This window comes from Triticum aestivum, chromosome 5B (assembly GCF_018294505.1).
Source record: "Triticum aestivum cultivar Chinese Spring chromosome 5B, IWGSC CS RefSeq v2.1, whole genome shotgun sequence".
Taxonomy (NCBI): Eukaryota; Viridiplantae; Streptophyta; class Magnoliopsida; order Poales; family Poaceae; genus Triticum; species Triticum aestivum.
The window spans coordinates 637,345,242-637,417,112 of record NC_057807.1 but is presented as its reverse complement, the minus strand read 5'-3'; the positions used below and the strand labels follow the sequence as shown (position 1 = coordinate 637,417,112).

General features: G+C 43.5%; 4 protein-coding genes across 4 annotated transcripts; 1 reads left to right on the top strand and 3 right to left on the bottom strand.

Annotated features, from left to right (window-relative positions):
• Positions 1-35,386: 35,386 nt before the first annotated feature.
• Positions 35,387-37,500, bottom strand: LOC123113812 (non-specific lipid transfer protein GPI-anchored 14). The gene is made up of 3 exons (XM_044535124.1): positions 37,013-37,500; positions 36,818-36,922; positions 35,387-35,898 (listed from the first exon to the last, which is right to left on the bottom strand). The coding sequence occupies exons 1-3, from the start codon at positions 37,347-37,349 to the stop codon at positions 35,789-35,791; spliced, it is 552 nt and encodes a 183-aa protein (XP_044391059.1). The 5' UTR covers positions 37,350-37,500; the 3' UTR covers positions 35,387-35,788.
• A 12,477-nt stretch (positions 37,501-49,977) lies between these two features.
• On the bottom strand, positions 49,978-51,883 carry LOC123113811 (non-specific lipid transfer protein GPI-anchored 13-like). The gene is made up of 3 exons (XM_044535123.1): positions 51,456-51,883; positions 51,219-51,335; positions 49,978-50,424 (listed from the first exon to the last, which is right to left on the bottom strand). The coding sequence occupies exons 1-3, from the start codon at positions 51,805-51,807 to the stop codon at positions 50,315-50,317; spliced, it is 579 nt and encodes a 192-aa protein (XP_044391058.1). The 5' UTR covers positions 51,808-51,883; the 3' UTR covers positions 49,978-50,314.
• Positions 51,884-66,251: 14,368 nt separating this feature from the next.
• On the bottom strand, positions 66,252-69,234 carry LOC123115154 (uncharacterized). The gene is made up of 6 exons (XM_044536397.1): positions 69,196-69,234; positions 68,930-69,102; positions 68,702-68,855; positions 68,493-68,615; positions 68,298-68,382; positions 66,252-66,681 (listed from the first exon to the last, which is right to left on the bottom strand). The coding sequence occupies exons 1-6, from the start codon at positions 69,232-69,234 to the stop codon at positions 66,512-66,514; spliced, it is 744 nt and encodes a 247-aa protein (XP_044392332.1). The 3' UTR covers positions 66,252-66,511.
• A 2-nt stretch (positions 69,235-69,236) lies between these two features.
• On the top strand, positions 69,237-71,656 carry LOC123113810 (60S ribosomal protein L7-2). The gene is made up of 7 exons (XM_044535122.1): positions 69,237-69,364; positions 69,453-69,632; positions 70,206-70,303; positions 70,401-70,458; positions 70,590-70,669; positions 71,054-71,156; positions 71,254-71,656. Exons 2-7 carry the CDS (start codon positions 69,453-69,455, stop codon positions 71,467-71,469), a joined length of 735 nt encoding a protein of 244 aa, XP_044391057.1. The 5' UTR covers positions 69,237-69,364; the 3' UTR covers positions 71,470-71,656.
• Positions 71,657-71,871: the final 215 nt, after the last annotated feature.

Here is a 71,871-nt window from a genome sequence, read left to right as displayed (position 1 = left end):
AATATTGGGTTGTCTCCCAACAAGCGCTTGTCTTTAAAGCCTTATAGCTAGGCATTGAAAATTTTGATGATGCTCACATGAAAGACAAGAATTGAAGCACAAAGAGAGCATATATAGCACGTGAAAAACACATCTAAGTCTAACATACTTCCTATGCATAGGTATTTTATAAGCAAACAAATTATCAAGACAAGAAAAAGCTAGCATATGCACGGAAGAAGAAAGAGACGATAGCAATCTCAACATGAAGAGAGGTAATTTAGTAACATGAAAATTTCTAACCATATTTTCCTCTCTCTCATAATAATTAAATGTAGGATCATAAGCAAATTAAACAATATAGCTATCACATAACATATTCTCAACATGATCCACATGCATGCGAAGTTGACACTCTTCCAAAATAGTGGGATTAACATTAACTGAAGTCATGACCTCTCCAAACCCACTTTTATCAAAAAATTCATAAGATTGAGCACTCTCCAAATAAGTGGGATCTAAAGTTGACACTCTTGCAAACCCACTTTCCATATTTTTGCAAACATTATTATCAATCTTATATTCATCATGGGGCTTAAATAAATTTTCAAGATCATAAGAAGAATCACCCCAATCATGATCATTAATTGCAACAAATAGTGGACATAGCAAAACTAGCATCCCCAAGATTAGGGCTTTGCATATCATTAACACAATAAACATTAATGGAGTTTATAATAACACCATTGCAATCATGCTTTTGATTCAAGGAACTATCAAGTATGGGTGCAATAGCAACAATCTCATGCTTAACATAAGGATCTATAGCAAATTCATCTCCATAAATAGTGGCTTCCCCGCCATAAGAATAGCAAGCATCATGTTCATCAAGTGATATTTCAATCAAATCATCAGATCATAATTATCTATAGGTTCATGCATATCATTATTTTCATCCAAAGCAACGGTCATTCTCCCAATAAACTCCTTAACATAGGCATTACGAGCAAAGTTCTCATAGAAATATTTAAGTATGTCGAAATTTTTAGATTTGTAGATATTAATATCATACTTTTCAAACAAAGAAGCAACTTCATGAGCACCCTTAAAAGCAACAAATTCTTCAATTTTTTAATATCATAGTAACTATAAACACCCTCTTCATAAGAAGATAACATTTCATTATCATTAAACTCACATAGGTAGGGAAGGTGTTTTTTAGGGTTCTTAGAGCAACAAGTATAATCATAAATTTCACAAAGATTCCAAGCATAACACAACAAACTATTTATTTGATTCCATAAGAGTCTCCCTTTTTCAGACAAACGGTGATGCACAAAATGAGCATGCTCATCTAAAGATTTTCCCTCAACTAAAGTAGTTGGGGTTTCAGCACGAGCACATATAGATCAAAGATGATCCAAGTACAACACTTTAAGTGGATCCATATCAATAGATTTTTAGCCAGCAAAGATGTAAGCAAATCTTTTCAAAAATCATAGAAGTGAGGGAGAGAAAAATAACAGGCAAATGGTGAATAATGTAATGCAAGAGATGAGAGTTTTATGATGGGTACTTGGTATGTCTTGGCTTGGCGTAGATCTCACCGGCAACGGCGCCAGAAATTCTTCCTGGTACTTCTTGAGCTTGCATTGGATGTTCCCTTGAAGAGGAAAGGGTGATTTAACAAAGTAGAGATAAGTATTTCCATTTGTTAGAGAACCAAGGTAACGCACAAATCACCAATACATGCACAAACAATCAAACAACTTGCACCCGACACTATAAAGGGGTTGTTAATCCCTTCACGGTCACTTGCAAAAGTGAGATCTAATAGAGATAGATGAAACTGAACAAAAGGTAAAGTAAATGTTTTGGTATTTTTGGTTTATAGATCGGAAAGTAAAAGGTTGCAAAATAGTAGATCGGAATCTAATATGATGGAAAATTGACCCGGTGGCCATAGGTTTCACTAGTGGCTTCTCTCAAGATGGAAAATAATATGGTGGGTGAACAAATTACTGTCGAGAAATTGATAGAAAAGCGCAAAGTTATGACTATATCTAAAGCAATGGTTATGTAATATAGGCATCACGTCCATGTCAGGTAGACCGACTCCTGCCTGCATCTACTTCTATTACTCCACACATCGACCGACTCCTGTCGGCATCTAGAGTATTAAGTTCATGAAGAACAAAGTGACACATTAAGTAAGATGACATGATGTAGAGGAATAAACCCAAGCAATATGATGTAAACCCCATCTTTTTATCCTTGATGGCAACAATGCAATATGTGCCTTGCTGCCCCTACTGTCACCAGGAAAGGACACCGCAAGATTGAACCCAAAGCTAAGCACTTCTCCCATTGCAAGAAAAACCAATCTAGTTGGCTAAACTAAACCAATAGTTCGAAGTGAATTACAAAGATATCAAATCATGCATATAAAAATTCAGAGAAGATTCAAATAATATTCATAGATAAGCTGATCATAAATCCACAATTCATCGGATCTCGACAAACACACCGCAAAAGAAGATTACATTGGATAGATCTCCAAGAACATCGAGGAGAACATTGTATTGAGAATCAAAGAGAGAGAAGAAGTCATCTAGCTACTAGCTATGGACCCGAAGGTCTGAGGTAAACTACTCACGCTTCATTGGAAGGGCAATAGAGTTGATGTAGAAGCCCTCCATGGTCGAATCCCCCTCCGGCAGGATGCCAAAAAAGGCCCCTAAATGAGATCTCACGGGAGAAGAAGGTTGAGGCGGTGAAAAAGTGTTTTCATGGATGCTTCTGGTGGTTTGGTGATATATGTGCATATATAGGACGAAGAAGTAGGTCGGTGGAGTCACTAGGGGCCCACAAGGCAGGGGCGCGCCATACCTCCTTCGGTGCGCCCTCCCCCTTGTGGCCGCCTCATGGCTCTTTCGACTTGCTCTCCATGTCTCCTGGGTGTCTTCTGGTCCAAGAAAAATCATCGTGAAGGTTTTATTCCATTTGGACTCCGTTTGGTATTCCTTCTCTGCGAAGCTCAAAAACAAGGAAAAACCAGAACTGGCACTAAGCTCTAGGTTAATAGGTTAGTCCTAAAAATAATATAAAATAGCATATTAATGCATATAAAACAACCAAAACAGATAATATAATAGCATGGAACAATTAAAAATTATAGATACGTTGGATACGTATCCGTCACCGAAAAATTATTCTCCTATAAAGTGCAAAAACAAGAGAATACAAAAAATGGTTTTCCTCGCTGTCAGCTCGAACTTCCCGAATCACGGCTTAGTAGTCTGTCATCTTCACATGTGTCGTAGTCAGGCATGCACTGGTTTTCACGCAAAAAACATGTTCCCATGGCAAAAATAGAGGTTGTTGGCTCATTTGAATTCTAGCAGCTGGTGCTAAGGACTGTAATCGTCTCCACTAGGTCATGGTGGTGCGGTTGCACGTGCTGGAATTGGGGCTTGGCTCTAGTGATGATCTGCTAGCTGTCTTTGGGCCTCATCATAGTCAACAATAGTGAACCATCGTGTACACAAGAGGGTGCCGAAGATGGATGGTCTTCTAGGGGGTCATGCGTATTTGAAAAAGTTTAGTGTGGGGCTAGATTTTTTTTAAGTCTCTTCCCTCTCACACCCGGAAACTTAATCTAGCATCAAGAATTATCGCCTATGCTGTGGACTTAGGTAGCAAGTATTATTTGTTAAAACTGGTTAACCATGTAACTGAAATTTTCTCAAACCGATTAGAGGACGTCTAACTTGGTTTTTGCAGAGTATGCATATGATGTAGTATAGCATTCGTCATGATAACGAGTTTATGTATGAGATGCTTATATGTTGTAATGTTAAGTGGCCTGCACATCATGACACGATGGCTGGAGCCACGCGATTTCTATGTTAATGTAAATATCATAGAGACAACCTATAGGTTATGGGTGACGATGGCAAACATACACGGAGGACCCCGGTGTGGAGAAGGTGTAGTAGGAACGGGAGGAGGAGCTATAATTTCGTGAGACAACGGAGTTTCTAAATTTGGTGCCACAATAACGTTTTTTGAAATGATCGCCATGGCAAAGTTTTCTGAAATTTCTGCCACGACAACGTTTTTGAAACGGTTGCCATAGCAACAAAATATTGGCCATCATGATGCTTCAACTAAAGATTGAAGATTGTCATACCGTATCATGCTTTTGTGAATTGCCTCAGATTTTTATCCCTTTATTGTTTGCACCCTTTGATTGCAAAGTAGTCAATTATTAGGGTGATCTTTCACGGCAAATATCAAGATAAAAAGGTGCTCTTCCTAGTGGTTCAACCAACTATAACATTTGGCCTTTCAAAGTACTACAGCCTACCATGAGTACGAACGAGAAGTGAAGTGTAAGATGGGTGAGGTATGAGTTCACAACATAAACACTCGGTTCCCTTGAAGTTCTAGTAGAAAAGTTCTGAGCTCGGAGCACAAAGCATCAAAAGATGAACAAGAGTGATATGGTGATATGATCGGCAAAAGAATGTCTATCGATTGAAACTCACATCATATGAGATGCTACCATCCATGGGTGTGAATGAGATGAGGATCTTGAATCACTCACTTTCAATTATGAGAGATATTGATTTGAGTGGGAGTGCACTTTATATTAAAATTTATTTAAACACTAGTGTAACATTAATTATGGACAAATGTCTAAAATAATTTTATGTCTATCATTGTAGATCAATGGCTCAATATATGTTCTACTTAGACCCTATGTTAGAGAAAGAAAAGTTGGCGGCTAATGGTGGAAACTATGCGATTGGATCTAGAACATGAGATTTGTTCTCATGAGTGATAAAAAGGATTACATGCTAGATCATCCTCTAGGTGATGCTCCTTCAAAGTATGCACCCCCAGAAGAGGTTGCTGCTTATGCTGCTCATAGTGATGACTATGGTTCGATCTAGTGCCAAATGTTAACTTGCATGGATCCTGAACTACAAAAGTGTTTTGAATGATTTACTACTCAATTTATAATTGGGCCACTGGAACTTCTGTACAAGAAGCAGGCATGGACTGAATGTCCTGAATTAACCAAGGCGTTGATTGAATGCAAGATGGAAGAGGGTTCCTCAGTGTGTGAGCATATAGTAAAGCTTGTTGGCTATCTTGACAGACTGGCTTCTCTGGAATTTGGAATTCCTCCAACACTCGTACAAATATTGTGCTTGCTTCACTCCCCCCATCTTACGATGGCTTTATCATGAATTACAACATGAATGGGCTGGAGAAATATGCAAAAGAGTTGTTTGCTATGCTCAAAATTGCAGAAACGGGAATGTAGAAGAAGAAAACAATGTTGATGGTCCATAAGACCGCTAGTTTGAAGAAGAAAGGCGGGTCCAAGAAGAAAAAAATCTACCGAAGCCTTTAAGACCGAATCTCGGAAGAGGAACAAGGGCGGAGCCAATAAAGAGATTGAATGTTTCTACTGCATGCCGAAGGGACAGTGGGAGCATAACTTCAAGAAGTATTTGGAGGATAAGAAGAATGGTTCTTCCGGTAAAGGTATAATCGTTATACGAAGTTAATGTTATTCTTCTTCTAATTTTCTGTATGTCATGAGTATTTGATACTGATCGGTTGCTCTCCTTTTTGCTTACCTGTACATGGACTACAAAAAGGTCACAAGGAGAGAAGAAATGAAGTCGTGATACAAGTTGGGAATGGTGTTGGGATTGCTGCTCAGAGACCTTCAAAGTCATGTCTTTAGTTTATCTTCAAGGTTTATCTTATAAAAAATATAATAGTTATTTTGATTTGGAGTCATGTAATGCATAATCCTAAGGATTATACGAGAGATATTCTTGTAAGTATTAAACAATAGTTATTCATTTTGTTATAAGAATTTATGATGGCTTATTTATGATGAATTTTGAAGTTTGTGATCTATAATATTAAAGCTAACAACTTGAGAAAACTGATAAAACCACTAGTGTGTGGCACTACTTGGTTATATCGGATGAATTGAATGAATACATTGTGATGTGTGAAGTTCAATGGATATTACAGGGTGGTGTGAATTTTTTTTCATCAATGTAATGAGTAGATATGATTTTCTTGCTAAAACATAAGGACTGAAATATTTAAAATAGTTCAAAGAAATTCAGGATGAAGATATAATATCATTATGGCAAAAGATAAACAAGATTCTTCTTTCATGAAGAACTATATCTAATTATTAAGTTTACCAAGCAATTGAATAATTATGGAATTATTACAATTATTGATCTACTCTTATTAATTTATTAGGGGATTTATAATCGAAACAACAAATTATTCACTTAAAAGAGCCACCATCTAAAAGTCTGATAAAAACCATAAAGAGTTATAGAATTTTTTGGACCGATGCTTGATCGTAGTTTTTATGTTCCTTCCATAAAATTCAAGGACAAAATGTCTGTCAGATAATGAATGTTTTTCGAGAAAAGGTTTAATCACTCAAGGAGAAACTGGTAGCATGATAAAGCTTATTGAGATTATTGAATCTCTGGCTTAACTTGAAACAAAATTAAACCAGAAATGTTTCAAAGCAATTTTGTCCATGAAACTGAGCAAAGAATATACTACATTAGATGTAGGAGCTTCGGTTAAGACTGTAACAAAATGCAAAGGTCAGGAAAGATTATCAAATATACTAAATACTACATCTCAAAAGGAGATGAAACCTACGCATAACAAGGACGCGGTACGGTGATGGCGCCCAGCTAGAGAGGTATGGCTTAAACCATTGAAATCCAAAGTGAAGTCCATATACAAGGAATAAGTTTTCAACTTGGTAAAACCTTTAGAGTTGATCTTATCAAATCTTCTTAATAGTAGCAATACTAAAAGTGTAAATGAATTACAATTGTGAGTGTTGTATATTGTTGATATATAACAAATGAGTAACAAAACTATTTTGAAAAGATTTCAAAGTGGATGTATATAAGATACAACCACAAGTTTTGTTAGGAATATAGGAATAATATAAATATTTCAAGCCATGTATATGATTTTAAATAAAATATCAAGTAGTTGGAATTTGATAAAGTAACTAGAGAATTTAAACTTTATCAAGAAACTTGTGGATACAATAAGTTTAGTGGGAGCTTTATAAGCATTTGCAATCTTACGTGTATATGACATATCACTTGACCAGAGATAATATAAAGTATATTAGCACAATTATAGTCAAAAAAAAAGTATATTAGCACAAAATATTGAAAATCATGTTTCTAAAAAGATTTAAAATTATTGGACAAAAATCTATAAAGATAGATTGAAACATCTGATTATGCTAAGACATGTACTGTGACAAAGTTTTAAAGAAGTTTACATGGAGAAAATGTTTTCTAAAAATGTCACATAGCATAACACCATTTAGATATCCACATTGAATAGTTGATAAGCACGTGTGGATGGATAGAGTTCAATTTGCTTCAGAGATTGAATTCATCATTTATAGTATCAGATGTACATTGCCATATGTTTCGTATAAACTAATTGTTAGTAGTAAGTACCATAGTGATCCTAGAGAGGTTCATGGGGGTGATTGCCTAAAATATTAGGTACCTTGGTTAGACGAAACTTTTTTTCTTTTTGTCCATGGAGGAGATGAAGAGATTCTTGTAAATAGTTACAAAAATTGTTTGTTGTAAAATTAACACAAAAAAACTTCATGACTGATATAAATAAACCATCGGGCTAAAAAATTTTGAAATAGTTTCATTAAAACAAACATAATTACGAATTTTATATATGATAATTGAGGCTTGAAAAGTCTTCAATAGAATATAATCTGGATCAGTAAAATTTTATTGATATACTATGGTGTAGTTCCAAATATGGACCATATGAAGATATAGTAGATGGACTATATGAAGATATAGTGTTACTATAAAATGGACTATATGGAGATATAGTGTTACCATTAATATACGATAAGAATTACATAGGAAATACTAGATATTGAAAGTTTAAGGAGTGCTTAACATTATGGTAACATGGAGGCAATAAAGTGGTTCATACGTCTCCAATGTATCTATACTTTTTGATTGTTCCATGCTATTATAGTATCAATCTTGGATGTTTTATATGCAACTACAAGCAATTATATATCATTTTTGGGACTAACCTATTAACTTAGTGCCCAGTGCCAGTTGCAGTTTTTGCATGTTTTTCATTTTCCAGAATATCAGTAACAAACGAACTCCAATTGCCACGAAACTTTTGGAGATCTTTTTCTGGACATAAGAGACACTAGAAGCTTCGGGGGGAGGCCAGATGATGAAGGAGTGGCCCACAAGAAACTAGGGCGGGGGTTGAGGGGGAGATCGAGTGAGTGTGAGTGTGAGTGGATCGAATAGAGGAGAGCGTGGGTGGTGGGAGATAGCTACTTTTAGCAGTAGCGCGCTATTGATAAAGGCGCTACTGCTAAACTACCTAGCAGTGGCGCACTTCGAATTAATGCGTTGCTGCTATAACTAGCTTCACAACGGGGTCGTGGGAATTATAGCAGTAGTGCAGCTTAGAGGAGGCGTGCTACTGCTACTTTATTTCAGTAGCGAGTTCTGCTGGAGCGCGCTACTGCTACATTGCAGCAGCGCCTTATTTTAGAACGCGCTGGTGGTAAGATCCTGTGTATAGGCTTTTCCCTAGTAGTGTATGGATTATTGGTGGAAGATTATATGTTCAGATCCATTATGCTCTTTAATTCCCCTCTGATCTTGAGCATGATTATCATTTGTGAGTAGTTACTTTCGTTCTTGAGGTCACGGGAGAAATCATGTCGCAAGTAATCATGTGAACTTGATATGTGTTCGATATTTTGATGATATGTATGTTGTGATTCCCTTAGTGGTGTCATGTGAACGTCGACTACATGACACTTCAGCATATTTGGGCCTAAGGGAATGCATTGTGGAGTAGTTATTAGACGATGGGTTGCGAGAGTGACAGAAGCTTAAACCCCAGTTTATGAGCTATTCCGTAAGGGACCGATTGGATCCAAAAGTTTAATGCTATGGTTAGAATTTATTGTTAATACTTTTCTCGTAGTTGCGGATGCTTGCGAGAGGGTTAATCATAAGTAGGAGGTTTGTTCAAGTAAGAACAACACCTAAGCACCGGTCCACCCACATATCAAATTATCAAAGTAGCGAACACGAATTAAGCCAACATGATGAAAGTGACTAGATGAAATTCCCATGTACCCTCAAGAACACTTTGATTATCATAAAAGACTGTTTTGGCCTGTCCTTTGCCTCAAAAGGATTGGGCTACCTTGCTGCATTTTTTGTTACTACTATCGTTACTTTCTTGTTACAAATTATCTTGCTATGAAACTACTCCGCTACTTACAATTTTAGCATTTGCAGACACTACCTTGCTGAAAACCACTTGTCATTTCCTTCTGCTCCTCATTGGGTTTGACACTCTTACATATCTAAAAGGATACAATTGGCCCCATATACTTGTGGGTCATCAAGGCTATTTTCTGGCGCCATTGCCGGGGAGTGAAGCGCTCTTGGTAAGTGGAAATTGGTAAGGAAACAGTATTACTGTGTGCTGAAATTTATGGTCACTTGCTACTATGGAAAACAATCCTTTGAGGGGTTTGTTTGGGTTATCTTCACGTCGATCGGAACCGCAATTAGTTTCCCCTCAACCTATTGCACCTACTAAAAATATTTAATATTAAATTCCTTCGAGTATGTTAGAACAACTGCTAGCTAATCCTTATGCAGGAGATGGAACCGAACATCCTGATATGCACTTGATATATGTGGATGAAATTTGTGGATTGTTTAAGCTTGTAGGTTTGCCATGAGATGAAGCTAAGAAGAAGGTTTTCCCTTTATCTTTGAAGGTAAAAGCATTTAAATGGTATAGGCTATGCGATGATATTGGATCTTGGAACTGGAATCGGTTGAAATTGGAATTTCATCAAAAAAAATATCCTATGCATCTAGTTCATTGTGATCGGAATTATATATATAATTTTTGGCCTTATGAAGGAGAAAGTATCGCTCCAGCTTGGGGGAGGCCTAAGTCAATGTTATATTCATGCCCCAATCATGAGCTCTCAAGAGAAAATATTATTCAGAATTTTTATGCTCGGCTTTCTCGTAATGATCAATCCATGCTCAATACTTCTTGTACTTGTACTTTTATGAAGAAGACTATTGAATTCCGGTGGGATCTTTTAGATAGAATTAAATGCAACTATGAAGGTTGGGAACTCGACGAAGGTAAAGAGTCAGGTATTGAACCTAAGTTTGATTGTGTTAAATCTTTTATAAATACCAATGCTTTTCAAAAGTTTAGCACCAAATATGGACTTGAATCGGAGATAGTAGCTTCCTTTTGTGAATCTTTTGCTACTCATGTTGATCTCCCTAAGGAGAAGTGGTTTAAATATCACCCACCAATTAAAGAAGAAATTAAAGAACCGGTAAAAGCGAAACAAGAAACTATCATTTATAATGTTGATCCAGTTGTTCCCACTGCTTATATTGAAAAACCACCTTTCCCTGTTAGGATGAAGGAACATGCTAAAGCTTCAACTGTGGTTAACAAAAGTTATGTTAGAACACCCAAACCAGCTGAACAAATCGGAGTTGAACCTAGTGCTGCTATGATTAAATATCTCTTTAGTCGATAATATTGATGGGCATGTTATTTACTTCTCTGATGAAGCTTCTAGAATTGCCAAACCTGATAAAAAGGATAAACATAGACCAGTTGTTGGCATGCATGTTGTCTCAATTAGGATAGGAGATCACTGTTATCATGGGTTATGTGACCTAGGTGCTGGTGTGAGAGCTATTCCTTTTTCCTTATATGAAGAAATTAAGAATGAAATAGTGCATGCTGAAATAGAAGACATAGATGTCACAATTAAACTTGCCAATAGAGATACTATATCACCAATTGGGATTCTTAGAGATGTTGAAGTCTTGTGTGGGAAAATAAAATACCCTACTGATTTTCTTGTTCTTGGATCCCCACAAGATGACTTTTGTCCCATTATCTTTGGTAGACCTTTCTTGAACACCATCAATGCCAGAATATACTATAAGAAACAAACTTTCGGTGTTAGATTTGGTGATGAATATCATGAATTTAATTTTTCCAAGTTTAGTAGACAACCTCATAAGAAAGATTTTCCTAGTAAGGATGAAATTATTGGTCTTGCTTCTATTGTTGTACCTCCTATTGATCCTTTGGAACAATATTTGCTAGACCATGAAAATGATTTGCATATGCGTGAAAGAAATGAAATAGATAGAATCTTTTTCGAACAACAACCTCTGCTTAAACACAATTTGCCTATTCAAACTCTAGGAGGTCCTCCTCCACCAAAAGGTGATCCTGTGTTTGAATTAAAACAATTGCCAAACACTTTGAAATATGCTTATCTTGATGAGAAAAAGATATATCCTGTTATTATTAGTGCTAACCTTTCAGAACATGAAGAAGAAAGATTATTGAAAGTTCTAAGGAAGCACAGAGCTCCTATCGGATATAATCTTGATGGTCTTAAGGGCATTAGTCCGACTCTATGTCAGCACAATATTAATATGGAACCTGATGCTAAACCCATTGTTGATCACCAATGATGGTTAAACCCGAAGATGAAAGAACTGGTAAGAACAGAAATATTGAAACTTCTGGAAGTAGGTATCATCTATCCTATAGCGGATAGTAGATGGGTAAGTCTTGTTCATTGTGTCCCTAAGAAGGGAGGTATTACTGTTTTTCCTCATGATAAGAATGAGCTCATTCCATAAAGAATCATCACAGGCTATAGGATGGTAATTGATTATACAAAATTAAACAAAGCAACCAGAAAAGATCATTACCCTCTGCCTTTTATTGATCGAATGTTAGAAAGATTATCTAAGCACACACATTTTTGCTTTCTTGATGGATATTCTGGCTTCTCACAAATACCTGTTTCGCAACCTGATCAAGAAAAGACCACTTTTACTTGTCCTTTTGGAACTTATGCTTATAGATGTATGCCTTTTGTAATGCACCTGCTACCTTTCAAAGATGTATGACTGCTATATTCTCTGATTTTTGTGAAAAGATTCTTGAGGTTTTTATGGATGACTTTTCCGTTTATGGGAAGTCTTTTGATGATCGTTTAAGCAATCTTGATCGAATTTTGCAGAGATGTGAACAAAAAAATCTTGTCTTGAATTGGGAGAAGTGCCACTTTATGGTTAACGAAGGTATTGTTTTGGGCCATAAAATTTCTGAAAGAGGCATTGAAGTGGACCAGGCCAATGTTCATGCAATTGAGAAAATGCCATGTCCTAAAGATATCAAAGGTATTCGTAGTTTCCATGGTCATGCTGGTTTCTATAGGAGGTTTATCGAAGACTTTTCTAAAATTTCTAGGCCTCTCACAAATCTTTTGCAAAAGGATGTTCCCTTTGTGTTTGATGATGATTACTTGGAAGCCTTTGAAATGTTGGGGAACGTAGTAATTTCAAAAAAAATCCTACGCACACGCAAGATCGTGGTGATGCATAGCAATGAGAGGGGAGATTGTCGTCCACATACCCTCGTAGACCGTAAGCGGAAGCGTTATGACAAGGGGCGGAAATGTTGGGGAATGTAGTCATACGTCTTCACGATCGACCGATCCTAGTACCGAACGTACGGCACCTCCGCGATCTGCACACGTTCAGCTCGGTGACGTCCCTCGAACTCATGATCCAGTAGAGCTTCGAGGGAGAGCTCCATCAGCACGACGGCGTGATGACGGTGTTGATGAAGCTACCGATGCAGGGCTTCGCCTAAGCATCGCTACAATATGATCGAGGTGGATTATGGTGGAGGGGGCACCGCACATGGCCAAAGATCGATGATCGACTTGTGTGTCTATGGGGTGCCCCCCTCCCCCGTATATAAAGGAGTGGAGGAGGGGGAGTCCTACTCCCACCGGGAGTACTATTCCCCCCCCTTCCAAGTAGTAGGAGTAGGGGAAAAGGAAAGGGGAGAGAGAAGAGAAGGAAGGAGGGGGCGCCGCCCCTCCCCCTAGTCCAATTCGGACTAGGACTTGGGGGCGCGCGGCCTGCCTCTCTCTCTCTCTCTCCCTTAAAGCCCAATAAGGACCATATACTCCCCGGCGAATTCCCGTAACTCTCCGGTACTCCGATAAATACCCAAACCACTCGGAACCTTTCCAATGTCGGAATATAGCCTTCCAATATATCGATCTTTATGGCTCGATCATTTTGAGACTTCTAGTCATGTCCCCTATCTCAGCCGGGACTCCAAACAAACTTCGGTCATCAAATCACACAACTCATAATATAAATCGTCACCAAACGTTAAGCGTGCGGACCCTACGGGTTCGAGAACTATGTAGACATGACCGAGACACATCTCCGGTCAATAACCAATAGCGGAACCTGGATGCTCATATTGGCTCCTACATATTCTACGAAGATCTTTATCGGTCAAACCGCATAACAACATACGTTGTTCCCTTTGTCATCGGTATGTTACTTGCCCAAGATTCAATCGTCGGTATCTCAATACCAAGCTCAATCTCATTACTAGCAAGTCTCTTTACTCGTTCCGTAATGCACCATCCTGAAACTAACTCATTAGTCACATTGCTTGCAAGGCTTATAGTGATATGCATTACCGAGAGGGCCCAGAGATACCTCTCCGACAATCGAAGTGACAAATCCTAATCTTGATCTATGCCAACTCAACAAGTACCATCGGAGACACCTGTAGAGCACCTTTGTAATCACTCAGTTACGTTCTGACGTTTGGTAGCACACAAAGTGTTCCTTCGGTTATCGGGAGTTGCATAATCTCACAGTCATAGGAACATGTATAAGTCATGAAGAAAGCACTAGCAGTAAACTAAAATGATCAAGTGTTAAGCTAACGGAATGGGTCAAGTCAATCACATCATTCTCCCAATGATGTGATCCCATTTATCAAATGACAACTCATGTCTATGGTTAGGAAACTAAACCATCTTTGATTAACGAGCTAGTCAAGTAGAGGCATACTAGTGACACTATGTTTGTCTATGTATTCACACATGTATTATGTTTCCGGTTAATACAATTCTAGCATGAATAATAAACATTTATCATGAAATAAGGAAATAAATAATAACTTTATTATTGCCTCTAGGGCATATTTCCTTTAGTCTACCACTTGCACTAGAGTCAATAATCTAGTTCACATCGTCATGTGACCAACACCTAAAGGGTTTACTAGAGTCAATAATCTTGTTCACATCACTATGTGATTAACACCCAAAGAGTACTAAGGTATGATCTTGTTTTGTTCGTGAGAGAAGTTTAGTCAACGGGTCTGTCACATTCAGAGCCGTATGTATTTTACAAATATTCTATGTCTACAATGCTCTGCATGGAGCTACTCTAGCTAATTGCTCCCACTTTCAATATGTATCCAGACTGAGACTTAGAGTCATCTGGATCAGTGTAAAAGCTTGCACCGATGTAACTCTTTACGACAAACTCCTTTATCACCTCCATAATCAAGAAACATTTCCTTAGTCCTCACTAAGGATATTCTTGACCGCTGTCCAGTGATCTACTCCTAGATCAAAATTGTACTCCCTTGCCAAACTCAGAGCAAGGTATACAACAGGTCTGGTACATAGCATAGCATACTTTATAGAACCTATGACTAAGGCATAGCCTATGACTTTTCATTCTCTTTCTATTTTCTGCCATGGTCGGGTTTTGAGTCTTACTCAAGTTCACACCTTACAACACAGGCAAGAACTCCTTCTTTGACTGTTCCATTTTGAACTACTTCAAAATCTTATCAAGGTATGTACTCATTGAAAAAACTTATCAAGCGTCTTGATCTATCTCTACAGATCTTGATGCTCAATATGTAAACAGCTTCACCAAGGTCTTTCTTTGAAAAACTCCTTTCAAAAACTCCTTTATGCTTTCCAGAAAAATTGTACATTATTTCTGATCAACAATATGTCATTCACATATACTTATTAGAAAGGTTGTAGTGCTCCCACTCACTTTCCTGTAAATACAGGCTTCATTGCAAGTCTGTATAAAACTATATGCTTTGATCAACTCATCAAAGCGTATATTCCAACTCCGAGGTGCTTGCACTAGTCCATAGATGGATCACTGGAGCTTGCACACTTTGTTAGCACCTTTAGGATTGACAAAACCTTCTGGTTGCATCATATACAACTCTTCTTTAAGAAATCCATTAAGGAATGCAATTTTGACATCAATTTTCCAAATTTCATAAAATGTGGCAATTGCTAACATGATTCGGACAGACTTAAGCATCGATACGAGTGAGAAAATCTCATCTTATTCAACACCTTGAACTTGTCAAAAAACTTTTTGCTACAAGTCAAGCTTTGTAGATAGTGACTCTAGTGTTTGTCTTCCTCTTGAAGATCCATTTATTTTCTATGGCTTGCCGGTCATCGGGCAAGTCCACCAAAGTCCACACTTTGTTCTCATACATGGATCCCATCTCAGATTTCATGGCCTTCAAGCCATTTCGCGGAATCTAGGCTCATCATCGCTTCCTCATAGTTCATAGGTTCATCATGGTCTAGTAACATGACTTCCAGAACAGGATTAGCGTACCACTCTGGTGCGGACTGTACTTTGGAAGACCTACGAGGTTCTGTAGTAACTTAATCTGAAGTTTCATGATCATCATCATTAGCTTCCTCACTAATTGGTGTAGGAATCACTAGAACTGATTTCTCTGATGAACTACTTTTCAATTCGGGAGAAGGTATAATTACTTTATCAAGCTCTACTTTCCTCCCACTCACTTCTTTCGAGAGAAACTCCTTCTCTAGAAAGGGTCCATCTTAGCAACGAATATCTTGCCTTCGGATCTGTGATAGAAGGTGTACCCAACAGTTTCCTTTGGGTATTCTATGAAGACGCACTTCTCCGATTTGGGTTCGAGCTTATCAGGTTGAAACTTTTTCACATAAGCATCGCAGCCCCAAACTTTAAGAAACGATAACTTTGGTTTCTTGCCAAACCACAGTTCATAAGGCGTCGTCTCAACCGATTTTGATGGTGTCCTATTTAAAGTGAATGCAGTTGTCTCTAATGCATAACCCCAAAATGATAGTGGTAAATAGGTAAGATACATCATAGATCGCACCATATCCAATAAAGTGTGGTTACGATGTTCGGACACACCATTACATTGTGGTGTTCCATGTGGCGTGAGCTGTGAAACTATTCCACATTGTTTTTAAATGAAGGCCAAACTCGTAACTCAAATATTCTCCTCTACGATCAGATTGTAAAAACTTTATTTTCTTGTTACGATGATTCTCCACTTCACTCTGAAATTCTTTGAACTTTTCAAATGTTTCAGACTTGTGCTTCATTAAGTATATATACTCATATCTGCTCAAATCATCTGTGAAGTTCAGAAAATAACGATACCCGCCATGAGCATCAACACTCATTGGACCGCATACATCGGTATGTATTATTTCCAACAAGTCAGTAGCTCATTCCATTGTTCTGGAGAATGGAGTTTTAGTCATCTTGCCCAAAAGGCACGGTTCGCAAGCATCAAATGATTAATAACCAAGTGATTCCAAAAGTCCATCTTTATGGAGTTTCTTCATGCGCTTTACACCGATATGACCCAAACGGCAGTGCCACAAATAAGTTGCATTATCATTATCAACTTTGCATCTTTTGGCATCAATACTATGAATATGTGTATCACTACAATCGAGATCCAACAAACTATTTTTATTGGGTGTATGACCATCGAAGGTTTTATTCATGTAAACAGAACAACAATTATTCTCTGACTTTAAATGAATAATCGTATTGCAATAAACATGATCAAATCATATTCATGCTCAATGCAAATGCCAAATAACATTTATTTAGGTTTAACACTAATCCCGAAAGTATAGGGAGTGTGCGATGATGATCATATCAATCTTGGAACCACTTCCAACACATATTGTCACTTCACCCTCAACTAGTCTCTGTTTATTCTGTAACTCCTGTTTCGAGTTACTAATTTTTTAGCAACCGAACAAGTATCAAATACCCAAGGGCTACTATAAAGACTAGTAAGGTACACATCAATAACATGTATATCAAATATACCCTTGTTCACTTTGCCATCCTTCTTATCCACCAAATATTTAGGGCATTTCCGCTTCCAGTGACCATTTCCTTTGCATTAGAAGCACTCAGTTTCAGGCTTTGGTCCAGCTTTGGGCTTCTTCGCGGGAGTGACAACTTGTTTGCCATTCTACTTGAAGTTCCCTTTCTTTCCCTTTGCCCTTTTCTTGAAACTAGTGGTCTTGTCAATCATCAACACTTGATACTCTTTCTTGACTTCTACCTTTGTCAATTTCAGCATCACGAAGAGCTCGGGAATCGTTTTCGTTATCCCTTGCATACTATAGTTCATCATGAAGTTCCAGTAACTTGGTGATGGTGACTAGAGAACTCTATCAATCACTATCTTATCTGGAAGATTAACTCCCACTTGATTCAAGCGATTGTAGTACCCAGACAATCTGAGCACATGCTCACTGCTTGGGATATTCTCCTCCATCTTTAGCTATGGAACTTGTTAGAGACTTTATATCTCTCAACTCGGGTATTTGCTTGAAATATTAACTTCAACTCCTGGAACATCTCATATGCTCCATGACGTTCAAAACGTCTTTGAAGTCCTAATTCTAAGCCGTAAAGCATGGTGCACTAAACTATCAAGTAGTCATCATATTGAACTTAGCCAAACATTCATAATGTCTACATCTGCTCCTGCAATAGGTCTGTCACCTAGCGGTGCATCAAGGACATAATTCTTCTATGCAGCAATGAGGATAAACCACAGATCACTAACCCAGTCCGCATCATTGCTACTATCATCTTTCAACTTAGTTTGCTCTAGGAACACATATAAGAACATAGGGAAGCAACAACGCGAGCTATTGATCTACAACATTATTTGCAAAATACTATCAGGACTAAGTTCATGATAAATTAAAGTTCAATTAATCATATTACTTAAGAACTCCCACTTAGATAGACATCCCTCTAATCATGTAAGTGATCACGTGATCCAGATCAACTAAACCAAAACCGATCATCACGTGAGATGGAGTAGTTTTCAATGGTGAACATCACTATGTTGATCATATCTACTATATGATTCACGTTTGACCTTTCGGTCTCAGTGTTCCGAGGCCATATCTGCATATGCTAGGCTCGTCAAGTTTAACCCGAGTATTTCTGTGTGTGCAAAACTGGCTTGCACCCGTTGTAGGTGAACGTTGAGCTTATCACACCCGATCATCATGTGGTGTCTCGGCACAAAGAACTTTGGCAACGGTGCATACTCAGGGAGAACACTTATATCTTGAAATTTAGTGAGAGATCATCTTATAATGCTACCGTCAATCAAAGCAAAGTAAGATGCATAAAGGATAAACATCACACCCAATCAATATAAGTGATATGATATGGCCATCATCATCTTGTGCCTTTGATCTCCATCTCCAAAGCACCGTCATGATCACCATCGTCACCAGTGCGACACCTTGATCTTCATCATAGCATCGTTGTCGTCCCGCCAACTATTGCTTCTACAACTATCGCTACCACTTAGTGATAAAGTAAAGCAATTACAGGGCGATTGCATTGCATACAATAAAGTGACAACCATATGGCTCCTGCCAGTTGCCGATAAATTTGTTACAAAACATGATCATCTCATACAATAAATTATAGCATCATGCCTTGACCATATCACATCACAACATGCCCTGCAAAAACAAGTTAGACGTCCTCTACTTTGTTGTTGCAAGTTTTATGTGGCTGCTACGGGCTAAGCAAGAACCGTACTTACCTACGCATCAAAACCACAATGATTTTTTGTCAAGTATGTGTTGTTTTAACCTTCAACAAGGACCAGGCGTAGCCACATTCGATTCAACTAAAGTTGGAGAAACTGACACCCGCCAGCCACTTGTGTGTGAAGCACGTCGGTAGAACTAGTCTCGCGTAAGTGTACGCGTAATGTCGGTCCGGGCCGCTTCATTCAACAATACCGCCGAATCAAAGTATGACATGCTGGTAAGCAGTATGACTATTATCGCCCACAACTCACTTGTGTTCTACTCGTGCATATAACATCTACGCATAAACTTGGCTCGGATGCCACTGTTGGGGAACATAGTAATTTCAAAAAAAATCCTATGCACACGCAAGAACATGGTGATGCATAGCAACGAGAGGGGAGATTGTCGTCCACGTACCCTCGTAGAACGTAAGCAGAAGCGTTATGACAATGCGGTTGATGTAGTCGTACTTCTTCACGATCGACCGATCCTAGTACCGAACGTACGACACCTCCACAATTTTCACACGTTCAGCTCGGTGACGTCCCATGAACTCACGATCTAGTAGAGATTCGAGGGAGAGTTCTGTCAGCACGACGGCGTGATGACGGTGTTGATGAAGCTACTGATGAGGGCTTCGCCTAAGCACCACTACGATATGAATGAGGTGGGTTATGGTGGAGGGGGCACCGCACACGGCTAAAGATCAATGATCAACTTGTGTATCTATGGGGTGCCCCCCTCCCCCGTATATAAAGAAGTGGAGGAGGGGGGGTCCTACTCCCACTGGGAGTAGGATCCCCCCCCCCTTCCAAGTAGTAGGAGTAGGGGAAAAGGAAAGGGAAGGGAGAAGAGAAGGAAGGAGGGGGTGCCGCCCCTCCCCCTAGTCCAATTCGGACTAGGCCTTGGGGGGGTGCGCGGCCTGCCTCTCTCTCTCTCTCTCCCTTAAAGCCCAATAAGGCCCATATACTCCCCGGCGAATTCTCGTAACTCTCCGGTACTTCGATAAATACCCGAACCACTCAGAACCTTTCTGATGTCTAAATATAGCCTTCCAATATATCGATCTTTACGGCTCGATCATTTCGAGACTCCTCATCATGTCCCCAATCTCATCCGGGACTCCGAACAAACTTAGGTCATCAAATCACATAACTCATACTACAAATCGTCACCGAACGTTAAGCGTGCGGACCGTACGGGTTCGAGAACTATGTAGACATAACTGAGACACATCTCTGATCAATAACAAATAGCAGAACCTGGATGCTCATATTGGCTCCTACATATTCTACAAAGATCTTTATCGGTTAAACCGCATAACAACATACGTTGTTCCCTTTGTCATCGGTATGTTACTTGCCCGAGATTCGATTGTCGGTATCTCAATACCTAACTCAATCTCATTGCTGGCAAGTTTCTTTACTTGCTTGAGATTCGATCATCGTTGTTCCCCTTGTCAAGGAAGATCTTTATCGGTCAAACCGCATAACAACATACGGTGTTCCCTTTGTCATCGGTATGTTACTTGCCCGAGATTCGAATCATCGGTATCTCAATACCTAGCTCAATCTCGTTACCGGCAAGTCTCTTTACTCGTTTCGTAATGCATCATCCTGAAACTAACTCATTAGTCACATTGCTTGCAAGGCTTATAGTGATGTGCATTATCGAGAGGGCCCAGAGATACCTCTCCGACAATAGAAGTGACAAATCCTAATCTTGATCTATGCCAACTCAACAAGTACCATCGGAGACACCTGTAGAGCACCTTTATAATCACCCAGTTACATTGTGACGTTTGGTAGCACACAAAGTGTTCCTCCGGTAATCGGGAGTTGCATAATCTCATAGTCATAGGAACATGTATAAGTCATGAAGAAAGCAATAGCAGTAAACTAAAACAATCAAGTTCTAAGCTAACATAATGGGTCAAGTCAATCACATCATTCTCCCAATGATGTGATCCCATTTATCAAATGACAACTCATGTCTATGGTAGGAAACTAAACCATCTTTGATTAACGAGCTAGTCAAGTAGAGGCATACTAGTGACACTATGTTTGTGTATGTATTCACACATGTATTATGTTTTCGGTTAATACTATTCTAGCATGAATGATAAACATTTATCACGAAATAAGGAAATAAATAATAACTTTATTATTGCCTCTAGGGCATATTTCCTTCATGAAACACTAAAGAAAGCCTTAATTACCGTACCTGTTGTTCAACCACCTGATTGGAACTTGCCTTTTGAGATTATGTGTGATGCTAGTGATTATGTTGTTGGTGCTGTTCTAGGACAAAGAGTTGATAAGAAGCTGAATGTTATCCATTATGCTAGTAAAACTCTAGATAGTTCTCAACGAAATTATGCTACTATACTGAAAAAGAATTCTTAGCAGTGGTGTTTGCTTGTGACACTATGTTTGTGACAAAAAGAATTCTTAGTCAAGTAGAGGCATACTAGTGACACTATGTTTGTTTATGTATTCACACATGTATTATGTTTCCGGTTAATACTATTGAAAAAGAATTCTTAGCAGTGGTGTTTGCTTGTGATAAATTCAGATCTTACATTGTTGATTCTAAAGTGATTATTCACACCGATCATGCTGATATAAAATATCTTATGGAAAAGAAAGATGCTAAACCTAGACTCATTAGGTGGGTTCTTCTGCTACAAGAGTTTGATTTGCATATCACTGATAGGAAAGAGGCAGAGAACCCCGTAGTTGATAACTTGTCTAGGCTTGAAAATATTCTTGATGACCCAAAACCTATTAATGATAGCTTTCCTGATGAACAATTAGCTGCAATAAATGTTTCTAATGGTACACCTTGGTATGCTGACTATGCTAATTATATTGTTTCTAAATACATACCACCTAGCTTCACATACCAAGAAAAGAAAAAATTCATCTATGATTTAAGACATTACTTTTGGGATGACCCACATCTTTATAAAGGAGTAGATGGTATTATTAGACGTTGTGTACCTGAGCATGAACGGGAACAAATCCAACGGAAATGTCACTTTGAAGCTTATGGAGGACATCACGCGGGAGAGAGAACCGCTCATAAGGTATTGCAATCTGGTTTTTGTTGGCCTACTCTCTTCAAGGATGCCCGTAAGTTTGTCTCGTCTTGTGATGAATGTCAAAAAATAGGTAATATCGGTCAGCATCAAGAAATGCCTATGAATTATTCACTTGCAGTTGAACCATTTGAAGTTTGGGGTTTTGATTTCATGGGACCTTTTCCTTCCTCTAATGGGTATACACATATTTTGGTTGTTGTTGATTATGTTACTAAGTGGGTAGAAGCTATTCCAACCAGTAGTGCTGATCACAACACCTCTATTAAAATGCTTAAGGAAGTTATTTTCCCAAGGTTTGGAGTCCCTAGATATTTAATGACTGATGGTGGTTCACACTTTATTCATGGTGCTTTCTGTAAAATTCTTGCTAAGTATGATGTTAACCATAGAATTGCATCACCTTGTCATCCTCAGTCTAGTGGTCAAGCTGAACTTAGCAATAGATAAATGAAACTAATCTTACAAAAGACTGTCAATAGGTATCGGAAGAATTGGTCTAAGAAATTAGATGATGCACTTTGGGCTTATAGAACATCTTACAAAAATTCTATGGGTATGTCTGCTTATAAAATGGTTTATCGAAAAGCTTGTCATTTGCCTCCTGAGTTAGAAGATAAATCATATTGGGCAATTAAAGAACTCAACTATGATTTCAAATTTGCTAGTGAAAAGAGGTTATTTGATATTAGCTCATTAGATGAATGGAGAACCCAGGCTTATGAAAATGCAAAGTTATTCAAAGAAAAGTTAAAATATGGCATGACAAAAGAATCCAAAAGCGTGAGTTCAAAGTTGGAGAATATGTTCTTTTGTACATCTCTCATTTCAGATTCTTTGCAGGAAAACTCCTCTCCTAATGGGAAGGACCCATGTTATCGAGGAAGTCTATCGATCCGGAGCTATCAAAATAAATAAAGCCAAAGGTACTAACCCGAAGGTTGTCAATGGACAACGAATAAAACATTATATCTCAGGTACGCCCATTAATGTTGAAAGCAATATTATCCAAACTTTGACACCGGAAGAACACATAAAGGAAACCTTCCAGAACACTCCAGAATCATGAAAAAAGGGAGGTACGTGATATCGTAAGTAAACGAACTCCGAAAAATCCGCAAAAAATATTTTTTTTGTCGGTTTAGGAATATTTTAAAAAATAGGAAAACAAGAAACTTCCAGGAAAGTGCCGGTGGGTTGTGCCCACCTCAGGTACTTTCCGCACTCTGTTTTTCTTCCATTCTGCTTGTCCCCTAAGATAAAAAATGTTTACATACCTCTCGAATCTGTTGACCTCCATATGGCAGAGAAATCTCCTATTTCTTTTCTCGCTATTTTTCTGTCAGATCTGCTGAGCCAGGCATCATGTCTTCTTCTTCTTCTAACCATATGGAAGAGGATGCTTGGTTGATGAAGACTGAGCTAAAGAGGGAAGACCCTGTTGGAGCAGCTAAGGAGGACAAGAGCAAGGAGGCCACCGGAGATCAAGTGTCGATGGTTGAGAAAGCCTTGCCCGCTGATGAGAAAAAGGAAGATATCCTTAAACCCTACTATGCTCATCTTACCCCCACTGAGATTGTAGCCTTCGGGATCATTGAAACGGTTCGTATACAAAATAAGTATCTCACTCATGAAAATATTCTACATATCAAGCACATCGCTTCCCTTCGGAGCGTCTTCCGAAGATTGGAGAGTCTCTTGGTCCTTAAGGACCGGATTGCTTCTACTTCATCACCACCACCTCCTTCTTCACCACCAAAAGAAAATTAAGTATCGGGTATGTGCACTCCCCTTGGCTTTCGCCAAGCTTCGGGGAGGTGCCCCGTTATTATATCATCTCCACTATATTTTGCTTTTATTTTCTTAGTTCAATCCATGGTTATCTTTTGCTATTAGATGAATAAAAGTTTAGTTCGATCCTTTCTTTTTGAGAGTTTGCTTAGTGATCAATCCTTGTAATCATGTGCGAGATATATAATAAAGTTTAGTTTGAGTTTTGCCTTCTTTACTCTCTTGTTTCAATAAAAAGAAAGGAAATAAATGAAAAAGCTCATATGCTAACCTTATGGTAAGTGATGACATTACACAAGGAAAAGTGTAGGTAGTAAATTTTATTGTAGATTGACAAACATAGCATTGGTCAATGATGCAACTCATGAAAGAATTAATAAGGGAAGAGAAGATTCACATACAAATACACTATCCTGGAAATCTTTTGTGATTGTGAGCACCCATCAAAATATTATATGCCGAAATTGTTGACGTTGGACAAGAAAGACAAATTACTGAATTATGTTTGTTCATATTCACATAGAAGTTATATTGTCATAGATCCTTCAACATGTGGTGCTTACCCTTATCTTTTCTAGCCAAAAACTCCGCACTAAGTAGAGATACTACTTGTGCATCCAAAACCCTTAAACCCAAATCTTGTTTGAGAGTCCACTATACCTACCTATGGGTTGAGTAAGATCCCTCAAGTAAGTTGTCATCGATGCAAAAAGGGCAATAAAAATTGCTTCTAGAAGTGTGAGATCATTTAGTGTAAGGGAAATTTGAGCGTTGTACGAACTTGTGATGGTGAAGAATAAAAGCGACAGACTGCATAGTAAATGTTGCCGTCACAAGGGGCAATATAACATGACGTTCTATTGCACTAAGGGGTTGAGCATACAAACAAAAATTGCATGGCAACCACTGCTTTCCCTCTGTGAAGGGCCTATCTTCTACTTTCATGTATTTACTTTCATGCAAGAGTCAAAGTTTTTCTCTATTCCTTTTATTTTTCTCCTCTGGTAAGCATCATGTGGTGAGGAAAGATCTAGGCACATATATCCAGTTGAATATGGGTAGCATGAGTTATTATTGTTGACATCACCCTTGAGGTGAATGCGTTGGGAGGCGAAACTATAAGCCCCTATCTTTCTATGTGTCCGGTTGAAACATTTTGCTCATGTGTACGCGGTGAGTGGTAGCAATCATAGAAGACTAAATGATGGTTGAGTATGTGGACTTGCCTAAAGGCTCTGATACATGACCCTTCCTGAAAAGATGACGAATTGTAGTTGCAAAATTGACTGAGAACATAGTTTGTTGGTTTCCAATAAAGTTTATGCTTTATACTTTGATGTTGTGATGAATTGTCACTTGTTCATAAGAAGTCTATGATAAAAGTTCTATGATAGAAGTTTTATGTTAAAGTGTGTTGCTGTTATAATAAGTTACATGATGCTGCTATGTCCATATTTTTGTTTTTATCGACACCTCTCTCTCTCTCTCTAAGCATGTGGACATGTTTTTCGATTTCGATTTTCGCTTGAGGACAAGCGAGGTCTAAGCTTGGGGGAGTTGATACGTCCATTTTGCATCATGTTTTCCTACTGTTATTTATGTTGTTTTATTGTATAATAATGCTTTTTGGAGTAATTCTAATGCATTTTCTCTCATAATATGCAAGGTATACACAAAGGGGGAGAATTCTGGTGGCTGGAAATCTGGACCTAAAAAAGCTACATCAAGCTACCTATTCTGCACAACTCCAAATGAGTTGAAACTTCACGAGGATTTTTTATGGAATAAATAAAAAATTTAGAATCAATAAGTACCAGAGGGGGCCCACCGGGTGAGCAGAACCCACCTGGGTGCGCCAGGGAGCCCAGGCGCGCCCTGGTGGGTTGTGCTCACCTAGGCCCACCTCCGGTGCCCCTCTTCCGATATATAAGTCATTTTGACCTAGAAAAAATAAGGAGAGGACTTTCGGGACAAAGTGCCGCTGTCTCAAGGCGGAACTTGGGCAGGAGCACTTTTTCCCTCCGGCAGAGCGATCCCGCCGGGGGGAACTTCCCTCCCGGAGGGGGAAATCATCGTCATCATCATTACCAACAACTCTCCCATCTTGGGGAGGGTTATCATCATCAACATCTTCAACAGCACCAACTCCTATCAAACCCTAGTTCATCTCTTGTGTTCAATCTTTGTGCGGGAACTATAGATTGGTGCTTGTGAGTGACTAGTAGTGTTGATTACATCTTGTAGTTGATTACTATGTGGTTTATTTGGTGGAAGATTATGTGTTCAGATTCATTATGCTATTTAGTACCCCTCTGATCTTGATCATGATTATCATTTGTGAGTAGTTACTTTCGTTCTTGAGGTCACGGGAGAAATCATGGTGCAAGTAATCATGTGAACTTCATATGTGTTTGATATTTTGATGATATGTATGTTATGATTCCCTTAGTGGTGTCATGTGAACGTCGACTACATGACACTTCACCATATTTGGGCCTAAGGGAATGCATTGTGGAGTAGTTATTAGATGATGGGTTGCGAGAGTGACAGAAGCTTAAACCCCATTTTATGAGCTATTCTGTAAGGGACCGATTGGATCCAAAAGTTTAATGCTATGGTTAGAATTTATTGTTAATACTTTTCTCGTAGTTGCGGATGCTTGCGAGAGGGTTAACCATAAGTAGGAGGTTTGTTCAAGTAAGAACAACACCTAAGCACCGGTCCACCCACATATCAAATTATCAAAGTAGCGAACACGAATTAAGCCAACATGATGAAAGTGACTAGATGAAATTCCCATGTACCCTCAAGAACACTTTGCTTATCATAAGAGACCGTTTTGGCCTGTCCTTTGCCTCAAAAGGATTGGGCTACCTTGCTGCATTTTTGTTACTACTATCGTTACTTGCTTGTTACAAATTATCTTGCTATCAAACTACTCCGCTACTTACAATTTTAGCATTTGCAAACATTACCTTGCTGAAAACCACTTGTTATTTCCTTCTGCTCCTCATTGGGTTCGACACTCTTACATATTGAAAAGGCTACAATTGACCCCATATACTTATGGGTCATCAAACCATGATACTTCAAAAGAGATTGTCCATTTTCTACATGAAGTGCATCCAGTTTTTGCCGTAACCCTCTCAACTTTTTAGCACATGCTATGTGGGTGAAATGATGATACCATGCCAACTTTCAACTTTTTCAGAGTTCATTTGTAGTGCTTTTCAATTTCAGGGTCATTTGGCTCAAAAAATAGTAAATACATGAAAAATACCAAATGAAGTCGGAAAAGGTTGAAAATTGATGATGTGGCTTTGAATGGTGCACACCAAAAGTCTGGAGTTAAAATAAGTTTAAAAAATGAAATGCCTTTGTAACAGATGAGTTTTCGTCCTAAACCCTGATACTTCGGAAGAGATTGTCCATTTTGTACACGAAGTGCATCCAGTTTTTGTCGTAACCCTCTCAACTTTTTAGCACATGCTATATGGGTGAAATGATGACACCATGTCAACTTTTAACCTTTTCAGAGTTCATTTGAAGTGCTCTTAAACTTTAGAGTTATTTAGCTCAGAAAAATCAGTAAATGCATGAAAAATACCAAATGAAGTCGGAAATGGTTGAAAATTGATGACATAAGCACCCTAACTATTACAAAGATTCCCTGCGGTTTGTCCAAAGTGGGACTTTCCAGATATGTAAGTCCGGAAACTCACTAGAGAAGAAAGTGATGACAGTAAAGCCGGTCACATCCCAGAGTGGGATCTTTGGGTGTGAAACTTTTCCTTTGCATGTGTCCCTTTGTGCTGTAACCATGGACAATCTTCATCATTTAACTAGATGCTCGGGTCAACATTCACTGTGAAGGGAGCAATTTCATGAAACTTTTCATAACCTTCTGACATGTTTGTCTTGTCATCCACTCCCACGATGTTTTTTCCTTGAAATAACTATGTGGCACTTTGGCTCATCCTATGATGTATTCGCTTCCTTATCTTTTCTTTTTCTCAGCTTGGTAGACACGTCCTTCACATAGAAAACCTGCGCCACATCATTGGCTAGGACGAATGGTTCATCTGCGTACGCAAGATTGTTGAGATCCACTGTTGTCATTCCGTACTGCGGGTCTTCCTTTACGCTACCTCCTGTCAGATTGACCCATTTGCACCAAAACAAAGGGACCTTTAAATCACTCCCATAGTTAAGTTCCCATATCTCCTCTATGTAACCATAATATATGTCCTTTCCCCTATTAGTTGCTGCATCAAAGCGGACACCACTGTTTTGGTTGGTGCACTTTTTATCTTGGGTAATCATGTAAAATGTATTCCTATTTATCTCGTACCCTTTGAAAGTCATTATATTCGAAGATGGTAACTGGGACAGCAAGTACATGTCATCTTCAACAGCATCTTCATGCATGGCATGTGTCTGCAACCAACCGGCGAAAGTCCTCGTTTGTTCGCGTGTAATCCAGTCTTCAGACTGCTTCGGGTATCTGGAGCTTAGAATATTCTTGTGTTCCTCCATATACGGAGCCACCAAGGCGGAATTTTGTAGAATTGTGTAGTGTGCTTGAGTGAGAGAATGCCCATCCATACATATTATTTGATTCGGTCCTAGCGTGCCATTTCCACCCAGTCTGCCATTATGCCGCGATTCAGGAACACCAATCGGCTTAAGGTCAGGAATAAAGTCAACACAAAACTCAATGACCTCCTCATTTTCATGGCCCTTGGCGATGCTTCCTTCTGGCCTAGCATGGTTATGAACATATTTCTTTAAGACTACCATGAACCTCTCAAAGGGGAACATATTGTGTAGAAATACAGGACCCGGAGCGGCAATCTCTTCGCATAGGTGAACTAGACCGTGCGTCATAATATTGAAGAAGGATGGTGGGAACACCAACTCAAAACTGAAAAGACATTGCACCAAATCATTCTCTAACCTTAGTATGATTACTGGATCCCTTCTGAGAGATTGCATTGAGGAATGCACACAGCTTCACAATGGCTAATCGAATGTTTTTCGGTAGAAGCCCCCTCAGTGGAACTAGAAGCAGTTGCGTCATAATCACGTGGTAGTCATGATACTTTAGGTTCTACAACTTTTTCTCTACCATATTTAGTATTCCCTTTATATTCGACGAGAATCCAGATGGTACCTTCATACTGAGCAGGCATTCAAAGAAGATTTCCTTCTCTTATTTGGTAAGAGCGTAGCTGGCATGACCCTGATGTATGTCGTCCTTTCCGTGCATACGTTGCTGGTCCTCCCGTGCCTCCGGTGTATCTTTTGTCTTCCCATACACGCCCAAGAAGCCAAGTAGGGTCACACAAAGATTCTTTGTCACGTGCATCACGTCGATTGCAGAGCAGACCTCTAGGTCTTTCCAATAGGGTAGGTGCCAAAATATAGATTTCTTCTTCCACATGGGTGTGCGTCCGTCAGCGTCATTCGGAACAGATTGTCCGCCAGGACCCTTTCCAAAGATTACCTTCAAATCCTTGACCATATCATGTACATCATCACCAGTACGGTGGCGAGGCTTTGTTCGGTGATCTGCCTCACCTTTGAAATGCTTGCCTTTCTTTCTTACGAGATGCCTGCTCGGAAGAAATCGACGATGCCTCAGGTACACATTCTTCTTACAATTATCCTAATATATATTGTCGGTATCATCCAAACAGTGCGTCCATGCGCGGTATCCCTTGTTTGTTTGTCCTGAAAGGTTGCTGAGAGCAGGCCAATCATTGATGGTCACAAACAGCAACACATGTAGGTCAAATTCCTCCTGTCCGTGCTCATCCCACGCACATACACCTTTTTCATTCCACAACTGTAAGAGTTCTTCAACTAATGGCCTTAGGTACACATCAATGTCATTGTCGGGTTGCTTAGGGCCTTGGATGAGCACTGGCATCATAATGAACTTCCACTTCATGCACAACCAAGGGGGAAGGTTATACATACATAGAGTCATAGGCCAGGTGCTATGATTGTTGCTCTGCTCCCCAAAAGGATTAATGCCATCTGCGCTTAGACCAAACCATATGTTCCTTGCGTCACCTGCGAAGTCCTCCCATTACTTTCTCTCAATTTTTCTCCACTGCGACCCGTCAGTGGGTACTCTCAACTTCTCGTCTTTCTTACGGTCTTCTCTATGCCATCGCATCAACTTGGCATGCTCTTTGTTTTGGAACAAATGTTTCAACCGTGGTATTATAGGAGCATACCACATCACCTTGGCAGGAATCTTCAGGAATCTTCTTCCTGGGGCGCTCGCCCTTGACATCACCAGGGTCCTCACGGCTAATCTTATAGCGCAATGCACCTCATACCGGGCATGTGTTCAAATCCTCGTACTCACCGCGGTAGGGGATGCAGTCATTAGGGCATGCATGTATCTTCTGCACCTATAATCATAGAGGGCAGACAGCCTTCTTTCCTTCGTACGTACTCTAGGGTAATTCATTGTCCTTTGGAAGCATCTTCTTTAACATTATCAGCAACTTTCCAAATCCCTTATCAGATACACCATTTTATGCCTTCCATTGCAGCAATTCCAGTGTGGTGCCCAACTTTTTCTTTTCAGCTTCGCAATTTGGGTACAACAATTTCTTGTGGTCCTCTAACATGCGATGCAATTTCAGCCTTTCCTTCTCACTTGCGCAGTTTCTCTTTGCATCGGCAATGGCCCGACCTAGATCATCAGCAGGATCATCTGATGCCTCTTCTTTAACTTCTTCCCGCATTGCTGGCTCAACTTCTTCCCGCATTGCCGGCTCAGCTTCTTCCCCCATTGTTGTACCATCGTATTCAGGGAACCATGGTCAGGATAACTGTGGTCGTCCTCTTCTTCTTCATTCTCTTCCATCTTAACCCCTCTTTCTCCGTGCTTGGCCCAAACATTATAGTGGGGCATGAAACCAGACTCAAGCAGGTGGACGTGAATGGCTTTTGACTTAGAGTAATTTTGATCATTCTTACAGCCAGCACATGGACAAGACATAAAACCATCCGCCTGCTTGTTTGCCTTAGCCGCAAGCAGAAAAGTACGCACGCCATTAAGGAACTGGGGAGAGCATCGGTCATCGTACATCCATTGTCGGCTCATCTTCATTACACAACACCAAAAAGACCAAATTAATACAAGTTCCATACACATGTATTCTCATAAAACAGCATACAAACTCTCTAGCTAAAGCATTTAAATGCAATGACAAATGCGATCAAGGTCGCAACTAAGGTAACAATTGATCCGACAGCATAATGATACCAAGCCTCACTATCAATGGCATATTTTCCAATCTTTCTAATCTTCAAGGGCATCTTCTCCATCTTGATCTTGTGATCATCGACGACATCGGCAAGACGCAACTCCAATTCCATCTTCTCCTCCTCAATTCTTTTCAATTTTTCTTTCAAATACTTTTTTTCATTTAGAACTAAATTTAACCTCTGGACAATAGGGTCGGTTGGAATTCCTGGTTCACATACCTCCTAGATAAAAATATCTATGTCAACTTGATGGGCATAATTTTTCATAAACAGGAAATGCAACAAATAGTTATAAAAGAGAATATACCACATCTGAATCATAAACCAGACGAGGGCCGACAGAGACGGATATCAAAAGCATGGCACTATGTATAACAAACAACGTATGGGTAAGATAATTATACAAGTAACTATATATCTAAATCACACAAACATCATTTTTTTATATGAAAATATAAGAACAAGAGGCTCACCACAAGGTGGTGCCGTCGACGGGACGGTGCGGGCGATCGACGGTGGTTAGGACGGAGACGGGAAGGCACTAAGTAAACCACACCTACATATGCAAACTAAGAGTTATTTTGAGCTCGAATTGCATATAAATCAAATAAACTACCACATATAATTCCTCCCAAATTACTAAACCCCACAAATTAATAACTATATAGAGCATTGCAAGAGCTAATCTAGCAATGAGAGATGAAAGGACAAAGTTGCTAACCTTTGTGATCACTTCAATGGATGGGGGCCAATCTTGACAAAATTTGGGCAAAATATGTGATGAGCTCGAGGAAGAGGGGAAGAACAAAGAGGAGAGGAAGGAATGAAAGGGAAAGAACAGAGAGCTCGGGCTCGACGAAGGGGTTTATATAGGATGATCTTTAGTCCCGGTTGGTTTTAAAAATCGGGACTAAAGGTGCATCTCTAGTACCGTTTCGTGCCACGAACCGGGACTAAAGGTGTTGGTGGGGCCGCAGCCTGACACCAGCCTGCCACCACCTCTTTAGTCCCGGTTCGTGGCACGGACCGGGACTAGAGGTTCGCCACAAACCGGGATTAATGAGCACAGCCCGCCTAGCCGTTAGAACCGTCACTAATGATCATATTAGTGCCGGTTCGGTAACAAACCGGGACCAATGAGCTGAACATTAGGCCCTTTTTCTACTAGTGTACTGATTCAATAAACCTTGATTTTTAACTGAGAGAAATACTTTCTGATGTTGTGCTACATCACCTTTCCTCTTCGGGGAATCTAACAACTCCTACGTGAGTAGCACAAGAATTTTTGGCGTCGTTGCCGGAGAGTCAACAACTACCAAATCAGGTGCCTGCACACAAAATTCTTATTTGTTTGTTTTATTTCTTGCCTAGTTATATATTCTATCCTTATCTTTCACTCACTAAAACAGAAAAAAAAAGATATATGAATCCTTCTCCACTAGCTGGACTTTTGAAATATCCTAATTATGATAAACCAACTGCTAGTGATGAAAATTTTATTTCTATAAACTCTCTGAAAGAAAAGATGGAGGAAATAACTCTAAAAATATTGTTGGTCATAGAAAAAAGAAGGGGCATTTACATTTATGCCCCTAATTTGCTCACACTCCCATATTTACTCCTAACTTTTTGATGTGCTCAAATTTTCGGAAATCCCTTTTGGAGCTCAGCCTCAAGTGAGGCCTTCAATTCAAATTTGAAATTTCATCAAAATTCATATTTTTTACATTTCAAAAAATGAAAAAAAAATTACAGATATACATGAAGGCATAACACACATGTGTGTACTTTTTCAGTTCAAAATACACTAAAATGAGGGCTGTGCAAAAAAGACAAATATGGGGTTGTTTAACACATGATACTATTCATCCTCCCAGGCCATGAATTTGTCTTTTTTGTACAGGTCGCAACTCAAGGTATTTCATCATGAATTTTTACACACATGTGGGTTACATCCTTACATACATGCATATATTTTTTCATAATTTTCTGAACCATAAAGTTTGAATTTGAATTTTTCAAAAATAAAGGCCTCCATGGAGCTCGGCCTCCAAAACGCCTATCTCTCAAATTTTCCCCTAAAAAGCATCTTAGGTCACGAGAATGCCCTTCCACCTGGTCAAAGTTGTTTGATCAAAAGTTTGAAAATCTATAACAAATTCATATGAACTCGAACGAATGCAAATAAGATATCAAAATGTTCATAAAATATCACCTATACGCGCATGTCATTTACGTTCATCACCTACACGTGCATTTATTTGAATTCACCTAAATAGTTTTTTAATGTTATATACCTTAAAAAGCTTTAAAGAGTGCTTTTGTCATGAACGTAAATGACATGTGCATATAGGCGATGTTTTTTATGAACATTTTAATATCTTATTTTGGATAATTCTCAGTTTATATGAATTTGTTATGAATTTTCAAAGTTTTGGTCAACCAACTTTGACCAGATGGAAGGGCATTTTTGTGACCTAAAAGGCTTTTTAGGGGAAATTTGAGCAGATCAAAAAGTTAGGGGTAAATTGAGAAGTGGGCTCGAGTTAGGGGCACAAATGTAAATGTCCCAAAAAGAATGAGGACAAAAATATGGTATCGACTATATGCAAGTCGCCTGAATTCTGATTCCATGTAAGTTGAATTTGTGACAAACGAATGTGGAGCAGAATTAAAATCTACTTGCACCAACATCTTATTAGATACTTTTATACATCCACTCAGCCGTTTGCAACCACAAAACAAAAGCCCACCAAATGCCCACATTGCTTGGTCTAGAGCATATCAAAAACTGACCTCGTAAGACTCAAGATAAAAAAATTAAGCTTTGTAAAGAAGAATTAATTACTACAATTGGTATTTCTCATCAAGAAGAAATAAAAAAAATGACAAATTTCCACACAGTTTACACAGAAGTTGTGTTTTTGTATAATATTAAAGAATAGGCATATAATATTGGAATTTTCGCAAAAAACGAAATCTCTAAGAAGGAATGCATTAGTGATGTTGGTACTACCTTTAAAATGAGAGAAAATAAATAAAATCAAAATAATAAAGTTTTCCAAAGAAGAATGAATTACGGGCATTGGCATTATCCTTTAAGCAAAAAGAAAATGGACAAAAAAACTTGCACACAACTTTGAAGTGAAATTGCACTTTTTCCAATAAGCAAAGTATAATCATATAATAGTGCAATTTTCACACTAGTATAACTTACACATATTTTTCAAGTACTTGCATGTATACTTCGAGACACAAATATAAAAAATAGTTTTTTCCCAAAGAAACAATGAATTAATGGCATTGGTATATGCTTTAAAAATACAAAATAAAATCTAAACTATATTAAAAATAAAGAAAGAATTTGCACATAATTTACACATAAATTGAATTTTAAATTGTGTGCAAGAGTAAACATATGATAGTGTACTTTTCGCCTAAAAAGTTTAGTAAGAAAATAAAAGAATTAGTGGCATTAGTATTAGCCTTAAAGAAGGAAGGAAAATAAATAAAGACTAAATTAATATTAAAAAATCTAAGAAATAATGAATTAGAGGGATTGTTATTTACCCTTTTAGAAGATATATATAAAAGTTGAACGCAACTTCGCGCTCAAATTTCACTCTTTGTAATATGCATAGAATAAGTGTATAACAGTGCAATTATCACGCTCTAGTATATTTTACACACATATTTTATATAGTACTAACGTGTGTACATTTACACTCATGAAAATCCCAAAAATACCAATAAAGAAAATGAAAAAATGACTAAAAAGAAAAGAAAGTATAGAAGAAAAATGCATAAAAAATAGGCAATGGGTAGCAAGCTCCAAGCCCAATAAGAAGATCAGCGGCAAGTGAAAAATTAAGCCCAAAAATTTACTAAAGAACACAAGGGGAAAGAGGACAATACAAATCTTGCTAAATGAATCAACGGTCACAAAATTGACTTACACAAATTTAAAAAACATGCAACTTACATACAACTAAAGTGGAAAGTGTCATATAAACACGACGGGTAGGCAAATATGATTAGGTGTCGTCTAGTTACCTCCACCATAAGAATCTACGATCTTATTAATGTGTTATAGCTTATTATGATGACACAATTTAGTCTTGATGGAACGATGGTTTGGACCCTACACACACTCAATGATCATTTTCGGTCATAGATCTACGACCAATTTGACTGCGGTCATTAAATTTTAGTCATTAACGGGTATTTCTTGTAATGAGGAATAAAAGAGTTGACATTCTTCCAGATTCGAGCATGTAACAGCACACCACTGTAAAATACACAATCGTCTAAAAATATATGAAGTACCCATATTAATTACACACTCTCTTGCTCCAGAAAATGGAAGGAAAAGGAAGAGAAATTTCGGTAGGACAATTGTAAGCTTCCAACATCAACTGATCCGACAGTCAACTCACTATCCGGAAAAATAAAAGAGGACAAGAAAGGGATTAAACAGGAACCGGAGAGGCAGGCAACTCACTCACTACAATACACTTTTCCTTCTCTTAGAATTCACTCACTCACTCACTCACTACACAGCAATCAATGGGCCCTCTGCTTGACCAAACTTAAGGCCCATGCTGAAAATTGCACAGCCCAGTCATACGGACACCGCCGGGTGTCCCGACTTCTGATCTCCGGTCCCTCCCTGCTGCCGCTGCAGCCTAACATCACGCGAGAACAAAGAGGGAGGCGAGCAGCGCCGAGACGACGACGGCGAAGGCCACCGCGTGCCTCCCTGCGCCGGCCGCCGCGTCGGCGCTCTTCCCGCCGGAGGTACCTGCAACCAGCCACGGCCAAGGCGTACGACAACGTTAAGTTATTCACGAGTGATTGTTTTCTACAGTGCTGAACAGGATGCTGGTTTTAGTACTGCAAAAGCACCACAGATTTAGGTACAGTGTCCATTTCTTTTCAAACAGAGATTTAGGTACAGTTATGGTTAGTGGTTACCCGCCAAGTTCAGTTAAGATCAGGCACCGAACACCGGCCGGCTGGGTACACGACTGTCAGGACGCGTCCGCTGTTAGGCGGGCCATGCATACCATGCAGGGCATTGACTGATCCCGCCACCACTAACCTCCGGCTAGAAATGAATGCGCGCTGTTGCCAGTATCTTTCTCGGCATAACTGCAGAGTCGCGTGGTCGCTCGCGGTCACACGCTCGTTCACGTCGCAATCGTGCAACCGAGCAGCGGGAAGCTCCTCGCCTGCTCCTGCCCATGCCATATGCTGTGTGCAGTGTGTAGAGTGTGCCGTGCGGTGTACGTTCTTCCGGCCTCATGCTACGCATGCGCGTGTATGATTGACACGCGTTTGCTATTTCTTAGGCGACTGAAAAAGTTCGCTTCGGTCGATTTTAGTACTCCCTCCTTAAACTAATACTCCAAGAGCGTTGAGGAAGCACAGTCCCGAGTCAGAGACAGCGGCGCGTGTCGTTGGCGGAGGCGAGGCAGAGGTTGACAGGTTTGGGTACGAGTGCAGGGTGGTCTAAGCTGCAGCTCGGCCAAGGAGGCGACACGGCGGACAGGGAGGGGTGGCGGCGGTGCCGCCGTGGCAGATGAGTATTAGGCCAGCGTCGGAGGCGTGGGTAGATGACGACGACAGCGGTGGCGAGATGAAGACGAGGGGGGAGGATATGGTGATTTATTTGACAAGGATATGCTAGTTAAGTGTCCAGAGGAGTATGTATAATTTACCGGTGGTGGAGGCGCCGGCGGCGGTGGCGTTCTTGCCCTCGTGCTCGATCCCGTACTGCTTGAAGATCTCGGCCTCCTTGGAGTCCGGCGACATGTTGAGGATCTCTGCACCGCACCCAAAAGCAACTGGCTTATTAGAATGAACGTACGGAGGCGCAGCAGCACCGGCAGGCCGGATATGAATACTCTACGTACTTGGGCAGTCGGAGAAGGTGGCCGGGATGTTGCAGGCGGAGGGGAGGTTCATGGCGCGGGTGACGTTGAACTTGATCCCGAGGGTGGGCTCGTCGCGGTCCTTGACCAGCACGCACAGGCACTTCTTGCTGGCGCCCAGCACCTGCCGGAACCCGGAGCAGCAGTCCGGCGTGGGCGACCGCGCCGTCGCCGCCAGCTGCACGTACGTGAGGCACGTCGCCAGCCCCATCAGCTTGTCCGCGCACTCCGCCCGGTCCGCCGCGAAGTCCGCGCCCGCGAGCCCGACCAGCACGGCCATCAACGCCGCCACCACCGCACCACTACGCCGAGCCGCCATGGCTACCTGCTACCTAGCTTGACCGCACTGCCACAGTTGGCTGGTGAATTTTGTGGGTTTCTCTTGCGTGCGTGCGACGCCGACGATGGATGACAGACTCGAGAGATCGATCGTGCGGTTTGCGTGAGACGACGTGGTGCTGTGGCTGTGGCTGGGCTCGGGTATATATAGAGGATACGTACGCACGCACGGCAGTGTCGCAATGTGATTGATCATGGAGAGGGTGATTAAATGGAGACTTTGGAGTTAGTTGGGGAGGTGGCTCTAGATTGCGTGGGTGTGCGTTTGCTCGTGGCCTCGTGGGGCGCGTACGTACTGTGGACTGTACATGTATCATGTATGGGTCGAGCAAGCTAGCTAGAGGTCGAGAGCTACGGTACGGACGTCCAATCAGACTTGAAAATCATGTGAGCAAAAGTTCTAATCGGACACGGCAAGCATATCCAAAAGATGTCACATTTCTTAGGGCAACTCCAATGCGAATCGCCTAACATGGGTTACCAAATGTCCGTGTACACGTTTGAACGTGTCCAGAGACATCGAATGGGGTGCCAATTGTTCAACCATAGTCATGAAATTTGGACAATGGCCTATAACACAGTGGGACAGACGGCTCGTGAGAAAAATGAGATGAGTGAGAGCATTTGCAGCCGTACTCCCTTAATTGACCAGGCGGATGGCCCGATCTGTGCCCAGCCACAAAACCGTGAAGCAGCGAGCCTTTCCAAACCGGCCACGAACGTCGGGCTGATCGGCGCACGTCAAACCTAGCCCAAATCTAAGGCAGGTATGGGAAGACCGGACGCGTCTGTCATGTCGAACCGGCCCATCCAGACACCATATAAATCCTCACCCAGACGAAATCTAGACCTCACTCAAACCAACTCACTCCACTCCACTTCTCTCCGTCTCCTCCTCTCCCTGACCACTCCACTTTTGATCCATGGCGAGCAACGGCAATAGCGTAGCGTCTGGCTAGGGATCCTCCGTCGACAACCCCATGAAGTAGGAGTCCTTGTTACACGACGCGGAACCGGACGATGTAGAGGAGCTTGCCCTCCGCATCGCGTTGCACTGGTCACGGCTAGGACCAGGCGGCATCGAAAGCTCTGGCCCTGTGTTGCCCCCCTGTCGCCCGATCCGCCGCTCAGCGCAACTCTCCGCCTTCTCTACCAACTCCGGACGGTGTCGGGCGTCTGAATCAGAGGCGCGGGCCGCAGCGAAAGGTAGTGGGCGAGGGAGAGGGCAGTGACAACGGATGAAATGTCCTCGCGCCGGTCCGGCATGAAGCGCGTCGGTAGATCCAGAGGACTTGCTCCTCGGTCGGTAACTCACTACGATAGAGACCAATGTGTGGCATCTCCACCCCAGGAACACCATGGCGCTCTGGCTCGCCATCGAGCAGTCAGAGCGGGAGAGGGCGCCGCCAGAGCCAGTGCCGCTCAGCTAGAGAAGGTGCATGAACGCGCGGTTCGGGGGATGGCTGGCGGCATCTCTTCGACGAGGACTCCGACCTCTCTGATGGCTCCCACGGCTCCAGCCCTGTCGACGACACCCCTCCGGACGCCTACGCCTACACGGAGTGGTACAACTGCACCAACGACTATCCAACGATGAAAAGGTGATTTTCTCTGCTCTTCTCCGTTTAGTTAAGTTATTAAGTTGATTTTAGTAGATTTCTGACCGTCCGACGATGAATTCTATATTTTGGTCCGATGAACTGTGATGTTCATCTATGCCAGTATGCGACTTCGTTGTTCTATGTCCGTTTGATGCTCTGTTTGGTATCATCCTTTACATAGTTTCGCTTATGTTGCATGGATTTGGAGGACCGGCTTTAAGGTACATGGATGTGAACGCATGCATTTGAAAGGTGATTGATCACTGTCTACGTGTTGGGGATTTGATTAGCTACCTCCGGCTGTAGATGTTGTAAGACACATGAACTCTGGTCCAACTAACAGTAGTGGATCAGACTTATGTTCAGACTCCCCGTGGAAGGTTTTGGAGGAGAATACGACTAGCCATTAATTAAAAGTTAGCCCTATTCTCTTTTTTTTCTAACAAACGAAGACCTGTTCAATTATCGTTTTGGTTAAACTGTCCGAGTTAGCCAGCGCCATGCCTGCGGTGCGTACACGCTGGAGCTGCAGTCATGGGACAGTGCAGCATAGGCCCCGGCCAGCGGTTTCTGCAGGAACTTGACAGAACCTTTCTTAGAAGACAAGCGATATGCACATTTCAAACACGTGCATGCATGACTTCTACTAGTATAAAATTCAGCACTAACGCTACAGACGGCGAATGCTGTGTGTCATTCATGCCTAACCGAACGACTATGACAAACCCCTAGGGATGGGGATATTAGAAAATACGCGGAAGATTCGTCGCAGAAAGTACACGGAAGAGACCACTTTTTGTTAATGAGGCTCATCATTGTGGCTAATCCTGAGGGCATGACTATGAGCACACCTCACCATGTACTGAATCTGGAGATCAAGGACACGCACACCGAGGCCATCAGATTCATCTCGATTGTCGCGCCACGATCGGTCGTGGTCACCTTTCCACAAGCACCTACCGTCTCTTTTTGTCTCGTGTCTAGCCCACTGCACCAGTGCTTCCGCCACCAGCACACGCCTCAGCGTTGCCGCGCCCTACGCCAGCTCGCCGCCGCCGCTCGTCACCGAGCACCCGCCTCACCCCGCCACCGAGAGAGGGGAGAAGAAACCCTGCCGACGACGACGCTAGCGGCCTTAGTCCGGCGGCGCACCCAGGCGGCGACGTGGGGAGGGGCTTACGGAAGAAGGCTGGCGGCGCTAGGGTTTGCCCTCCTAAGCCGTGCATGGAAATGGCTCGGGAGAGGGGAGGGGGAGCTATCCGTCTCACAACTCATCGTATTTTTATTGGTCCTCTTTCCTTCGTCGCATGCTTGTTGTCCTTCTTGATCATATCATGGTCTTCTTGTCCCTTTCTACCTTGTAGACATAACCATCATCATAAGGTTTGCCAAGCGAATTGAGAGCTCTCTATACGTTTGGCACGTGTCTAACATCCCTTCACATGTTCATCAACACCATCATTAGTCTTGATCTTGACATCTCCAATGCCCACAATGTACTAGGCACATCATTGCCTCCAATATCATCGGACTTTTAGGTACTGAACCACTCTTATTTAGGCGTCACATGATAGGAGATCGTTGTATCTAACATTCACACTTCATTGGACTGCTCCCTTCATCTGGTCAGCATGTCATCATCTGAATCACTATGTGAACATGCTACCCCACTAGCAGTTCCATCAGTCTTCTTCAACGTTGGGCACTACCTCCTTATGCAACCATATTCCTTACAATGGTAGCACTACAACCCCTTCTTCTTGTTTTGCCTATCCTTCTCCTTTCTACTACCTTGATTATACCTGGTCACAAGGCCCAACACCTTCACTGCTTCCAATACCTTCGGCGGTACTTTTCTTCTCAAGTTGATCGTATGATAACAGTGTTGTCTAATCTTGCTTGCAGTGACGGTACTCTTGCCATATGTCAAAGTAGTGATCAAGTTTGCATCGGACCACGGTAGCAAAGACATTAGAAGTAATGTCACACCTTCATCCACTACTTTAGCATCTAGCCAAGATACATTCTTTGCTGGAGGGATGTCTGGAGGCTGATTCCACCTCCGGAGAGTGGGATTCTTTGCCATCGACTCTATAAACTCATTCTCCACCCCTCCATCTCTATCATGTTTTACTATCCATGTGTGAGTAATTGAATGTAGGCACATATGATGGATGTGAATTGGATGGTGTCAATCATGTAACAGTAATAAAATCTTTAGGGTTCTGATCCATGGTATGGTTATTTGCTACTGAAATAACATTGCTATGATTTTGTTATCTAAATGCCTATTATTAGGGCCAGAGTAGTATGGTCTCCTATTAGAACCACATTTTATAGAATATCTATGTGTTTGGGTTGTACCTGCAAAGTTGTATGCACCTATTATAGTCTCAACCGGCGACCCCGAGGATGACATGCCATGATATCAACATGCGGTGCTTTAATTTGAGAAGTTCATGTATTCATAAAAAAACAATATTTTGATCTATTTGCCTTGCAAAAAAGACATCATAACTACCTTTAGTTTCAATTGTGACCCTGGTGACATGGGAGAGTAGGAAAATACATGTTGGGCAAGTTCTTAGAAATACGATACTACATGCTACAAAAGTTAGAGAATATGAGTCAGGAAGCATGCCCATGTAATTTGCACTATGTTATGATTCATGCCGTCCATGCAACGCACGCATTATCCATCGCCATGTACTCCCTCCGTTCCTAAATATAAGTCTTTGTAGAGATTTCACTATCGACCACATATGGATGTATATAGATGCATTTTAAGGTAGATTCACTCATTTTGCTTCATATGTTGTTCATAGTGTTAGGGAACGTAGCAGAAATTCAAAATTTTCCTACGAGTCACCAAGATCTATCTATGGAGAGACTAGCAACGAGAGAGAGGAGAGTGCATCTACATACCCTTGTAGATCGCTAAGCGGAAGCGTTCAAGAGAACGGGGTTGAAGGAGTCGTACTCATCGTGATCCAAATCACCGGAGATTCTAGTGTCGAACGGACGGCACCTCCGCGTTCAACACACATGCAGCCCGGTGACGTCTCCCATGCCTTGATCCAGCAAGGAGAGAGGGAGAGGTTGGGGAAGACTCCGTCCAGCAGCAGCACGACGGCGTGGTGGTGAAGGAGGAGCGTGGCAATCCTGCAGGGCTTCGCCAAGCACCGCGAGAGAGGGGGAGGGAGAGAGGTAGGGCTGCGCCAGGGAGAGGTCAAAACTCATGTGTATGCAGCCCCAAATACCACAATTATATATAGGGGAGAGGGAGGGGGCTGCGCCTCCCCTAGGGTTCCCACCCCAAGGGGTGCGGCTGCCCCCAAAACCCATCTAGGGTGCGGCCAAGGGGGAAGAAGGGGGAAACTTGCCCCCCCAAGTCAGGTGGAAGCACCCCCTCCCCAAACCCTAGGCGCCTTGGGCCCTTGTGGGGGGGCGCACCAGCCCACCTGGGGCTGGTCCCCTCCCACACTTGGCCCATGCAGCCCTCTGGGGCCGGTGGCCCCACTTGGTGGACCCCCGGGACCCTCCCGGTGGTCCCGGTACATTATCGATAACACCCAAAACTTTTCCAGTGACCAAAACAGGACTTCCCATATATAAATCTTTACCTCCGGACCATTCCGGAACTCCTCGTGACATCTGGGGTCTCATCCGGGACTCCAAAAAATATTCGGTAACCACATACAAACTTCCTTTATAACCCTAGCGTCATCGAACCTTAAGTGTGTAGACCCTACGGGTTCGGGAACCATGCAGACATGACCGAGACGTTCTCCGGTCAATAACCAACATCGGGATCTGGATACCCATGTTGGCTCCCACATGTTCCACGATGATCTCATCGGATGAACCATGATGTCAAGGACTCAATCGATCCCGTATACAATTCCCTTTGTCTAGCGGTATTTGTACTTACCCGAGATTCGATTGTCGGTATGCCGATACCTTGTTCAATCTCGTTACCGGCAAGTCTCTTTACTCGTTCCGTAACACATCATCCCGTGATCAACCCCTTGGTCACATTGTGCACATTATGATGATGTCCTACCGAGTGGGCCTAGAGATACCTCTCCGTCAACCGGAGTGACAAATCCCAGTCTCGATTCGTGCCAACCCAACAGACACTTTCGGAGATACCCGTAGTGCACCTTTATAGCCACCCAGTTACGTTGTGACGTTTAGTACACCCAAAGCATTCCTACGATATCTGGGAGTTGCACAATCTCATGGTCTAAGTAAATGATACTTGACATTAGAGAAGCTTTAGCATATGAACTACACGATCTTTGCGCTAGGCTTAGGATTGGGTCTTGTCCATCACATCATTCTCCTAATGATATGATCCCGTTATCAATGACATCCAATGTCCATGGTCAGGAAACCGTAACCATCTATTGATCAACGAGCTAGTCAACTAGAGGCTTACTAGGGACATGGTGTTGTCTATGTACCCACACATGTATCTGAGTTTCCTATCAATACAATTATAGCATGGATAATAAACGATTATCATGAACAAGGAAATATAATAATAATAACTAATTTATTATTGCCTCTAGGGCATATTTCCAACAGTCTCCCACTTGCACTAGAGTCAATAATCTAGTTCACATCACCATGTGATTAACACTGATAGGTCACATCGCCATGTGACCAACATCCAAAGAGTTTACTAGTGTCACTAAACTAGTTCACATCACCATGTGATTAAGACTCAATGAGTTCTGGGTTTGATCATGTTTTGCTTGTGAGAGAGGTTTTAGTCAACGGGTCTGCAACATTCAGATCCGTGTGTACTTCGCAAATCTCTAGGTCATATTGTAAATGCTGCTTCCACGCTCCACTTGAAGCTATTCCAAATGGTTGCTCCACTATACGTATCCGGTTTGCTACTCAGAGTCACTCGGATAGGTGTTAAAGCTTGCATCGACGTAACCCTTTACGCCGAACTCTTTATCACCTCCATAATCGAGAAACATGTCCTTATTTACTCCAAGGACAATTTTGACTGTTGTCCAATGATCCGTTCCTGGATCATTCCTGTACCCCTTGACTGACTCATTGTTGTCTAGCAACATGACCTCTAAGACAGGATTGCGTACCACTCTGAAGTAGTACGCGTCCTTGTCGACCTACGAGGTCCGGTAGTGACTTGATCCGAAGCATCATGATCACTATCATCAGCTTCCACTTCAATTGGTGTAGGTGTCACATGAACAACTTCATGTGCCCTGCTACACACTTGTTGAAGTGATGGTTCAATAACCTCATCAAGTCTCCACCATCCTCCCACTCAATTCTTTCGAGAAAACTTTTCCTCGAGAAAGGACCCGATTCAAGAAACAATCCCTATTGCTTTCGGATCTGAATTAGGAGGTATACCCAACTGTTTTGGGTGTCCTATGAAGATGCATTTTATCCGCTTTGGGTCCGAGCTTATCAACCTGAAACTTTTTCACATAAGCGTCGCAGCCCCAAACCTTTTAAGAAACGACAACTTAGGTTTCTCTAAACCATAGTTCACACGGTGTCATCTCAACGGAATTACGTGGTGCCCTATTTAAAGTGAATGTGGTTGTCTCTAATGCCTAACCCATGAACGATAGTGGTAATTCGATAAGAGACATCATGGTACGCACCATATCCAATAGGGTGCAACTATGATGTTCGGACACACCATCACACTATGGTGTTCCAGGCGGTATTAATTGTGAAACAATTTCCACAATGTCTTAATTACGTGCCAAAGCTTGTAACTCAGATACTCATCTCAATGATCATATCATGGACATTTTATCTTCTTGTCACGATGATCTTCAACTTCACTCTGAAATTACTTGAACCATTCAATAATTCAGACTTGTGTTTCATCAAGTTAATATACTCAGTATCTACTTAAATCATCCGTGAAGTAAGAACATAACAATATTCACTGCATGCCTCAGCACTCATTGGACTGCACACATCAAAATGTGTTACTTCCAACAAGTTGCTATCTTGTTCCATTTTACTAAAAACTAGGCTTTTCAGTCATCTTGCCCATGTGGTATGATTTGCATTTCTCAAGCGATTCAAAATCAAGTGAGTCCAGACGATCCATCTGCATGGAGTTTCTTCATGCGTATACACTAATAGACATGGCTTGCATGTCTCAAACTTTTCAAAAACGAGTGAGTCCAAAGATCCATCAACATGGAGCTTCTTCATGCGTTTTTATACCAATATGACTTACATGGCAGTGCCACAAGTAAGTGGTCCTATCATTACTATCTTATATCTTTTGGCATGAAAATGTGTATCATTACGATCGAGATTCAATAAACCATTCATTTTAGGTGCAAGACCATTGAAGGTATTATTCAAATAAACAGAGTAACCATTATTCTCCTTAAATGAATAACCGTATTGTGACAGACATAATCCAATCATGTCTACGCTCAACGCAAACACAAAATAACAATTATTTAGGTTTAACACCAATCTCGATGGTAGAGGGAGTGTGCGATGTTTGATTACATCAACCTTGGAAACACTTCCAACACATATCGTTAGCTCACCTTTAGCTAGTCTCCGTTTATTCCGTAGCTTTTATTTCGAGTTACTAACACTTAGCAACCGAACCGGTATCTAATACCCTGGTGCTACTAGGAGTACTAGTAAAGTACACATTCACATAATGTATATCCAATATACTTTTATCGACCTTGCTAGCCTTCTCATCTACCAAGTATCTAGGGTAATTCTGCTCTAGTGGTTGTTCCCCTTATTACAGAAGCACTTAGTCTCGGGTTTGGGTTCAACCTTGGGTTTCTTCACTAGAGCAGCAGCTGATTTGCCGTTTCATGAAGTATCCCTTCTTGCCCTTGCCCTTCTTGAAACTAGTGGTTTCTCCAACCATCAACAATTGATGCTCCTTCTTGATTTCTACTTTCGCGGTGTCAAACATCGCGAATATCTCAAGGATCATCATATCTATCCCTGATATGTTATAGTTCATCATGAAGCTCTAGCAGCTTGGTGGCAATGACTTTGGAGAAACATCACTATCTCATCTGGAAGATCAACTCCCACTCGATTCAAGTGATTGTTGTACTCAGACAATCTGAGCACAAGCTCAATGATTGAGCGTTTCTCCCTTAGTTTGCAGGCTAAGAAAATCGTCGGAGGTCTTATACCTCTTGACGTGGGCACGAGCCTGAAATCCCAATTTCAGCCCTCGAAACATCTCATATGTTCCGCGATGTTTCGAAAACGTCTTTGGTGCCTCAACTCTAAACCATTTAACTGGACTATCACATAGTTATCAAAACGTGTATGTTAGATGTTCGCAACATCACAGACGACGTTCGGGGTTCAGCACACTGAGCGGTGCATTAAGGACATAATCTTTCTACGCAGTAATGAGGACAATCCTCAGTTTACGGACCTAGTCCGCATAACTGCTACTATCAACTTTCAACTAATTTTTCTCTAGGAACATATCTAAACAGTAGAACTATAGCGTGAGCTACGACATAATTTGCAAAAACCTTTTGACTATGTTCAGGATAATTAAGTTCATCTTATGAACTCCCACTCAGATAGACATCCCTCTAGTCATCTAAGTGATTACATGATCTGAGTCAACTAGGTCGTGTCCGATCATCACGTGAGACGGACTAGTCATCATCGGTGAACATCTTCATGTTGATCGTATCTACCATACGACTCATGCTCGACCTTTCGGTCTCTTGTGTTCCGAGGCCATGTCTGTACATGCTAGGCTCGTCAAGTCAACCTAAGTGTTTTGCGTGTGTAAATCGGTCTTACACCCGTTGTATGTGAACGTTAGAATCTATCACACCCGATCATCACGTGGTGCTTCGAAACGACGAACTTTCGCAATGGTGCACGGTTAGAGGGAACACTTTCTTGAAATTTTAATGAGGGATCATCTTATTTACTACCGTCGTTCTAAGCAAATAAGATGCATAAACATGATAAACATCACATACAATCAAAAAGTGACATGATATGGCCAATATCATTTTGCTCCTTTTGATCTCCATCTTCGGGGCTCCATGATCATCATCGTCACCGGCATGACACCATGATCTCCATCATCGTGTCTCCATGAAGTTGTCTCGCCAACTTATTACTTCTACTACTATGACTACCGGTTAGCAATAAAGTAAAGTAATTACATGGCGTTGTTCAATGACACGCAGGTCATACAATAAATTAAGACAACTCCTATGGCTCCTGCCGGTTGTCATACTCATCGACATGCAAGTCGTGATTCCTATTACAAGAACATGATCAATCTCATACATCACATATCATTCATCACATTCTTTTTGGCCATATCACATCACATAGCATACCCTGCAAAAACAAGTTCGACGTTCTCTAATTGTTGGTTGCATGTTTTACGTGGCTGCTATGGGTTTCTAGCAAGAACGTTTCTTACCTACGCAAAAACCACAGCGTGATATGTCAATTGCTATTTACCCTTCATAAGGACCCTTTTCATCGAATCCGATCCGACTAAAGTGGGAGAGACTGGCACCCGCTAGCCACCTTATGCAACAAGTGCATGTCAGTCGGTGGAACCTGTCTCATGTAAGTGTACGTGTAAGGTCGGTCCGGGCCGCTTCATCCCACAATGCCGCCGAATCAAGATTGGACTAGTAATGGTAAGCATATTGAACAAAATCAACGCCCACAACTACTTTGTGTTCTACTCGTGCATAGAATCTACGCAATAGACCTAGCTCATGATGCCACTGTTGGGGAACGTAGCAGAAATTCAAAATTTTCCTACAAGTCACCAAGATCTATCTATGGAGAGACTAGCAACGAGAGAGAAGAGAGTGCATCTACATACCCTTGTAGATCGCTAAGCGGAAGCGTTCAAGAGAATGGGGTTGAAGGAGTCGTACTCATCGTGATCCAAATCATCGGAGATCCTAGTGCCGAACGGACGGCACCTCCGCGTTCAACACACATGCAGCCTGGTGACGTCTCCCATGCCTTGATCCAGCAAGGAGAGAGGGAGAGGCTGGGGAAGACTCCGTCCAGCAGCAGCACGACGGCGTGGTGGTGATGGAGGAGAGTGGCAATCCTGCAGGGCTTCGCCAAGCACTGCGAGAGAGGAGGAGGGAGAGAGGTAGGGCTGCGCCCGGGAGAGGTCAAAACTCATGTGTATGCAGCCCCAAATACCTCAACTATATATAGGGGAGAGGGAGGGGGCTGCGCCTCCCCTAGGGTTCCCACCCCAAGGGGTGCGGCTGCCCCCAAAACCCATCTAGGGTGCGGCCAAGGGGGGAGAGGGGGGAAACTTGCCCCCCAAGTCAGGTGGAAGCACCCCCTCCCCAAACCCTAGGCGCCTTGGGCCCTTGTCGGGGGGCGCACCAGCCCACCTGGGGCTGGTCCCCTCCCACACTTGGCCCATACAGCCCTCTGGGGCCGGTGGCCCCACTTGGTGGACCCCCGGGACCCTCTCGGTGGTCCCAGTACATTACCGATAACACCCGAAACTTTTCCGGTGACCAAAATAGGACTTCCCATATATAAATCTTTACCTCCGGACCATTCTGGAACTCCTCGTGACGTCCGGGATCTCATTCGGGACTCCGAACAACATTCGGTAACCACATATAAACTTCCTTTATAACCCTAGCGTCATCGAACCTTAAGTGTGTAGACCCTACGGGTTCGGGAACCATGCAGACATGACCGAGACGTTCTCCGGTCAATAACCAACAATGGGATCTGGATACCCATGTTGGCTCCCACATGTTCCACGATGATCTCATCGGATGAACCATGATGTCAAGGACTCAATCGATCCCGTATACAATTCCCTTTGTCTAGCGGTATTTGTACTTGCCCGAGATTCGATTGTCGGTATGCCGATACCTTGTTCAATCTCGTTACCGGCAAGTCTCTTTACTCGTTCAGTAACACATCATCCCGTGATCAACCCCTTGGTCACATTGTGCACATTATGATGATGTCCTACCGAGTGGGCCCAGAGATACCTCTCCGTCAACCAGAGTGACAAATCCCAGTCTCGATTCATGCCAACCCAACAGACACTTTCGGAGATACCCGTAGTGCACCTTTATAGGCACCCAGTTACGTTGTGACGTTTGGTACACTCAAAGCATTCCTACGGTATCAGGGAGTTGCACAATCTCATGGTCTAAGGAAATGATACTTGACATTAGAGAAGATTTAGCATACGAACTACACGATCTTTATGCTAGGCTTATGATTGGGTCTTGTCCATCACATTATTCTCCTAATGATGTGATCCCGTTATCAACGACATCCAATGTCCATGGTCAGGAAACCGTAACCATCTATTGATCAACGAGCTAGTCAACTAGAGGCTTACTAGGGCATGGTGTTGTCTATGTACCCACACATGTATCTGAGTTTCCTATCAATACAATTATAGCATGGATAATAAACGATTATCATGAACAAAGAAATATAATAATAATAACTAATTTATTATTGCCTCTAGGGCATATTTCCAACACATAGTGAAATCTCTCCAAAGACTTATATTTAAGAACGGAGGAAGTATATGTTTTCTGTAACTGTTTGCTCCCTTTAATAGTTGATACTTGGAAGTGATGGGTATTTTCTAGTCATATTTACTTTTTTTGCAACATACAACAATCAAATAACTCGATTGTCTCGCTGCTGTTAAGTTTTCTTGAGCAATTTTTTGCCACAAGTGTTGTTGAATTGACACCTCAACCGCCAAAGTCTTATGATATTCTTTCACTCCTACAGTTGTCATTGACCCCACTCAGGCATAGCTCTCTGGACAATGGCAAAGGCGCGCGGAGATCGTGGTGTGGCGGGGCTGGGTAGCCGCTTGTGGCTTTACCCAACGTCTGTTGTAAAATGATCTTTTTCCCCTCTCTCTCTCAATGAAAAAACACACAATTCTTGTGTGTATTCTTAATAGAACATCGAGGCAGTACCAGTATCATCTAAGAAAATAATTACCCATATTGATTGCACAACCACTTTCTCCCGAAAGGAAAAAAGAAAAGGGAGAAACTCTTGATCGTAGTCGACCCAAGATCTTGAAATTTCGGTAGGACAGTTGCAAGTTGCAACATCAACTGATCAGGGAGGCAACTCAGCATTCGCAACAACAAGAGAGAAGGAGAGGGAGAGAAGAAAAACTTGCAACCCACTAACTGCGCAACATTTTTTACCGCGAGGATTCACTCAGCTACATAGCGAACTGAAAGCCGAACAGAAGGCCGAATACACTTAAGAGTGTCTTGGTCCCTTTCCCTGCAGCCGCAGCCAAAGCCTATCATCATGCGAGAACAAGGACGGAGGCAAGCAGAGCCGAGAAGACGACGGCGAAGACCACCGTGCGCCTCCCTGCGCCGGACGTCGCGTCCGCGCTCTTCCTGCTGGTGGTACCTGCAACAACCCACGGCCAAGGCGTACACGGAAGTTACACACAGATTCTTTCCTTTTTACTGCAAGAGCACCAGAACTGATCAGGTGGCCAAAAAAGCGCACGCGCTTAACGTACGTCGGTAACGTAGCGAACGGAATCGTGCATGCATGCACGCGTGCTGCCGGTACAATTACATGAAGTCGTTACTGAGTACGTAATGAGCAGCGTGCCAAGTAAACTTTATAAACGTTCTAGGTCACTACTTTAGTGAAAAAAAACGTCTTGTATTTATTTAGAGGGGAGCATATGGTGGTCTGCAGGTCGCTGCAGCTAGCCAGCTACACGTAGTACTACGTGCTACCCAGGCCACCAAGTTCAGGTTTTTTTTTTTTGAAAGTGGGCACCAAGTTCAGTTAAGACGGTCCAAATAGCGGCTGGCGGGTACACGACACGTGCACAGTTGGGTGGACCGTACATGCATGCAATGCACGGCTTGTGAAATGAATGCGTACTGTTGCCCATATCTTTCTCAGCATAAGTGCAGAGCCTTGTGGTCGCTCGCGGTCACACTGGTCCACGTCGACCCGTCACCCGGCCGTTCATGTCGCGCTCGTGCAAGCAAGCAGCGGGAAGCCAGGAAGCCCATGCCCCCATCCCATGTGCGTTGCGTAGAGTGTGCCATGCATGCATGTAGGGTACGTTCTTCCAGTCTCATGTTAGTACTAGTACTAGACTACTACTGTAGCAGTATGTTACGTGCGTGTATGATCCGAACAAAATGTTAGTAGTGCCGGTTAACTGGCTAGAGGAGTACCGGTGGCGGCGGCGGCGGCAGCGGGCGAAGTGGTGGCGGCGTTCTTGCCCTCGTGCTCACGCGCATACTGCTTGAAGATCTCCGCCTCTTTGGAGTCCGGCGACATGTTGATGATCTCTGCATCCAAAACCAGTCAAATACTTATTCAGCATGCAGCCATGCACGCACGGTGGCGCAGCACCACCACCGGCAAACCGGCCGATCCTATGGGACTACGAGTAGTAGTGCGTTACGTACTGGGGCAGTCGGAGAAGGTGGCGGCGATGTTGCAGACGGAGGGGAGGTTCATGGCGCGGGTGATGTTGACCTTGATCCCGAGCGCCGGCTCGTCGCGGTCCTTGACCAGGATGCACATGCACCGCTTGCTGGTGCCCAGCACCTGCCGGAACCCGGAGCAGCAGTCCGGCGTGGGCGTGCGCGCCGTCGCCGTCAGCTGCACGTACGTCAGGCACGTCGCCAGACCCATCAGCTTGTCCGCGCACTCCGCCTTGTCCGCCGCGAAGTCCGCGCCGGCCAGCCCGGCCACCGCCGCCACGACCAGCGTCATCAACAGTGCACCACCACCGCTACGGCGAGCCGCGAAAGCCATGGCTTGATCGCGAGTGAAAGTACTGTCACACTCGTGTGGCGACTCTTCCGTTTTAGTCGTGTCGTCGGTCGTGTGGTTTGCGTGTGACGACGTGGTGTGCCTGGGCTTGGCTATATATAGATGTTACGCACGGAGAGAGCCAAGTGTACATGTGGTACGGGTACCTACTGATCAAGTGATCATTCACTGGTCAGGTACGGTGGTGAAATGTACGCCGGATCGATCCAGAAGATCAGGGTGGTGCGTACGGCGGTCGTGGCAACGTGGTGGATCGAGGGTGATTAACGGGAGTTAGTTGGGGAAGTGGCTGCTGGCTAGATTGCGCGTGCGTCGGCGTTTGCTCGTGGGGCACGTACCGTGAACTGTGCACGTATGGGTCGAGCTAGCTAGAGATCGAGGAACTAGCTAGGTGGTCGACTATGGTCTGTCTCCGGTACGTACTACGTCTAATTAAACTTGAAGGTTAACTTAGCAAGTTCCATGGAGAGAAGACTTGCATGTCGAAAATTGTATCGGGATTGCTATATCTTAGTGGACTATGACTTAAACAAGTCTCAGTCGATATTATATTCGTGAGATCTTATATGAAGGTCTATGCAAAGAAAAATATATATTTCGTCACTTGACCGAGATTTGGTTAAGTGTCAATCGAATGATGAGATCTAGCCATACCCAAAATGCGTAGGCATTAATTAACAAAAACTGCAAAATCAAATAAAGTAGCGAAAATAATAAAAATAATCTAATTTTTTTGCCATCCAAGATACTCGAACGAGTGTTGTCCGTGTAAAAATTCATGGTGTTTGGACACTTGAGGAGGTTGTGACAAAAACAAAATATGGTTGTGGAAGAAGCTTTTTTTTTCGATCAGAGGGGTCACACGGCCCCCATTTTCATTACGAAAATGTAGTCACAGCACACAAAACAAGTTTCATACAAACTTAACTTTTTCTATGCCTAACATATGCATCAGGAAACACTACTCCTACATCTAGAGGCACTTCAACTGCACCTACAAGATGCTACAACAAAAAACGCTCCAAAGCATCGTCGCTACATATGTTGCCTAACATTTTGCACCAGGGAAATAAACTCCTACACCTGAGATACCAAACTCCGCACCTACAGGGTGCTATAGCAAAAGAACAAGAGAGATCATCGCAAATGCTGCATCTTGATCAACAGAGCCTCCGTACAGCAGGGCCCCACCCATAAGCACGCCTGAAGACGTCCCTCGCTATCTGGGCCAACCTCTTGGTCACTTCCTTAAGAGTTTTTTGCACCCCTGTTTTCTGTAGCACACCCCACGAGTCCTACACAGAACATAATGAGAAGATAATATCAGTAGGATCCTTAGGTAAAGAACTTTGAAAGCAAGATTTGTTTCTTGCTTTTCAGATCGACCACAACAAAGCAGCCGTACCAATAGCTATAACCATTCTATCTTTCCCAGTATACTTAGGAAGCCAATTCTGGCAAAAGTCGAAGAATGACACGGGTGTTTGGGGATTTCCCAAAGCACTCCCAACTACATTCCAAAGAAACCGAGCAAAAAAACAAGTGAAAAACAGATGATCAATACATTCATTGGCATCACAAAATTCACATTTGTTGGTGCCTAAACAGATGATCAATACATTCATTGATAACTAACCATATAGAAGCTTTAAAAAAAAGCACTATAAGGACTCGATTTTTTTTTGCCTAGAGGTCCTTAGATGTCCAAACACCACGAAAATTTGCATGCTTCTTGTGCACCTGAGCATCTTCGATGCAAAAAAAGGCAGATTTTTTTTTACTGTTCTTTTAATTTATTGTTCATCGGGTGTAGATGAGCCTCAGACACGAATAACCGACATGTACACACATTTCAGTCTTTCAAGTACCCTGCTCTTCTTTTCTTTTCCAAACGGAGCACTGTTCAATCATGGTTTGGTTAATGGATTGTCCAAGTCAGCAAGCTAGCGCTATGCCTGCGCTGCGTACACGCTGGAGCTGTTATATATGCATGTCGGTAATGCACTAACGGGACAGGGCACGCATAGGCCCGGTCAGCGGGGTCATTGTGCAGAGATGTTTCGGCAGCATGACTTCTTTTCAAGAAACACAAGCACCACTCCGACTACAGCACTGCTTCTGTAGTTCTGTATAGTAGCAATCGTACACATATTTTGGCGCTGTCATATATGCATGAACTATATCCGTTGAACTCTGTGATCCAAGGGTACGCACAGCACTGCAGCCGGCGATCCCTGTGCGGCATTCATGCACAACCCAAGTACTATGCTCCCTCCCTCTCGATCACTCCACGAGTTGTAGGTTTGCTTGCCGTACTTGGATGCATCCATGCATGCATGCGATGTTGTATGGGTTGACTGCGCTGCGAACATTTTGTCATTTGAATTTTTGTAGCAAAGTTATTTCATAATATGTGTGAAAAAATCTAAGTTACCCGGTCGCGTGGCTAGGAGTGAACGTTCTGGTGCGAACTGAAAGACACTACTATCAAAAATGTTCTTATATTATGAGACAGAGTTCTACTCATCACTTCCTCTATTCTCATTCAACTAACTTCCACCGTAGGGCATGCCCGGTAAAATTATCCAACCCTACCCATTTCAACAAGGTTTCCACCACAGGACCATGCATCAATTTAAGTTTTATTAGGGCAGCGCAACGGTGAAATTATCCAATCATACCCATTTGTACAAGGTTTCACCTCTTTGTCATTTTTTTTTGCGTGGGGTTTCACCTCTTTGTCATTCCTGTCCGGCCGTGTCAGCAGGGTGTCACGATCCGAACTAGTCCGGCGAGGTCTCCTAATTTCCACTCCCTTTCGTGTCGCCGGTGGCCCCGATCTAGTGACCCAAATCACTCTGGCGTGTGCGATCTCCTCGCTCAGGGACATATCTCCACCATTAGTTGCCTGTGGGTCCGACTCCGACCGGCAGTCCGGCACACCGCAGCAAGGTTAGTAAACGCCAACGGCACACATTGTACAGAGAAATGTGACGGTCGACTGCCCGATAGCAAAATCGTCGAGACACACACTGCACTAGAACCAAAAGACAAGCCACATTTATACAGGCCGACGTGCAAACAGTGTCACTTTGGCTTAATCAATTACGGGCCGCTAGTGAATCTTCAAGCCCCAACACCCGCCGTGCGTCAACAGTGCTGATTAGCAGCAGCAGCACGACACCGACCGCATTAAGGGCTGATCAAGTAAGCTCTTGTCTCGTTAATGGCGTCCGCCACTCCCCCACCCGTTTGGCCGGCCGGTCTTAATTGGCTCCGACGACGACGTTCCAGTTAGTAGTAGTTTGGATAGGATACGTTGCGCGCGTGCTCGGCATGCAACTCGTGACGTGCAACTGGGATAGCTATTACACTAGCTGCTAGTGCTATGCTAGCTCGGTCCATAGCCACCTTTCCACGAACTTAATTCGGTCTCAACCAGGACCGCTGTTGAGAGGCCAGCACGTACGAGATCCTTTTTAGTCTGTTGCATTGACAACGATGCCGCAACGAGCAGCCTAGCCCTCAGCTCTTGTGACCGAGCTACTACTAGCAGGGTTGTCCGATCGAGAGCGGAGGGTGCTTCGAGAAGCTGCTTTTGGTGATGGGCCGGACTGATGGATCGATCTGCGGCGTTCGCCGGTTCGTCTTAGGGAGTGAACACCTCCTTTACCTCTCTTCCTTTTCTTCTCTCCTCTTATATTTCTCGCTCAACCAGTTCATCCTCGTTGTTTTTCGAAACGGAGGCATAAGCTTTGCCTCATCCATTAATTAAGAAGGAGAATAGAGTTTGTTTGTTACACCACACATATTACATGAGGTCCATTACTCTTCCGGCATTATGCTACCCAATTTGTGTGCACCCGCAGTAACCCAAAGTCTAACTTCTCTTTTGATGGTGTCGAAGATGACCGGCGCAAGTGTTGACTTGTGCCTGAATATACGAGCGTTTCTCTCATTCCAAATGGTCCACCCAACTAGCATAGTGAGGGATGCCATGGCCTTTCTATTGGGGATGTTGCTTCCAGACATGTTTCTCCACCAAAGCGAGAGAGAGTGCAAATTGTCCCAAGTTGACATGTCAATCATATGGAGACCAAGCCAATTTTTGATGAGGTTCCAAATCCTAAGGGTGAAGCGACACTTGTAGAAAAGATGGGCTCCATTTTCTTGCACACGCTGGCAAAGCGGACACAGTCCACAATTTTTCCAACCCCTCCTAGCGAGTCTGTCAGTCGTCCAAATCCTATTACGGGTTGCAAGCCAAGCAAAGAATTTCACCTTCGGCGGAGCCCAAGCGCCCCAAATGTAGCAGTGGAAGGTGGTGCCCATAGATCCAATGAATTGTGCGTGATAAGCCGATGCCGACGAATAAAAACCACTTGTTGAGTGCTTTCAAACTATCTCGTCGATGGCATCCTCGCGTAGGTGGGTGTGGCGAATTTGCTCCCAAAGTGTGAGAAATTGTCTAAGGTGCTCCATGGTCAGAACCATATTGAGGTTTATCTTGCGAATCCAAGCATCATCCGCCAAGGCCTCCTTGACTTTCCAATTTTTTCGCGAGGAGGCCAAGTAAATGAGAGGAGCAATGTCCTTCGGTTTCTTTCCATTGAGCCAAGGGGAACCCCAAAAGGGGGCAATATCACCATTGCCAATTGAGATGATGGTAGAGGCGTAGAATAGGTTGATGTCCACCTTGTCGCATGGGTTCCCCATACCCACCCAAAGCTTGTCCGGGTCTTTCCACTCATACCAAAGCCAACGCAAACGCAAGGCCCGAGCAAACTTGTCAAGGTCAAGCACACCAAATCCACCAAGATGCTTTGGTCGACACACAGTAGCCCAATTAACCTTGCACTTTGCGCCGGTGATTTTGTCTGTTCCCGCCCAGAGGAAAGCCCTCTCGATTTTATCTTCAATGGCCTCCGCCTCCTGATCGTCTAGCTTGAACAGCTTCCTCAAAGCCACCATTATCGAGTCGGAGATCTCTTCCTTGAACAGATTCTTGAGCGCATCCAGAGCAGCGGCGGCGATGTCCCGACCATCCTTAATAATGCCAAGGTTGCGGCAAATCAGCGCTTCTGCCTGCAGTGCAACAGGAGGGGCACGAGCACGGGCCTTCGCCGACAGCCTAGTGCTGGATCGCTTGATCAGCAGGCCACAACCCGAGCGATCAATGGTCACACCCGCCAAAGTTTTGCGCCGCGCAGCCGGTGGCCTAGGAGGCGTCCAAGCCGGAGAGGGGAGCAAGGCTTCCTGTTGTCTCTGGAACATAGGCTCCAGCACCTGCGGCACCACCTCTTCGTAGGGAGGCACTGGAGTAGGAGCACGAGACGACGTGATGACCACAGCCGTCTCGATTGTAGGGGACACGACATCCTCCACAGCCGTACTGCAGGGGGTGCGACAAGCGTCCGTGAGGAAGGGCGGCGTCTGTGGAGCGGAGCTCATCATGGGGGAGGCCTCGTATCCTGGAGGGCGCGATGCAGATGAAGACGGCGAGGGAAGCACGGGCCTGGCCGGAGAGAGGCGGAGAACGTCACGCGCTGTAGAATCACCCACCAGCATGGTCAAAGCCGCACGCGTGGCCGGGGAAGCAGCACGGGAGGTCGCAGCCTCACGAACGCCAGCAGAATTAGCCACAGATTGCCGCACGACTCTGATATCCGTGACGTTTGCGCCAATCACGGATGCAAGGACCTCTGCCATAGCCTGACAGGAGGCGTCGGACTGCGCACCCGCAAGCCAAATGACCGCTGCGTCGCCGGAGCAGAGAGGGCCTTGCTGCTGCTGCACATCTCAAGCTGCCGAAATTTCTCCCCATCGGACAGCAGTGCCTAGTGGAGGCCATGCAGTTGACGTGAGCGGCGGGGCCTGCGGAGGGGCAGGCCAGCCACGAGCAGGAGACCTGGGTGCGAAGGGAGCCGCTGGGGGCGCGGCAGCAGGCCGCCGCAGGAGCTTCAGAGAACTGAGCGGGCGCCAAGCGTTGGTGCAGCCATGAGCACGGTGGCCGGACTGGAGGCAACGGGAGCATCTGATGGGATCCCGGCAAGCCGCGGCACGGTGACCTGGGACGAGGCAGCGGCAGCACCTTCCGTGGAGCCACACATGGAGAGGTCGTCGAGGGGTGGCTTGAGCAGGAGGGGTGGGGGGCACGGGCCACGCCGGTAGGAAACGAGCTTCCATCCCTCACCGGTCTTCTCTACATCACGCTCTGCATCCGCCGAAGAGCCGTTGCGGGAGGAGGAGGAGGCGCCATGGCTGCGAGGCGACGGGACGACAACGATGGATGCGATCCGCGCCTGGGCGCCCTGAAGCTCAGGTGGCGTCTCCGGCACCAATTCCTCCAGCGCAAGCGCCGAGCCCAGGCCTTCGGGCGGCGGCGACCGCCGGACCGGCGAACTGGATCTGGCGCCCAAATGCGCCGGCAGGGACGCAGCGCCTGAAGGAATAGGAACCACCTGCCGGGTGAAGTCCGGCGGCAGGCAAGCCGGTGGGGGCGGCAGCAGCAGAAGGCGCGGGGGGTTGGTGGCCGGCGTCCCATTGATCATTGTTTGTCACCGTGTGCTCACACCAACCCTATCTCTTTCTTTTACACCTCCTTGCCTCAACTTACCGTCGCTAGACATACAAATGGCTGACCACGGGTCTGGTGGCACTCGACAAAGGCCAACACATGGCACCCCCTGGTGGCCCGTCCAGCGACCATGGCTGACCCATTTGTCAAGCGCCCTAGCTCCTGCCCAATGGAAAAGACCCGGCAAAGAGAGGTAAAACATGTCGCACTGGTGTACTTCTGGCTTTGCCAAGTGTCTCGTATTTGGCCCTGGGCAAACAAATGGACATGTCTTGCCAATATGTTGCTTTTATCCCGAGTGCCCGATTTTCACACTCGGCAAAGGTTTGTTAATTGCTCGATGGAAAAGACTCGGCAAAGAGGGCTTCGTCGCCCCCCCCCCCCCCCCCCCCCCTTCAAGAGGGGTGAGGTATGCTGAGTGTTCCCCCTCTTCCTTTGACCGGCAAAGTGCTCAATTCAGGTAGTACCGAGCTATTTATATTAGGTAGCGAACGGTTGCACATTAGATTTTCAGGTAGTACCGAGCTATTTATATTAGGTAGCTAGTTGGATATAAGCTAGCTGCATGTACTAACAATGATCAATGATGATCGAAGTTGGAGACCAGTTTGTTTGGGCACGAACATCATGGGGCATGCACGGTGTTCGTACATTTTGGAAGGGAAGAGCCAAATTAAACACTGGTGGTTGCATCATTTAGGTGGTCACCATACTGTTTTCAACAGAGTACCACTACTATTATCAATCATTAGTTCAGCAATCAACACATGTGACCCTAAAAAAACAAGAACAATCAACACATGCGCATGTGGAAGCTCCTGGATAAACTAGCACTGTGATAAATCACCGATCTCAATCATTCATATTTCATACTCCAACTGCCCTACGCCACATTTTTCGAACGACGATGGATAAAACCCAACCTGGAGACAGCAATGTTTTTTTTTCTTGAGGGGTTGGAGACAGCAATGGTAGTACGCTTAATTATGAGCAATGGTAGACATACATAGAGTTTCTAAGCAATTTACTGTTACAGGGCTGATGTGGAGCAACTCAATTGGCCCAAGATTTGCGTATGGGCCCACCCTGGTTGAATTTTTTTTGGGGGGGGGGGGGGGGAGGGGGCTTATGGAAGGTTTCGTAAAGGTTCATAGGTTGTTCCGTAGATGTAAGATTTTTCACTTAACTAGGATCTTCCGGTGATGCTAGGAGACGTTTCGTCGACTATGAAGGCGTTTATGGTAACTTGATTAATTTAAAGGACATGTCGGTTCAGCCCCTCGGAGATGCTTATAGGAGAGCTTGTTCATAGGAATGAGCGTATATGCGTATGTATGAGCGTCTTCCTCTGTACCGTGTAGCACTTGGCCGGTAATCAAGGTGTTGGTTATGTGGGTGGATCAAACGAACGATGGAGCCAGGTAGAGACGTCCCCTGTACCTCAACCTCCTCCATCATATCATTCCGTCAACAACAGCATGATCGATCGATCGAGCACTGATAATGTGAGAGGGCACTGAAAGCGAGCGAGAGTTAACGCCATTCATGAATGTGCGCTGCCTGCGGACGCGGCTAATCTGCACCCGAGCTCATATGCTCCCGCATGAACAGTAAAATCGAAAAAAAATAAAAAAAAATTCAAAAAATTCCAATTTTTTTTGAGTGAAACATTGACAAAAGTTCTAAGTGTCTGCAAAAATTCGTCATGAAATCACATTCCTAGAAGGCGTGGCAAAAAAAACAAAAAAAATACTCTGAAAAAGCTACTTTCAAACGCATTTTGAAGCACTGAATTTGTTTTTTTTGCCACTCCTTCTAGGAATGTGATTTCATGACGAATTTTTGCAGGCACTTAGAACTTTTGTCAATGTTTGTCTCAAAAAAATTTTGGAATTTTTTGAATTTTTTTCGATTTTTTTTCGATTTTACTGTTCATACGGGAGCATATGAGCTCGGGTGCAGAATGGACTTTTCGGCTGCCTGCTTGCTTGCTTGCTGTCGCTATGACCCCCGCACCACGTTGTTTGCATCGCTATTATGCTTGTGGACGGGAGCGGCTCCACGCATCCTCGTCGGCGTAGGCGTCGGCGTGGGAGATGAATGATGCATGGGCGATGGCCAGTCGACGGCGGCGTCATCACGGGCACGCGCGGCGGTGGGATTGGGACTGGGGTTATTGGAACGGCGTCGCTGTACGGGTGGTTCGTGGTTGGCGCGCCGAGGGGTCTGCATTACTCTCTACGCAGCAGAATGAAGTTTCACCGCGAAGAAGCGTGGATGAACCCGGCCGGTAAGTATGAACCCGCTTCGAAAAACACATTTGTAAATGCCCGAATTTTTTTGAACAAAAGTTGTGTGTGTACTTCTCCGCGTTCTATGTGTGCGCAGAGACTTTCGCGGAAAAACAAACTTTTTGTTTAGCCTGTGCATAACTGTGTCATATCTAGATGTGTCCTAGATAGACCCTTTTGCAAACATGTACGCTTGAAATTTTGTTGTGACATTTTAAAACGCATTTTAAATGCATTTTGAAAAGGCGAGCCTATATGTACCCGGGTGCAGCCGCGCAGGACGTGCCTTCTCTTCATCATCGATGTGCTGTGCATGGGCTGCTTAACTCTTCTCTCCTCTCCGGTGGCCCTAGGGCCATGGGGGCGCGGTGGATCTCGGCAAGGGCCGGCGGGAGGGCTCCGTTTTTAGTCGTTTCTTTCAGTTTTGCTAGGGTTTGTGTCCTGCTCAGGAAGACGAGACGGCGGCGGCTCCCTGAAGATGGAATAAAGGTCTCCCCGCCTAGTCCCCGTTCCGGCGGCGCGTATAGCACCGTTGGTGGGCGTGTGGAGGTGTGTCTCGGGCGGATCTATCTTTAGTGGATTTGCTCGGATCTCGTCGTTGTTTGTCTACGTTCGCGTGTCTTCGGATTGGATCTTTCTGATCTACGTTATTCTTCATCTGCGGTAGTTGCTGTTCTGGTGCGCTGGTCCTACGGGGCCTTAGCACGACGACTTCCGGACTGTCTACTACAACAAGTTGTGCCCGACTCTGGCGATGGAGGGGCGATGACGGCGGCGCGCCTTCGGCTCGCTTCAGTGCTGGTAGTCGTCGCTAGGTGGTCTATGGATCTGGATGTAATTTTTATTATTTCTGGTATTCGTTGTACTGCCATGATTGAAGATGAATAGATTGAAATTTTTCTTGAAAAAAAAAACTCTTCCCGCTCGAGGCCAGACACGGCGGCCAGTAGGGGTTCTTTTCGCCTTCATTTCGCGGCACCACACTGCGATACGAGCGATGACGACGACGACGACGACGGATATACGGGCAATCACGCTCTTGTCTCTCCTTGACCGTCCCGTCTCGTCGCAGGCCTCGGCATCGCCATCTTAACTGAAAAGGATCGTAATTCATGGCCGACGTTAAGCAGGCAGCTGAGTATCTTATCAGAGCGCGACGGCACAAGCCCAACTGCTTCGTGTTCATCTTTTTGACGGGCAGGGAACTGATCGGCCACACAATCTTCTTTGTCGATTTTGTTCCGGTTACATCGATCCTTAACTTTGATGGGGCAGTTAATTGAACATGGACGATGCATACTCCATTTAGCTATTTTGTTGCGTGCGTGCCCATCAGCCCACGCAGTGTCAATGTGAACTGCGTCTGGCCTGTTCCAAAAGTTGAGGTGATGCACATGCTACGAGACCTGCGACCGGTGTCCCGTTTCAGTCACGAACAAGAGGAGAGGAATAAAATGGGCACGGGAAGAGTCGGCATCTGAAATTCATTCATGGGGAATCCGTGGTCTGTTCTCGCGCAACTTCCAAAACATTCAATAAAACCATAGGAGTGTTTCAATTTCAATTCGTTCATGAGGCGACCGTACACGATCGATCGGCATCATTGAACTCCAGCTAGCTGGGGCGCCGTCGCCGTCAGACGCTTGTGCAACTGCGTGTGATGCAAGGCAGGGAGGAAGGAGAGAAGAAACAACAGGGCAAGTACATGTGCACTAAGGCCTGCCTGCTATGCACAACTGAACTGAACTGAACTGAACTCTGTTGTTTGACAGCCGAAACTGAAGAACAGTACAGCGCGTCCCAGTCGATCACGAGAGCTTGCTGCCTTGTATAGTTGAGTAGCTTGTGGATCGGAGGGAAATGCGGTGCCAATGGGATTACTGCTGCAATTTCAACCCACCAGGCAAAGTGAGGGATCCCCAGCAGAAGTTCTTCACACATTGCAGAACAAAGGGAAATCAGAAAGGAGAATTTGGATGAGAAGTGCTATTTAGGTGCTCAAAGCAATACATAAAATAAAAGGGCCTGGTGATGGTTACCAGAGGCAAATGGAAGGAAAAACTAGATGCAACTAATTTCACATAATCAAAAGTGCCAATCGAACTACCGCAAAAGTCCTAATCGAACTATCGGTTTCCATGAATTCCTTCATAATGGAAACGACAACCACTTAATTTGTACTCCCTCTATAAACTAATATAAAAGCGTTTAGATCAGTAAAGTAGTGATCTAAACGCTCTTATATTAGTTTACGGAGGGAGTAACAAACAGTGACCAAGTAACTCTACATGCAACCATCGGTGCAGCAGACAGGGTTGTGCCTACTGATTGATGCTGACCAGATGGTCTTGGAGTAACTACTCTTCCCTTCACCGCTTTGTAGATATGATAGCTCGGTACTTAGTTATTGGTGCCTGTGTGTACACTGTGCTTGCTGATTTAAGCTTAATTCATACGGCCTTGGAAAAACCAAGCTTACTTGTGTGTAAAAGATCACTAGGAACATACAACTTGTTTTTTGAGGGGTACTAGGAACCTACAACTTGTTTTTTGAGGGGTACTAGGAACCTACAACTAATGTCCGTGTATAGTACCACTGTGCAAGAACATGCTTCAGATATTTAGATTGAGTACAGCTTCTTTACAAATATACAGCCAGAGAAGCAAAATGGAACCAATGTGTAAAAGCTTTACTACCCAAGTACTAAAAGAACAAGTAACAACAAAAATATATAACAACTCAGAAACCACGGATCACAGGCGCAAGTCTGCTGCTGCACGTAGCAGCTGATGTCTTCAGTAAAAGAAAGGGTGGGCGCAATGATCTTGCGGATTGCTTGCTGAGGGCAAAGAAAAGCTGCCGAGGATGGATTTGATGCTGCCCACTCTTAAAAGTTCAGCTCTGAGGGTGCAGGTTTGTGGTTGCTGTAGTTGTCGTAGTGTGTTTCAGTTTTTGTACCGTCAGGTTATCTGATGGTTTGAGATTCTTGGTCTGCAGATGCTAGAATTTTGGGTTCAGATGCCCTGGCACTAATTTTGTAATATCTGTTGCTGTAGCTCTTCGTGGAATGGTGGAAACCGTATCCGACATGTGGTCCATAACTATTTTGTGTTACCAGTTTCAGAAACAAAATTGGGGGAAACCCTTAATTCGGAAAAATAAAGAAACCACGGATCCCTACTAGGCCAACTTCCTCAAGATCACTTTTAAATTTTGATCTACAGCCAAAATGCTAATCAGTTTATTCGGTAATTCTTCTCATGAGAGTGTGACAGCACAAGCCCAGCTGCTTTTGGTTCTATCATCTTTTCGACCGACCGACCACTCAATCTTCTTGTTGCTTCTGTTCCAGTTACAGCCTTAGTTTTTATGGGGCAGCTAACTGAACATGGATGATGCATATCCATTGAGTTATTTTGTTGCGTGCCCGTCAACCCACGCAGTGTTAATATTAACTGCTATACTACTGACCTCTGCCAAAAGTTGGGATGATACTACGGGACCTGTAATGAGTGTCCCGTTTCAATCACAAACAAGAGGGGAGGAATAAAATGGGCACGGGAAGAATCGGCATCTGAAATTCATTCATGGGGAAACTGTGGTCCGTTCTCGCGCAACTGCCAAAACATTCAATAAAACCATAGGAGTTTTTCGATTCCAATTCATTCATGAGGCGACCGTACGCGATCGAGCATTGAACTCTAGCTGGCTGGGGCACGGTCGCCATCAGACGCTTGCACAGCTGCGTCTGATGCAAGGCAGAGAGGAAGGAGAGAAGAAACAGCACGGCAGCACATGTACACTAAGCCTGCTATGCAAAACTGAACCCAACTTCGTTGTTTGACAATTTGACAGCCAAAACTGAAGAATCATACCGCGCGTTCCAGCCGATCACGAGACCTTGGCCGCATCGATGTTGCTCGACTTTGTAGCTTCGTAATTGAGTAGCTTCTCGGGCGGGAGGAAATACGACGAAGGCGATGCCAACACGATGCAGACTGCTGCTGCAATTCCAACCCACCAGGCAAGGTGAGGGATCCCCAGCAGCAGTTCATCAGACACTGCAGTGCAAGGGAAATCATAGAAAACGATATGGATGAGAACCACTATTTAGGTGCTCAAAGCAGTATACTGCATACAGAAGGGCCGGGCAGTGACAGCTATACTGTAAAAAAAGGACAGACCCAGTGCTACAAAATCCCACACCAGGTTGGGTCCATGGAAGGATCATACGACGCAAGCCTCACCCCTGCACAATGGAATGCAGAAGGCCGCGTCGAACCCATGACCTCTTGGCACAAAGTGACAGCTAAAGTGTGAATCAAACTATTTCAAAGGAAGCTCTGCGCACTATCTCTTCTTATAAATTCCTTCATAATGGCAACGACAACCACTTAATTTGTAACAAACAGCGACTAAGTGACCCTATATGCAACCATCGGTGCAGCAGACAGCGTTGCACCTACTTATCGATGTAATCCGATGGTTTGGATTAACTACGCTTCCCTTTACTGCTTTGCTGATATGATAGTTCACTGCTAGTTATTGATGCCTGTGTACATTGTAGAGTAAAACCACTCTTCTTACTCATTTATGCTAATTAACATGTCCTTAGAGAAACCAAGCTTACTTGTATGTAAAAGTTCACCAGGAACCTACAAAAATGTCTGTGTACAGTACCACTGTGCCATAACATGCTTCAGATATTTTAGATTGAAGAGAGCTTCTTTACAAATACAGACACTGAAGCAAAATGGAACCAATATGTAAATAAAAGCTTTGGTATCACAATTCACAAGTGCTAAAAGAACAAGTAACTACAGAAATATATGATGACTCAGAAATCACAGATCAGAGGCAAGGCTGCTGCTGCAGGTAGCAGCTGATGTCTTCACTAAAAAGAAAGGGTGGGCGCAATGATCTCGCGGATTGCTGGCCGAGGGCTAAAAAAGCTGTCGAAGATGAATTTGATGCTGCCCACTGTTAAAAGTTCAGCTCCGAGGGTGCAAGTTTGCGGCTGCTGTAGTTTTTGTAGTGTGTTTCAGTTTCTATATCGTCAGGTTATCTGATGGTTGGAGATGCAGAAACTGGAACACACTATTTCAGATGCTAGAATTTTGGGTTCAGATGCCCTACTAGGCCAACTCTCACTTTTAAATTCTGATCTACCGCTTATGCTAATCAACAGTAACTTCTCAGCAGAATGTGACATCACAAGCCCAACTGCTTTGTGTTCAATTATCTTTTCGACGGGTAGAGAACTGATCGACCACATGATCTTCTTATCGCTTTTGTTCCAGCTACAGCCTTAATTTTGATGTGGCAGTTAACTGAACAAGGATGACGCAGACCATTTGGTTATCTTGATGCGTGCCCATCAACCCGCACAGTGTGAACTACTACTGACCTCCGCCACAAGTTGAGGTGATGCAAGACCCGTAACCAGTGTCCTGTTTCAATCACAAGAACAGAATAAAATGGGCACGGGAAGAGTCAGCATCTGAAATTCATGGGGAACCTGTGGTCCATTTTCTGGAGTGGTGCAACCAGCAAAACATTCATTCAATAAAACCATAGTATTTCAATTAATTCATGAGGCAACCGTACAGGATCGAACGACATATCTAGCATTAAACACTAGGGCAACAACCATCAGATGCTTGTACAACTGCGTCTGGTGCAGGGCAAAAAGGAAGGGAAGAAGAAAGAAGACAATACATGTGCACTAGCCTGCTACCTACTATGCAAAACTGAACTGAACCGAACTTTCTAGTACGACAGACAAAGCTGAAGATTCATACAGCGTGTTCCGGTTGATCACGAGAGCTTGGCTGCATCGGCGTCGCTCGACTTTGCAGTTTCGTAGTTAAGTAGCTTGTGGATCGGGAGGAAATACGGTGCTAGTGATGCCAACACAAGGCAAATCACTGCTGCAATTCCAACCCACCAGGCAAAGCGAGGGATCCCCAGCAAAAGTTCATCACACACTGCAGAACAACGAAAATCAAAAAGAGCAATTTGGATGAGGAACGCTATTTAGGTGACTCAAAGCAGTACATCAAAGGACCAGGCAGTGACAACCAGAGGTAGTGAAAGGGAAAACTAGATGCAACTAATTCCACATAATCAAAATCGTGAATCAAACTATTTCAAAGGAAGCTCTATGCGCTATCTGTTTCTGTAAATTACTTCATATGGCACTGGCAACCTATTAATGTGTAACAAAAATCAACGACTAGGTACCTATATCAACCATTGGTGCACTAGACAGGGTTGTGCCTACTAATTGTTGCTAATCACATGGTCTTGGAGTAACCAAGCTTCACTTTCCTGCTTTGTGGATATGAAAGCTCACTACCTATAGTTATTGATGCCTGTGTGTACACTGTACAGTACCGCTGTGCCTACTCGTTTATGCTAATTCACATGGCCTTGGAAAAAACAAGCTTGTATGAAAAGGTTCACTAGGAACCAACAACTAATTAACATGCTTCAGATATTTTAGATGAGTATGACTCCTTTAGAAATACAGCCACAGAAGCAAAATGGAACCAACGTGTAAAAAGCTTCTGATTCCAAGTACTAAACGGACAAGTAACTAAAAAAATATCACAACTCAGAAAATCAAGGATCTCTAACAGGCCATATTTTTCACCCCAACTTTTGAATTACGATCTACAGCAAATGAATATCATTCTCCAATTGAGCTGTCATCTTACAGCAAAAGGGGACAACATTAGCTATTACTGAAGCAGACTTTTGTACAATTGTACTAATGCAATTCAGATGTAATAATATTCATCTAGTCAGGTAGTGCCAATGGGAACAAAATTTCTTATATTTGTGACAGGAAGACACAACAGAATGCTTTGCTCTTAAATGGGAACAGCAGACATTCATACTAAACTGAACTTACTAGAACAGCGCACAGTTCACAACAGAATGCTTTGCTCTTAAATAGGAACAGCAGACATTCATACTAAACTGAACTTACGAGAACAGCGCACAGTTCACAACAGAATTCTTCGCTCTTAAACGGGAACAACAGACATTCATACTAAACTGAACATACTAGAACAGCGTGTAGTTCGTTGTCATGCAATGTGCATAACGACATATAGATTGCATACAAAGAGAAAGCGAATAGCGAAAACAAAATTGAGGATCTGCTAGTATGTTTAGCCTGATAGGTTAGTAAATAACGTTCTAGTTTTCCTTGAAATGTTTACTTTAGGTAGGTGGCTTATGTTGATATCGTCTAAAAGTTCTGTCCGCAGATCATCTCCATTTAATACAACTTATCACACAAATCAGAATTTTAGGCTAACCACTACATGTTAGTGAGTTATATTTCGTCGTATGGAAGAATGTTCTACAAATTTCAAGACCTTTACTCCTTAGATAAACGGGAAATGATATCAAGCACTGATCAGTGAGCAACCAAGGTTTCAAATACTACATGATGATGCTCAAAGCAATGATTAATTTTATGGCATGGCAAAAAATGGACAAACAACAAACAAATACTAGAAGCAGTCTATCGGCTATTGGCTAATCAAGGAAAATTGAAATGTAAAGAGACAGCAATTACATCCTAGCATACCAATGTTGAACAGGGCAAGCTCTCTCTCCTTGACATTTGGCTTTGCAACCACACCCTCAGGCTCCACCGTGACAAGAACATAAACCTATATATCAATCACAAACAACCATTATAAATCATCCCATCAAAGGGCGCGCCACTCCGATTCTGCAGCCAAGCAACAATTGTAGCTAAAAAGAGTAACTGAATACCAACCGGCTTGGTGCTCTCAGCCTGGAAAATGATCTTCTCCGTGTTGAGCAGCCTCCTGTTCTTACTCCCCTGGTCCTCTGCAGCATCAGGATCGCTCACGAGCCGGATCGAGAAGCTGGACGGTATCTGCAAACCACAAGCAAAGCTCTTCAAGCACAAGAAGACGCAATGGGTTCACTGGTGAAACAAATGTTTTTTGTCTGAGATCGTACGGAGGCCGGATAGGAGATCTTGACTTCGTACCACGCGGGCGGCCGCAGCCCGGCGAGCCTGTAGACCCTCCGGCCGTGGCGGAGCGGCATCGTCTCGCCCACCAGCTCATCGCCGATGCTGAGGGCCCTCAACGGCTCCTCCGCCTCCAGGCTGCTGCGGGGGGAACGCACGGCGGAGCTGTTGGTGAACAGTACCAGAAAGAGGCGCGGACGGAGACAGGGGCATACCTGCTTGCGGAGGAGAGCAGGAGGATGACGATCAGGAGGACACGCTGCGGCGGCATGGCGACGAGAGCGGATGCGGCGGCGGCATCCGCGCGGGCTCCCTCCGGCGAAACGTCGACGGCGTCGGCGAAGCAGTTGCGAATGCCGCCGTGAGAGGTTAGATTTTTTTTTGAGGGCTACCGTGAGAGGTTAGATGGGCCTACACACGATACGCATGGTGTGGGCCAATAGCGAGCCGGACGGCCTAACAATACATGGGCCTAACAGGCCATTTTGCTGGCCCGGTTAGCCCATCCGGACGACCCCATCCCGAAACCCTAGCGCCCAAACCCCAGCTACATAAGCCACTCCCTCCGCCCGCCGCCGCCTCCTCTAGCCTCCATCTCTCTCTCCCTCTCTCTCGCGCCTCCTCCTCCCCCCTGCAGGAAGCTCGTCGGGGTAAGCGCTCGTCCTGCCGCCGTTGCGAAGGCATTTGCTCCCGCTGCTCGGCCGGATCTGACCCTGGGTTTTGGTTTTGCGGCCGCAGATGTCGTCCGAGGCGGCGAAGGTGGTGGTGCCGGAGTCGGTGCTCCTCAAGAGGAAGCGGGAGGAGCTCTGGGCCGCCGAGAAGAAGACCAAGGCCGTCGAGGAGAAGAAGAAGTCCAGCGAGAACGTCAAGGTCATCTACGCCCGCGCCAAGCAGTACGCCGAGGAGTACGATGCCCAGGTCAGATCGCTGCTCCCGCTCCATCCCTTGCCGTCGCTTGCTTGTGCGTTCGTCGATAGATTTTATAGTGGGAGAAGATGTGCTTTGTCGGATCTGTCACTGCTTCGTTTCTTTGCGGTGGATTTTCAGATTGCACTCTGTGTGTTTTCTGCTAATACTAGATCGACATACACTTGCATAGATGTGCATGTTCGCTCTCGGTGATGCCTCAGTGACCTAGAATGCCCTTAGGTTCGTAGTTGTAGCAATTCTTTGTATGTTGATGTATGACCTAGGCCAGATTTGCATGTTTCTGCAGCAAAATGAAATCAAACCTGAACCAATTAAGGTGACTTAGGTGTTCTATTTTAGTGTGCTGAATATAACTGTTAGGTGTAAATTGCTGCAAGCTTCATTCAAATTTGACGCCCAGCTGTTCTCCTTGAAATGTTTCCTTCTGCTTGATTTGAGGCCCAACTGGTATATTTGTAATGTTTCCTTCTGCTTGACGGGACCATTAGTTGTGCTTCTAATAGCGTGTTCTGCCAATAGCTTAACTTTGGGAAATGTAGTTAATGCTTGTTTTGCTTGCAGGACAAGGAGTTGGTTCAGCTTAAGCGTGAGGCCCGGATGAAGGGTGGGTTCTATGTCAGTCCTGAGGCTAAGCTGCTGTTTGTTGTCAGAATCAGAGGGTAAGTCACACCACCTTGCCACTGTTTGTCCTGATGTGTATGTTGTGCTCATTTCTGGCTTAATTTGATGCTAATTTTGTCAAATGTCTGGCTACAGTATCAATGCCATGCACCCAAAGACCAAGAAGATCTTGCAGCTGTTGCGTTTGAGACAGGTGGGTTGGCCAATTTGTTGGTTCTTTCAAGTTTGAACTTGATTCATGCTTCCATCTCTTGTTTGAAATGATTTTTACTTGTGTTCATTGTGCCAATTGTTGTTCATTGTGCCAATTGTTTGATTGTGTAGATATTCAATGGAGTGTTCCTGAAGGTTAACAAGGCCACCATCAACATGCTCCGCAGGGTCGAGCCATATGTTGCATATGGGTATGTTACATGTGTACATTTTTTTATCGTGTCGGTACATGATATGTGCCTTGCAACATTTAATGATTGAATTGCTGTATCATCAGCCAACTTGTCTTGTTTGAATAAATTCACAATGCCTACAATGCCTTTCTCTTAGAACTTTGACTAGATGTGTTTTTATCTGTTCCTGGAGCCTGGAACTTTGACACTTCATGAGTATAGTCTGAAACTTATACCCTTTATGAATCAACCCCTGCATTTGACAAATTGGTTAGCTTCAAAGCAAATTATATGTGCCATGAATGTTTCCACATCCTGGGGTCAACTAGTGAAACATATGCCAAGTGCTTCAAGAGTCTGATGTTCTGTTTGTATCTAAATGGATTGAATCACTATTTGTAGGTACCCGAACCTGAAGAGTGTGAGGGAGTTGATCTACAAAAGAGGTTATGGAAAGCTCAACAAGCAAAGGATTCCTCTGACCAACAACAAGGTCATCGAGGAGGTGAGCAGTCGGATTGCCCAACATGTGGCCTTTATTTTGCATCTCCAAATGCAACTCTGGCATGATTCTAACCATTACTTTGCTATCTTACTATCAGGGTCTTGGAAAGCACAACATCATCTGCATTGAGGACCTTGTCCACGAGATCCTGACCGTTGGCCCTCACTTCAAGGAGGCCAACAACTTCCTGTGGCCATTCAAGCTGAAGGCGCCGCTGGGAGGCCTCAAGAAGAAGAGGAACCACTACGTCGAGGGCGGTGATGCCGGCAACCGCGAGAACTACATCAACCAGCTCGTCAGGAGGATGAACTAGGTTGATCATCGATGATCCCCCTTGTATTCGGAAGATGTTTTGTTTGTTAAGCCTGCTTTACATTAGGAAGTGGATGGTGGATGCAGTTTTGATATTTCGGAACCATGATGCATGTTTTTGGAAGAATGTGACTATGTATGTGGAGGTTTTGAGACCGTGTTTAATGCCTCTTGCTGTGTTCCGCGAATACGTTTCTTATTGTTGTCAGCCTAGCACTTCATGTGGTGTAATTTTTTTCTTCTAGCTTGTTAGTTCTGCGTAAAATTTTCTGTTGTTGGGCCGGAAATTCTGACTAAAACAAACAAACAACATCCCGATTTGGATGAGCCGACGCAGACGGACTTGAGAAAGGAAAATGGGAGGAGCACATTCCCACTCAAATCATTCCCATTCGGACTAAAA

What these genes read in the sequence shown, in the direction of transcription:
- LOC123113812 (XM_044535124.1), bottom strand. Translation starts at nt 37,349, where the DNA reads ATGGCGGCTCGGCGTAGTGGTGCGGTGGTGGCGGCGTTGATGGCCGTG. An exon ending in CACCTTCTCCGACTGCCCAA is followed by an intron (nt 36,923 to 37,012) that starts GTACGTAGAGTA and finishes GGTGCGGTGCAG; the next exon opens with AGATCCTCAACATGTCGCCG. An exon ending in CGCCGGCGCCTCCACCACCG is followed by an intron (nt 35,899 to 36,817) that starts GTAAATTATACA and finishes GGCTGGTTGCAG; the next exon opens with GTACCTCCGGCGGGAAGAGC.
- LOC123113811 (XM_044535123.1), bottom strand. Translation starts at nt 51,807, where the DNA reads ATGGCTTTCGCGGCTCGCCGTAGCGGTGGTGGTGCACTGTTGATGACG. An exon ending in CACCTTCTCCGACTGCCCCA is followed by an intron (nt 51,336 to 51,455) that starts GTACGTAACGCA and finishes TTTTGGATGCAG; the next exon opens with AGATCATCAACATGTCGCCG. An exon ending in TGCCGCCGCCGCCGCCACCG is followed by an intron (nt 50,425 to 51,218) that starts GTACTCCTCTAG and finishes GGGTTGTTGCAG; the next exon opens with GTACCACCAGCAGGAAGAGC.
- LOC123115154 (XM_044536397.1), bottom strand. Translation starts at nt 69,234, where the DNA reads ATGGGGTCGTCCGGATGGGCTAACCGGGCCAGCAAAATG. An exon ending in CTAACCGGGCCAGCAAAATG is followed by an intron (nt 69,103 to 69,195) that starts GCCTGTTAGGCC and finishes CTCTCACGGTAG; the next exon opens with CCCTCAAAAAAAAATCTAAC. An exon ending in CTGCTCTCCTCCGCAAGCAG is followed by an intron (nt 68,856 to 68,929) that starts GTATGCCCCTGT and finishes TTCCCCCCGCAG; the next exon opens with CAGCCTGGAGGCGGAGGAGC.
- LOC123113810 (XM_044535122.1), top strand. Translation starts at nt 69,453, where the DNA reads ATGTCGTCCGAGGCGGCGAAGGTGGTGGTGCCGGAGTCGGTGCTCCTC. An exon ending in AGCTGTTGCGTTTGAGACAG is followed by an intron (nt 70,459 to 70,589) that starts GTGGGTTGGCCA and finishes TTGATTGTGTAG; the next exon opens with ATATTCAATGGAGTGTTCCT. An exon ending in ACAACAAGGTCATCGAGGAG is followed by an intron (nt 71,157 to 71,253) that starts GTGAGCAGTCGG and finishes TCTTACTATCAG; the next exon opens with GGTCTTGGAAAGCACAACAT.